The following is a 71,917-nucleotide window of genomic DNA, read 5'->3' as shown; positions in this document are numbered from 1 at the left end:
ATACAGCTCCAAGTTCTCAAAGAGCAAGTTTGATGTGTAAATGGAGACACTCACACCAAATTACTACCAGTTGGTACTTTTGGCATTTCCACTGGCTTTCCTCTTCACTTTTTTATCTCTCACCTAAGGGAGGAGAAAAAAACCCAAACAAACACAACCTTTCAGGCAGAGAAAAGATGTGGCTGCTCTTGAAGAAAGCATTTGATTCTGCCTGTAGAAGAACCTGTTGGGAAAAATAGTAGCTTTTAGCAAAATGCCACTGTGCTCTTGCACTTGTTCTACCACTGTGAGAAAGAACAGGCACGTCTGTAAGGCTCCTGCAGCTCACCCTGGCTGAGGGTCATTGACCACTTATCACTGCAGGGGTCACTGGCAATAACGATGGTGGAAAATGTGGAGGGAGCTGGATAAATAAATGCTTGCCATTGCCTTAGCAGAAAAAAACCCCATCAAAAACAACCCACCCTCAAAACAAAGCAATGAAAATAGTTTGCCTCTGAATGAAAAGAACTTCAATTAACCATATGATGTCTGCTTTTGGTTCAGCATTCATCAATCTGAATTTGAATATGCATAGGGTAATTCAAGGTAACTGAAGCTTAAAGATCATGTCTATTTACTTGTGCATAGCCTATACTGAAGCACATTAGAAAGCCGTGTTTTGCTTGAAATCTGCGCGGTATTAACTTCATTCCCTCTTATACTCACTAGGTAATTAAATACATGAAGAAACAGATTTTTTTTTTTTTTTATTAAGAATGCATTATAAATTAGGAAGGCATGGCTTTATCAGTCTGCTGATACCAACATTACTCAGCTAAGTTGAAAGTATTAACACAAGAACTTGATGACAGAAGCAATGTTCATCAGAGCCTCAACAATAAAGTTGCAGTTCCAAGTTTTTCAGATGTCCTACACTTGCTAAGGCATCTCCAGAAAGAGGAGACGACTGAAAATAGCAGAGGAAATTTGAAACCCATTTCTCTTTTGGTTTTTTTTTTTTCAGAACTTTCTTGTGGGCAACAGAAAACTCCTAATATGTGGAATGAAACGTAGTTTTTTTGCCTGAGTCATGAGTCATCCCCTCAGTTCCAACCTGATCCAGTGGTCACTTGAATCTTGGAAAGGGTCAAATCAGCAATATGAAATTTCAATTGTATTCATGAAAGTAGCTCTTTTTTCTCCATTCCCCTCCCTCTCCCAAATATATCAACACCAAGTGAGAAAGGCTTGATTTGAAAGATAATTATTACAGAATTAAACATGGACATAGCTAGTTTGCTACAAGTCCCAGCAGATAGAGAAACGAGAGCAGAATCAAAGGTTATCAAACTCAATATAAAATCCAGCTCATGCTTTCCCCAAAAGCCTCGTTTAATTTATCCAGGATTAAAAATAAAAGAAAAATGAAAAAATCATATAAAAGCATTTCACATAGTATGTCAAATACTATCATTTCCATCTGAAGTGTTCATCATTATTATGTTTTTCTGAAGTGAATTACCAAGTCTCCTGCACCCATCTTCCCAAAATCTGATTCTAAGTGCTTGCTAGTTTAATCCCTTAGGAAGCAAAGGTAGCCCCAAGTGTCTCTGGACAAACAGAAACTAAACAACAAAGCTTGACAACATATATTAAATTGTCAATAAACTCAATAAAGATTTTCCACGCCAGAGATAGCTATCACCAGCTTATGAATTTTGCTAGGGCAGGTTTAGTGAAGAAAAACTAGGTCTTTATTACCAAATCCGTTAGGAGTTGTTCTACTGCACTACCGGTAGGATGGGAGTATAAACACCATGTTCTTCACAGCCTCATCCACAAAGAATTCCACCTTAAAATTAAGGCTGCTTTGGAGTTTGACCAAATGAAAATTCACTCATAAAACACAGTGCTGGCAGCATGGTCAGTCTTTGCAATACAAAACTGGGAACTAACAGCCGATTCCTGATCACATCTCCAAGGCTGAGAGTCCAGAACTGTAGTGGTGGCCAGGCCCTCGCTGACTGCCAAACCTCCAGCCATCATCCCTTCCTCTCCCAGGGACAGGCGAGAAAATGAGATCGGCAGAAACTAGAAAGCTTAAGCTAAAATCAAGAAGGTCATTGATGAAACAGACTGTAGTGGTTTAGAAACTAGCACGCAGATTTAGATGAAAACAAATCTTATTGATCAGCAATTAAAATGAATACTTAATTCTATTATTCTGCATTATTATTAGACAGTCGGAGACAGCCAAGCTGACCTCAAGCATGCTGAAGCATCGGGGCCAGGCAGTGCACAGCTTCCCAGGAGCTGATTTACCCATCGTTCTCAAGTGAATTGACAATTCACAATGCCCAGAGCCCCACAGTAGAACTGCTAGGCTGCAAAATAAAAAATGAGTTCTGCTTAAGAGTCAAACTCCAGCACATAGACCATATTAAAGGAAGAATGAAACCTGCAGCATTTGATGGACCTTCAATACCCTGAGGAGATGACAAATACCCCAAGATGAACAAGTTTCCAAAACACAAATCAAAGGACTGATTTTGATGGATCAAATGTTAAATAGGCCTGTGAAGCTGGAGTTGTTAGGTTGCACATGAAAGAAGGGAAAAAAAACACACCCCAACCCTCAAATGCAATTTTAGATCCCTCTTGGAAAATTTGCTTTAAAAAGAGAGGAATAGATACAATCTTCCCCTCACCTGGAGATTTTAATGAATTCAGGCCATTTCAAATCTGTCAAGAAAGCCCTACCACAGTCCCCGTCAAACAACATTTTCTTTCATTTTTTTCTTCTCATTACTACTTCAGAGCAGTCTAAATAACAGCAAATAAGGAAATTCAAGTTGCAATTCAAACACTAAGCTCTGGAGTCCTACATTGCCTTCAAACACCTGTATGAAACACTAACTTCATGCTTAATGCTCTCCAATACATAGAAGCCATTTATTTGCATATCCTTTGGCTGCTAAAGCTGTAACTTGCATTTCTATCAGCAGATGGGCCTGATTCTCACCTTCCCCTGATACACATGAGCAGTGTGGGCCCTGACTTTCTGGGCAGCTCACACTTCCTTGATTCAAACTCTTGACTTTGCTCTCTGTAACACGGCCCTTCCTGAATCCAGCCTAAGGTACGAAGCAGCCACACACCTTCTGAAGTTTCCATTATTGATATCTGCCTCTCCCCATTAGAATGCTTTGCAAAAACAATTAAGATCCAATGTTGCCCGTGTCTGCTGCAAGGAGGGGCTCTCTGGCTTTTTTACTCCTATTTTTAGAACATTCTCTTTCTAAGGTCATGACAGCTGGGTACAAATCCAGAGCAACACCTTGAAGCATTAACAAACAGAAGCAACAGAAAACAGAAGCTGCTGCATTTCCTGTGGCCATTGGAGGGTGCAATTGCAAGTGTGAAAATATTGCAGTTCTGTCATTCAGTAAGAAGTACACGTTCCAAAGGAAATCCATTCAAAGCAGATTATACAGCATAGATTTGTTGTCCATTTTAAATTGTTACTGGAAGCCAAAGAAAGATTTCTTTGGGAGCCTCACAGGTTTGTCTTCATCATTTATAATGGAACAGTTACTCTGCTTTAAATTTAAGTGGATTTTTTCCCCAACAGTTTCATCTACCTCCTCACCAAGCTGATACAGAATAGAGGAGCACAGATAGTGGGAGGAACAGATTTGGAATTCCATAAATGGACTTCTCATGTGGCTAGAACTGATATTTCCAGCTCTGTGGGCTTAGAGCATCCATCCAATGTCCTGCCAGTCCAGCACTTCCTGATGGTATTTGCAGCCACTGGCTCCACAGAAGTTAGATCAATGCGCTTCTCCTTGGATGTCATGTGGCTGCTGCAAGTGCAACAATGGAGCCACCAATTTCTAGTTGCAAGGTCAGGATTGCAAATTTAAAACCTTACTGTTACAAGATGTAAAGGCTCTCCAATCCTGCTGTAAACAAGAGCTTTTAAGACACTTAACTCTTCCAACTTCAGCTTGCTTCCAAGTTTATGGTATTAGCTTTTTTAGATAATAAAGGATTGTCTGTAGATTACTGTGGATTAAAATTATAACTGCAGACCTGAGTATTAGTCTCAAGTTTGATGGCATGAGGAAGTTGATGGTCTTCTTATCCATCCCTGGAATCACCCTGATGCACTGTCTCAACTATCTCCCAGAGGTATTTATTTTTTTCAACATGGATTATCTATTTTATGAAGTTTGGAACAGGGAGAATGGCTGCCTTCCATACAAATCAAACAGGTTGGATTTTGAAGTGATTCGAATTGTATCAAAGTCTTCAGACCCAAATAGGTGTAGCCTCTGTGAAATACAGAAGCCCTTATGAAAGGCTCACTCAGAAGGTGTCAATAGAATAAATAAGAAATTCATCATAAAAAAATGAAGAAGGAAAAAGCCTTCATTCCCTAACTCTGCAGAATCCCACCCGAGTAAAATCTCACTCACTTTACAATGAAAGGAAAATAGTTTAGTGGTGGTGGCAGGGACAAGGCGAGGATATACGGTGCCAGGGAGGATTCTACACTTAGAGATGCTGAGTATCCAGCCAAGAGACAGAAATTCATAGCAGAATAAGCTTCTACAAACTGAAAATACGCTTGGCTCAGGTAGGTTTCAGGCCACAACTTTGATTCTCCAGAGGCAACAGTAAAGAACAGTTCAGTCCTTTTTCCTCCCCAACTCATTCCTAGGTCCGCTCCTGCACAGTTTGTAAAAGAAAAAAAGAGTCTCATTCAGAACAAGGACGTAGGACCTTTTCCCCCTGTTGCAATTAATGTGAAAAAAAAATAAAGAAAAATACCTGCTCTGCATCTTGTGTTTATCTGCCATTTTAAACCACATTCTGAGCTCATCTCTTCTCAGAGGTACTTCCTTTCTAAATTTTACTTTTATTTTTTGGGTCCAAAAAGTATTACTACAAGTAAACTTCCCCTTGAACAGCCTGCCAGAGAAGAAGAAACAGCAGTGTTTGCTATCTGCCACCAAATTTTACATCCTGTCCTATAATCTTATTTTCATAAGCTCAAAGTCATTGGGGAAGGCAGAGAGAGATCTACATTTGTGCATCCTAGCAGGATTCTGTGCTGGAAAATATCTCTACCGAGTGTTCTTGGGTTAGTGGATCCAAATGACTTGATAGTACTGAGGGTCTGCACTCATTTGTACTAAATGGATGTAGGGACATTGCCATTGGAAATACAAATTTACAAAGGGACTGCCCCATAGGCTTGTAGGAGTAGTTTTAGTTTAGGGGCATTATCCGATGATATGACTGACGATATCATATGGTCTCTGTGTTACCAACACAGCCCTACAGCCTTGGAATAAAGTTTCTAACAATAAAATACTTGGCATGCAATATGGAATGGTGGCCAAAAAGAAAATTAATGTCATCAAAGTTAAGGACCCTAGCAACATTTTAAGAGAAGTCTTATGAAGATGAAATTCTCTATTTCAGCTCATTATGTGTTGATCTATTTTATATATTAGTAAGGGCCTGTCTGCACAAACCAGTCTTTGAAATACGTCGTGATATTAAAGGCTAAAGTCCTTGAAACCTTCCTGCAGGAGAGAGAGTAAAGCAAAACAATATCCGTGTGTACAGGACAAAAAATGTAAACCTGCGTGCATTAGCCAATAGTAGCTTGCTTAGCCCACAGACCCTGTAAAACCCCATGTAAGTGTGCAAAAGGTAGAAATAAAAGGCGTTCACGTTTACTTCTGTGAAGGCTGGTGAATAGCTGGTGGTCTCGCAATAATTTTGTGGCATTTTGAGAAAATTTTAATAATTTTGTGGGATTTTCCTTGAATTTTATAGGATTTTTTTGGAATGTTGTGGAATTTTATAAGATTTTGTGGAATTTTGAGAACACTTGAGTAATTTTGAAAGATTTTTCATATATTGTGTGGAAATTTGTACAGATTTTGTGGGATATTTCTAGAATTTGGAAGGGTTTTGAGAAGATTTCAGGAATTTTTTTCTTGAAATTTTTGGATTATTGTGGAATTTTTTGGAATATTGAGGAGACATGAAGAATTTTGATGGATTTTTCCTAGATTGTGTGGGAAGTTTTCCTTTTTTTGTAAGATGTCTTAGGAATGTCGTAGGGTTTTCATAAGGTTTTGGGGATTTTGTGGGATGTTTCTGGAATTTTGTTGGATTTTGAGGAGACATGAATAATTTTGATGGATTTATCCTAGATTGTGTGGAAAGTTGTCGAGATTTTGTGGAATGTTTCTGGAATCTGGTAGAGTTTTTAGAAGATTTTGGGAATATTTTGGGATGTTTCAGGAATTTTGTGGGATTTTTTGTGGGAATTTTGTGGGATATTGAGGAGACATGAATAATTTTGATGGATTTTTTCAAGATTGTGTGGAAAGTTGTCAAGATTTTGTGGGATGTTTCGGAAATTTGGTAGGGTTTTGAGAGGTTTTTGGGAATTTTGTGGGATGTTTCTGGTATTTGGTAGGGTTTTGATAAGGTTTTGGGGATTTTTGTGGGATGTTTCTGGAATTTTGTGGGATTTTTGTGGAATTTTGTGGGATTTTGAAGAGACATGAAGAATTTTGAGGGATAATTCCCTGATTGTGTGGAAAGTTGTCAAGATTTTGTGGGATGTTTCTGGAATTTGTTAGGGTTTTGAGATGATTTTGGGGATTTTGTGGGATGTTTCTGGAATTTGGTAGGGTTTTGAGAAGATTTCGGGAATTTTGTGGGACGTTTCTGGAATTTTGTGGGATTTTTTGTGTAATTCTGTGGGATTTTGAGAAAATTTTAATAATTTTGCAAGATTTTTCTGGAATTTTGTGGCATTTCTTTGTAATGTTCTGGGATGTTGAGGACACTTGAACAATTTTGAGGGACTTTTCTTAGTTTGTGTGGAAATTTGTGGAGATTTTGTAGGATGTTTCTGGAATTTTGTGGCATTTTTTTGGAAATTTGAGGGATTTTGAAGAGACATGAAGAATTTTGATGGATTTTTCCTAGATTGTGTGGATATTTGTCAAGATTTTGTGAGATGTTTCTGGAATTTGGCAGGGTTTTGAGAAGATTTCGAGAATTTTGTGGGATCTTTCTGGAATTTCATGTGATTTTGTGGAATTTTGAAGGATTTTGAGGAGACATGAAAAATTTTGAGGGATTTTTCCTAGATTGTGTGGAAAGTTGTCAAGATTTTGTGGGATGTCTCTGTAATTTGGAAGGGTTTTGAGAAGGTTTTGGGAATTTTGTGGGATGTTTCCTGAAATTTTTGGGATGCTTTTGGACTTTTGAGGGATATTGAGTTGACTTGAAGTAGTTTGAGATATTTTTCTGAGATTGTGTGGAAAGTTGTCAAGATTTTGTGGGATGTTTCTGGGATTTGGTAGGTGTAAGAGATGGTCTGAAGATTCCCTCATCTGTCTCACAACCGTCTCAAGGACCGAGACTGAGACCCTGAATATCACAAGGGACTTGGTTTGGGGCTTTGGGCCTAGCTGAGATGGATGTTTGCTCAGTGATTGTTTGCAGGAGGTTGCACGGTACACTGCCCTCGTTCCTGCTGGTGAACAGAGGCTTGGTAACCTGCGCAACGAGTTCTCCAGGACTCATGGCTCTCGTTCCTGCTGGTGAGCAGAGGCTTGTGCGTGGTACCCTGTGCAATGGGTTTTCCACGACACCTTGCCCTCGTTCCTGCTGGTGAGCAAAGACTTGCAAGACATGGATCGCTCTGTACCCTACACCTGCTCCCCGCGCAATGGAATTCATCACAATGATCATCAATCTCCTCTGGCTTTGGCCCTGCGCCCCTCGCTTTGCAGAAGACTATAAAATTATACCCCAAACTTACCTTCCTTTGAGATCTCCCCAACGGACAGAAGACTCTGCATCGTTGGATGGCTGAGTGGACTTTGACGTTGGTAGCTCTAATCCCCTTACTCTCTTTTCCTTATGCTTTGCTTTCTCCTTTCTCTCCCTCTATCGCATATTAGTGCTGATGAACACTCCATAAAGTGTGTTTTGCTGTTTAAGTCCTTGCTTTGCTGATAATCTTTTGTACTCTAAGACCGACTAAAAGAACCACATCACGAATCCCACCTTGCGGATCGTGACAGGGAGCTGCATCCAGATTATTTCATGTGAATCCCCTGAGTTGTCCAGCTGCCTCTGTGACCCGTCCTCGGGAGTTTGTGGCCCAGGCACGACATGCAAGAGCTGTGGCACACCATGGGTACATGAAATTAAGTGGTAAGGCTGATATGCCAAAGCAGCATTTTCTAGGCACAGCTCCTAGGAAACTTCACAGGGAATTGCATACAATATTTGTGGCATTAGAAAGTGTTATAATTCACTGCTCTTATATGACCACCAGCTGCTAGCTCAAACCTACTACAATTTCTGCTCTAGAACAACCAAGCTGAAAGGTAGAATTAAACTCCTTGTGATGGTAATCCCCTTTTTCATATATTTGCACAATATCTAGTGCAGTGGGGCACTAATAACAATAGGAAGTTTTAGCTTTTAATTTTAACCTTCAGTCTGTCTGGGTTAGCATTTGCCTTTAAGGTGACTTAACATTTTGCATGTAATTACAGTCTCTGGATCTTTGAAAAGAGCTGTTTCTCTTGAGTTTTCTGAGTGGAATAAAATACATTTATTAGCCTGTAACCTTTTTTAAATCCCTCTCCCATATGGTATTCATGTGGCATCACATATAACAATGTAGGATAATAACCTGCATAAGATGGGCTATCATGAATATTGATGAACAGGGTAATGAAGATCTCTGTGTATGGTGCATGACTACATATGGGCAACCTATTGATGCAATTTCTTAAGATTAAATCAAAATAATAGACGATAAACATAAGAGTTCTACCGGCTTATCTGATATTTCAATCCATTTCATGTTTGGGGAGAACTGAAATATTAATAAGCAGAAAGATCTGTTATTCAAATTAATTCTAGCAGGAAAGAAAACAATTTCGCCCTTTTTTTCTTTACCTGTTGACTTGTGGGACGGATGAAAAGCTGATATGTTTCCCTGGAGGCTAACATCTCATGTTCCAGAATACAGGCTTTCATTAAAAAATGATGACTTGTGAGGAGATGTTCATATTCATGTGAACACAGTGCAGGTGCTCATCTTCTCTAGTGCCTACAGAGAGCCTGAAACAACCAGTGTGACAAACAAAGCACAGCTGAAACAGCCGACAGCAACTCCAGCATCAGTGATGAGGATTTATTCGTGTTCTTGTTGGGTTTGATCTGCCAGCACTATAAAAACTCCGGGGTCACTGATGGATAGATGCTCTGAATCCTCCATCAAGGCCGGTCCAGCACCGTGATGAGCAATGTGTGATGGTCACTCAAGCTCCATCTCCAGGTTAACCACACTTTTTGCCCTCACTGCTCACAGGACGCGTCTGCTTCACTCTGGTGATTTAAGGGCTTCTTCTAATTTCCATCCTAACTTTCTGCACCAATTTTACCCAATTGTTATTATGCCAAAAATCTCTTTTTCTTAAATAGTTGTGAGCTACCACTGCATATTAATGTCTCCCCCTTGAGTGCTGCAGCTATATCAGCTCTCAACCTTCACCTCGACTATCATGCTGTGTATTCACCTGATCATGGGGACAGCTCTTCTCTCCACCTCTTCCGCTTGGAATCACTTTCCCCAAACTTTAACCAGCCTTCCAAGTGAGGGTGGACCTCAGCCATATGAACAAGCATCAACACTTCCATACATCCACCTCTTCTTTTCCTGTCTGAAAACTGCTTGCAGTATTTTCCAGACAACTCACTTTGGCTGCTGACAGACAATCCCTAACTTTGACTGGTCCCTACGTCCTTTCTCACCTCAGTGATTGCCAGCTGATGAGCTCTCAGTTTGGAGCAGACAGTGCTATCATTGATCCTGCAGCGTTACCTTGCATGCTGAGTAGCCTCCCTCTGCAAACTCCTCTGGTTCTTGCTCTTTGTTTGTTGCCACAGGGAAGCGGGGCTGTGCTTTAGGTGCTGCGTGTTCAGGAGCACACAAGGCAGGGGGGATTTTTTATACAGGAGAAAGTGAAGGGTGTGAGGAAGTTGAAGGCAGTGCTAAAGCATTCTGCTTTTTTAAAAAAATAAAAAGAAAAAACTCACCTAAATTACCCATTTTCTCCAGAGTTACTTCTGCCAAGGGAAAGGAAAGATGAAACTGTGATGATTTTTCCAGCTGACTGTGAATGACATTCTGCTTTGGGAAGTGCTTGGATTACTGCTTACCTGAAGTGCTGGATATGGCAGCATGTTTTCCCTCTTTGCAATGTACAAGACTATTTTAGAACTTCTCTTTTGTTATTGGTGTGGAAAACAAATGGATTTTAGGGTAATAATACAGATTCTTAACTCTATTTTATTACATATTCTAAAATCAATTTTTAACAGAAGTTTTAATTATACATTACTTTCTTTAAAAGGGCAGAGGTACTTCAGATTGTTGATTGTGCTTGCAGAGACTTGGTTTCTTTTTCATTTTCATTTTCTATCCCCATTATCCCTTTCCTGTAACCAATTTCAGTATTGCTAAGGAGCTTTCACTCAAATTGACAAACATTCGTAAAAACTCACTAAAATTAATACATTCTGAATCAATGCTGCTATTATTTTTTTTTTTTTTTGTATATTTATTAACTTGGAACCTCTGACCCTGATATAATGGGAAGGAAGAGTCTTTTCTCTCTTTGCATAAGCAAATTTCTTGGTAAATTGCAGCAGAAAATGCTCAGTCCTCCTCATTAATGGATCTGTCTTACACTTCACATGGCATGACTTGAGCAGTAAAGGGTGAGTTTGCAGCTTACACCACACACACCTAATGAATTCCTGAGCTGCTTGAATTGCAGAGCTGCCCATTTGATCATCGTGCAAAGATGACAGTGGTCTCGATACCCTGATTAACGTGGAACAAAATATATTTATAACAATAGTTTATTCTAAGCCTGGAGATAAAACTGCCTTTCTGCTGCCAAGCAGTCAGCACCCACGGCATGCAATTAGCAACTTCCTTCCACTGCTTTGAAAGACATCATGCATGCAGATAGTGGGATTTTTTAGGCTAAGTTATTGAAAATTAAATAGAAAGTTGTGAAAAGGAACAATAAATGGGTTTTCCATCTGAAAGCCAGTGGCTTTATAGGGAAAATCCGTAAGTGTGGCTGGTTTCCTGTATTGTTTGTTACAGAATAGTCATTACACACTTCACAAGTGAAGGGTATTGTAATCACAGTAATGGAAAAATGTAGCTCAGTTGTAAACTTGAACAGTGTTGGGGTTTTTTTGTTTCTGAGATAGCCTCTTAGCTGATTACATTTTTGACCACAAGCATTTCTTAAATGTTAGGCCACATTTTTCTCCTCATTATATAGATGAAACTTGTAAAGAAAACCTTTTCCAGTTTCACAAGTTTCTGATTAATCCAAAGAGCATTATAAATCTACAATAAGTTTGCCTTTTGACTAGCAGCATTTGTAATAGCTTTAAAAAAGTAATCATTAAATGACTAATAACAAGCAATTGCCTTGATGCTCCTTGTTTTCAAATACCTATCTCAATTTAATGTCTTCCTGCAAGAAATTGTCAACAAAAATAATACAAATAAAAATGAGTGTTTGGTTAAAAGATGTCTCTAAACTTTGAAGTGGCAGGACTGGAAGAAGTATTTCTTTATTAATGGAAAAGTGTTGCTATTACAAGTAACGCTCCAAACGATGACGACCCTTCTGACGTGTAGTGTAATCAGTCTGTACATGGTATGAGCAATCTGTGCTGGGAGTTGGAGTAATGATCACCGTACCAAAAATAACCAAAATTTTGCACAGGTTTCAGCAGGACCAGGCGTCCATTTGCAGATGTAGAGCCATGCAGGGCTTAGAACCATTTCTTGCAGCAATTGCCTGAAAGTGCTAAGACCCTGAGACAGAGTGGGATTCAGTTCATTTGAGGAAGAGAGATTGCTGATGGTGCAGAAGGATGTGGAACAGGTGAAGACTTGAGCTGGAAGCAAAACATGAATGGGAAAGGGAGCATTTGTGTGTAGAGGCCGGCAGTGAGAAAGGCAGAAAGCTGAGTCCTTAGTTCACGGTGGAGCCTAGCAGTTGTCTAGATGTGCCTCTGGTTTGCCTGCACTTCAGTAGGTTTTCCTCCTCCCTAATTTCTTGTCTGGATTTACTACTCATTTTCCAATTTTTTTGGTCAAGTACTGTGTGCCAGGCAGAAATGCTGGCCAGAAGCGCAGTCAGCGGTGTCCTAAGATGTATTGCTCAAAGAACAGCTAAGACATCACTCCCAGTTCACGCTGCATTGACAGCTCAAGAGCAAAGAGCCTGAAAAGTAGAACCAAGGATGATGAAAGCTGTTCATATTCCTGCCAGAAGCGCATGGCGCTGCAGCTGGTGATGCTCTGCGCCACAGCCCTCAGCTGTGAGGTGTCTAGCACATCTCAGTGAGCAACCAAGTGCTTCCGAGGACAAGCGCTCTCCCACACGTTTCTGTCCAGGCTGGCCAGCGATAGCCTAAAAACAGCTGCTCAGAGAGAAGGGTAGGAGAGAAACTGTGAGTTTGAGCTCACAGCTGAGAATTTTAGTCACTTGCCTTCCACCCCATGCTTTCTAGCCTGTTCTAAGAAAAGTAGAGTCCCCAGAACAAGACTCTGTCAGGATATTCTCCCAGTGGAGAAGCTTATGTACAGTTAACGTTCTTATCCCCTTTGTAAACTTGTACCCCTTGTTTACTCCAATGGTTATTAGTAAGGTTAATTACTTACCAGTTTCTGAAGTGTTTTAAAGGTTCTTATGAGACATTCCTGTACCCTTTCCCTCACTTCCTTGCTATTATATAACAAAGCAGCTCCCATAGAAGCTGTGCCACACTAGAACAAAGAAACTCCCAGGAAGCTGTGCAACTGAGTAGTGTGCAAACTAAGGCATGCAAGGCACCAAAACAACGAGCTAAGAGAGGAATAAAAGGACAAGGAAACATATTCTAGCAAGCTATGATGAAAGATCATCTCCCTGCATCACCTAAACCTGCTTAGAAACCATCTTCCTGCATCACCATGACCTAAAGAGGACAGGAATGGCCTGACACCCCTAGACAGTGAACCTGAACAAGAGGCCTCCTGGCTACTTTCCTGAGGACGGAAGCCCCAGCTCTGCAGTGTGTGCTGCAAAGCTGAATTGTGTCTCCTCCTTGGAGCTGACAGTGTGGGAATGGCTGTGGTGCAAGCAACCCCTTGGACCCCCCCCCCACCCCAAGAGCCAAATCCTAATAAAAGCATCAAACAGGAGTCTTGCCTCCTGGCCAATTTGTTTCAATTACCGTGTGCCGCACGGGCCGCGGCCGAGGGGGCCTGGACCCAGCCGCAGCTCCTCCCGGAGCCCAGCGGACTCCAGCTCAGCGGGGGCCGCAGCGGGGCACGGCTTAGGCTTGGCAAGGTGTGAGCAGCCGTGGTCCGGCCCAGCCTCAACCGGGGTCCCGCAGCCTCCCGTCCCCACCCGGTCACTGCCAAGGCTGGCCCGGCCCCGCCAGGCCGAGCCTGTGTGACTCAGCCCTTCTGGGACACAGGGCCAGAAAGACTTCAGCCCTGAAGCAGCAGGCTTTGAGTTCAAGCCTTGGGAAGCGCTTGCCAAAGGCTTGATGGCAATTCATACGTTCATCAAGTCACCCCACTGAAAGTTATGTTTCTAGAATCTTCCTGTATCTCTCCCCAGATTGATTGCAATTCATCACAGTATTTTGCAGCTTTCTAACCCCAGCCTGTGTCTGGACCCATGCCCTCAGACTGCGCCCTCACACCTCCCCTAGATATTGTTCTGTCTGCCCCTAGTCCTGGTCTTTGCACTTTGTTCCTGTGCTGCACAGGCTTTATGGGCCTCATCCCTACTTGATTTTCCTATTCCAGTTGGTTTTGGGGACTCCACGGCACTCGCTCCTTTAATTTTCTCCTCGGTTGTCTGGGTGTCAGGGGACCCTGAAGTTTTGAGGATTGTTGCGGCCACTGTCAGCACGACTGTAAGGGCCGCAGTGCAGCGGGGCCTGGCCCGACCGGCAGCCGAATACCTCCTCAAAGGTGGAAGCAAGAGAGAGATTTCCCGGGCTTGCTTGTCTGCAAAATGTCAATCTCACAGAGGTGGATCCAGCTTTTTAAATGCTTTAATAGGTAGTCAGTTCCCACAGCTAGCCAGCTCTTGGATTTTGCTTGGCACAGAGGCAGCTCTCGCTTAGCAGCTCCTCTCAGTAACATCATTTCCATGGGGGGCTTCTTCCCTGCTCACCAAACAGCAATTCATGCAAAAGCAGCACAAACTGTTCTTCCTGTCCTCCTGTCTTTGCTAGAGAGTGCCTTTCAAAGGGATAATAATTGGGAGCGAGGGGGTTTACATTTTCCATTGCAAAGGAGCCTCCTGCCTCCCTTAGCAGGCCCCTGTCTTTCAAACAAAGACACACACGGTCTCCTTTTGCACCTTCACTTGGCCCCAGCCACTCCTGATCATTTGAAGGAGCGACTCAGAAAAGGGGCGGCAATCCCCCAAGGCCAGAGCTGCTCCAGGCTGCTCCTGGTGCCTTGGGCTTTTGAAGGGGTGCCGCGGTGGCCTTTGTGACACAGGCACGGGGTGCCGGGGTGGCCTTTGTGACACAGGCACGATGCGTCAGGGGCTGTGGTGACACGGGACCTTGCGGTGCCCAAAGTCCATTGTGACATGGCAGAGCCCCTCCCCAGCTGGGGAGTATATAAAGGGCTTGCGGGGCCCGGGTCTGTCCCAGGACAGTGGCTGTGTCCAGGTACCTGTGTGCGCCAGAGGACTGCAGGCATGCAGGAGGAGAAGGCAAAGCCCAAGTCCCAGCCCCACAGGCCCTGGCCCGGCTCACAGAGAGCCCAAGCCTTGAGGGAGCAGCAGGAGGAGGCTGAGAGGGCAAGCAGAGGGAGGAGAGGAGCCGTGGAGTCCTGCGCTGAGGAAGAGGCAGAGGTCTGCCAAGGAGAAATGAACAAGTTCCAGCAAGGGACTCCAGGGGAAGCCTGCACTCAGCCACAGCTGTGCCCAGGAGAAGCCCATAGCTGCCAGGAGCTCTCTGAGTGGGAAGAAGGCCTTGAGCAAGAGCTGGTCCAAGTATGGGGGAGCTCCTGGCATTTCTGGGACTGGGATGAGGGCAAGGAGCAAGAGCCCTCCCCAGTTGTCTCCGAGTGGGACGAGTGCAGGGAGCAGGAGCTGTGGCAGGCAGACAGCGATCACTGTCAGGAATTTTCAGATTGGGAAGAATCTCCTGAGCAGCGGCTGTCCCCAGGAGAAGGCACGAGCTGCCGGGCACTCTTGGACTGGGAAGCTTGCCACAAGCAAGAGCTGTCCCTGGATGGCCAGGAGGTGACTGGAGGCAAAGCAAAGAGAAAATCCTCCAGGTCCAGCTGGGATGATGACACTGATGGAGAACTGGCTCAGGACAGCAGGGAATACTGTGACATCCTGTGCAGCCAGCTCAAGCCCTGGCAGCGGGAGGACGATGACTGGGATGAGGTGAGCGTCCTGGAGCTGCACGAGGAAGGAGAAGAGGCCAGGCAGCAGAGACTGGCAGATTTAGCCCAAGAGGGAAGCCTGCTGCCTGTCCCTCGAGAAGCTTGGGTGGAGAGCCAGGAACCCGAGCTGTGCCCACAAGAGCAACTCTGTGCCGGGCCTGGCCCTCTGGCAGCCCAAGCCACAGTGGAAGATGTCTCTTCTCCTGGGCAGCCACTTCCCCACAGGAAAGGCCGCTCGCTCTTGAGGCGGGGGCTGCGGGCGCTGCGGGGGCTGTTCCGCTGCCCCTGCCTGGCGGCACAGCCACAGGATTAGCGCCCGCTGGCAGCAGCACCAGGCTGCAGATGGCGGCTGCCCCGCGGCCTGCCCGGTGCCCCGAGGTAGCCGCACGGGCTGCCCCGGCCTGCGCTGGCCCTGCGGCCGCTCTGCGGCACCCCCGGGGTGGCTCCCCGAGGGCACACGGCAGCCCAAAGCGGCACCCAAAGGGGGACCCTCACTGCCGGGGCTCAGCGCCGCATCCCGGCCCATCATCCGGCCAGGAAGGCACCTGGAAAGTCATCGGCTCCCAGCGGCAGCCTGGCACTGCCAGTGGCACCCCTGCACCGGGTCCCCAAGGGCCACAGCCACACGGCTCTTGGCCCTTTGCAGGGACACTAGCTCCAGCTCCTCTCTGCTGGACTCCAAGGCCATTTCCTCTCCTTCGGAAAGGACTTTGCTGATCCTGTGGCACTTTGGCCATGAGGAATGGACACAGGCAGGAGGTGTTGCTCCCAGGACATGACGGCGGCCTGCTGGACTGCAACACACACAATTCTAACAAAAGAAAAGAAAGTTGTATTTAGGAAGTAGTAGTAGGAAAGAAAAAAACCCAACCCCCGCCCCCCACCCCCCCCTACTAAAACCTGCATAAGACCCTCCAGAAACCAAAAAATGATAAAGAATAAGAATAGGAATATTAGGAAGAAGAGGTGGAAGCTGAAGTGGATCAAGACATAGTAGTACTTAAAACATGGAAAATTAAGAATAAGAATAAAATGTTGGAGTCTGGAATACAGAGTGTGTGCCCTTGTTTCTGATACTTAGTTATAAGATCCAGTTGTAAGTTCCCCCAGGCAGGGCAGGTCCCTGGGAGCTGCCCCTGGTCCAGATAGTTTTCAGATGGGAAACACTATCAGAAGTAAGGTTTTAGAAGACAAAATGTCTTCCCTGCTGACAGCACCGTAAGGAATAGCTGCAGGGCAGAGTTTTAAAAACAGAGGTTGTCTTGACCTCTCTACAGCCTTGCATGGTTCTCAGCATGATAGATCAGGGGAAAAAATATTATAGTGGGTCGGACACATCACATTGCAACAGAGATGCAACAGCACCCCTGATTTTTCCATGGTTCTGGATGACAAGAACTAGGATACTGTTACCGCTGAAGATGAATAGATCATGCGGACACAGGTGGAGGTGTGCTGAAAAGAAGAGCAGAGTTTATAGTTTATTTCCTCCCAGGATTTATAGGCTTCTGACCACAGCCAGGGATTGGATGGTCAGGATAACATTTTTCTCACTGCACTGGCCATGAGAGATGCCCATCACAAGACGTGTAACAGAAAGAATGTACACATATCTATGTTTACAGTTACTCTCCTGGGAAAGTCCTTAGAAAACCATGTCAGCAAGCTCAGAAGCTGAGTTTTCAGGGCTACATCTCCCCCTTTTCGGTTTAACAAAAAGAAAAGAAAAAAGAAAAATGAACAAAGAAACTAGCAACATTATAAACAATCAAAAAGATAAATAATAGGAAAATACAATACTCCATACAATCAGAAGGCTGTAATTTCAGGGTGATAGCTCACCCTTTCATTATTACAAAAAAAACCTTTTTTTTTTTTGGAAAAAAAAAGCAGAAAAACAACAAAACTCAAAAATAAATGAAACAATTGTCCAACATCAACACCTGCTTGTGGATGGCTCTCAATTTGGTCACAGAGGCAGAATCCATGGCCAGATTGAAAGGCGCCTGGGAAAACTTATGAAATGCTCTGACAGCAGCCTGTAATTCCATCAATTGGGCTGATCTAAACTCATGACATCACCAACCTAACAACAAAACAGCGACATCAATGGAAAGATTAATCTAATAAACTTGAGGAGCAGAAACTGCTTGCAGAACCTCCTCCAGCATCTACAGTGCCTCTGGGGTCAGTGTCAGAGGTGACTTTAAATCAGAGTCCCCCTTTAATAGACCAAACAAGGGAGACAGTTTTGTCGTGGTCAGTCCCATATGAGGACACAACCATGTAAAACTCCATTAATATTTGGACATCATTCATGCAGTGTCTGCACTGAATGCAAAAAAAAGAATTGCACCTCCAGATGCAGGACTGTTCGTCCCAAAAATTATTTTGACCCTCAAATAATTTCAAGGAGGTTGTTTCTGGAGTCACTTGCAGCTCCATATCATTGGCAAATGCCAGCAAATTTTGCATGCCTTATGGCAAAATCTCCATTGATATCTCTGTGTGGGCTCAGCATTAATGATAGCTGGCACCAGAAAGGCAAATTTGGGTCTGTCATCAGGATGCAAAGGAATTGCAAAGAACAATCCTTCAGATCCACAATGAGGACTAGCCAATCAGCAGGAAGCATGGCAGGTGAAGGCATGCTAGCCTGCAACATCCCCATGCTTTCCATCATAGCATGAACTTTCTGGAGGTCTTGCAATAACTTCCATTTCCCAGACTTGTTCTTGACACAGAAAACAGGAATGTGCCAGGGACTGGTTGAAACTCCAGATCACTGTGATCCAACTGTTCTTGCATCAAGTCACGGAGGGTGACTAGTCTATCATGGGAAAGGACAACAGAATCTGCTGAACAAAGAGTCAGTCTCAAGTTCTTCTTTGCATAGAATCTGTCAGCATCGGCTCCAAGGGTCACTCTGGGGCCCATCAGCAAACCTGACAATCGTGATGTCCATGCCAGTGTCAAAAACCCGCAGAAGCTAATCTCTGACAGCACCTCACCAAGGATGGACAGGAGATGGATGGTGTAGACCCATTCAGGATGATCCCTGGCTGTCAGAACAGCAGTCCAGTGACCCAGGGAGGTCCAGGGAACCCGAAGCCACCATCTCCCCGCAGCTGGTTCTCAGCTCTGCGAACATAAAACTCAAAAGGCACAAGGTGAGCAAATCCAGGTCCTGCAGGGATAGGAACAGGAGGGGTGAGTGTGGAACCCATGGCAGAAATGCACCCCAGGAATTCTGAATCAACGTCCCCTGGGTGAGCAATAGTGCCTTGAGCAGTGGTATTCATCCACGCCACAAGAAGAGCACTCATGCCTTCACCCACCGTCCTGCTCTGCTGCAAGGGGACAATCCAGGCTCGCAGGATGGGAATCCGGCAGCATGGGGCTGGCAGAACACGGCCTGGCATCGGCACCACTCGCAGAACCCGCCCCCACCCCCCACGAATCCGGCGCGGGGCGGGCAGCGCTCAGAACTGCCCCTAACAGCGTTTCTTCGGGGCGAAAGGTCCAAGAAGCGGTGCCAGCCGCTCCTCTGCTGGAAAAGCGTGCGCGGCCACCGGCGTGGAGCCCGGGCCCTGCCCGTCCCCCACCGCGGGGCAGGGCATGGCCCAGCCGCAGCAGGGACACGGGACCGGCCCTGAGGCATGCCCCAGGGTGGGCGCCGCCCCCCGTTCAAGCACCCCCGCATCGGTCTGTGCCAGGAGGGCACACGGAGGAGGCGAGTCCGCCCCGGGCTTCCACCGCCGGGGCATGGGCCGAGGCGGCGTTACACCTCCTGGGTCCGCAGCGCTCCCAACGGCCTGCTGGCAGGGATCCAACCCCGCCCCAGGCCTACACCGCCGGGGCGCCGGTCGAGGCGGGGTCACACCCACCGGTCCCGCGGCGGCCCCGTTCAACCCGTCGCACCTTCGCCAGATCCCGAGCAGCCGGAGCAGCCGGGGCTCATAACCGACCAGCAGAGCCTCAATCAGGGAATCGCCTAAAGGGTCCCAAGCTGACTGTGAAAAAATCGCTTCAACCACAGGGAAAAACCCCTCAATTCTCCCATACTCACACAATCGCTGAAAGTCAGCATATGAAACATCAATCCCTCTCTGATCAGACACCGCATGCCATATTTCCAGAACCAGGCCTTCGCTGAGAGAAAGCCCAAAACCATCCATAGCCACAGGCTAGACAGTACCCTGTAACACACGTGCAAGACACGTCGGGGTTCCCCAGATGTTACCGCTGAAAATGAAGAGATCACACGGACACAGGTTGAGGTGTGGTGAAAGAAAGAGCAGAATTTATTTTTCCTCCCAGGATTTATAGGCTTCTGACCATGGCCAGGGATTGGATGGTCAGGATAACACTTTCTCACTGCACTGGCCATAAGAGATGCCCATCACAAGACGTGTAACAGAAAGAATGTACACATATCTATGTTTACAGTTACTCTCCTGGGAAAGTCCTTAGAAAACTATGTCAGCAAGCTCAGAAGCTGAGTTTTCAGGGCGACAGTCTATCTCAAGGCCATTTCATCTTGGGACATCACTTATCTTCCAGACTACATCCTGTACCTCAATTTTAACATGTAACATCTGTAAAGCGCTGTATCTGCCTTGTAACACTGATTCTTTTGATTGCTTCGAATAATAACTTCAATAACAGTTACTATTTAGTTAGGACAAATCAATTCCATTTACTGCAATCCCGCATTTCTCTTTTTGACCACATTGATTCATGCTTTTAAAAAAAAACAACTTGAATCTTAGTATTTTTTCTATATTCTCAATAATCTCATTTTTTGCATTCACTTTATTTCCATTTCTAATTTCTTTAACATTTCTTGTGCTGCATCAAGTTTTTTCCACTCTCTCTCAAATTTGGTTAACATTTTTTTGAGCTATTATAGTTACTTTCTGTTCAGTATTCCTTGAATTACTGAATGGATTATGGAATCATACAAGGTAGAAACAATAATCTTAAGGTAAAACACAATATCAAAAATTTTAACTTTTTCCATTATGTACTTTATAAAGGTTATCTCACCAATCAGTCTTCAGAAGAGAATTCCATTTTTGAACGGGTACATGTGTTACTCTTTTAATTTCTTCAGCAATTTTCGTGATGGCTTCTCCATGATCATTTATTTCCACACAACATTCAGATTCATTAAACTTTCTACAAACTCCCCCTACTTCAGTTAACAGATAGTCCAGGCCCATTCTGTTTTGATCTACTTATGCTCGCATTTGTGAATGTTGCTTGGCCAGCAACTTTAGGGCAGTAGAGGTATGGTTTAAAATGACTTTAACTACTGCTTGGAGCCTTATGAAGTGATTCAAAAGATAACATATTCCTCCTGGACCTCAGTATAATGAAGAAGGAGGGTTGTATAACTCCTAAGGTACAGGATCTTTTCCACTTCTGAGGTAATTCCCTATACACTCTTGGCTCACAAATCCAATATATTATGTCAGGGGCTTTCCATTTGTTACTTGTTGTATCTGGTCATTCTCAATAGAATTTTAGGTCACTTATGGATTGCTAAGGGTTAGCTCCAAGACTTTTATACTAGCACAACTAGCCGATGGAGCCCCGGCCCAGCGGGGCTGTGGGGCGAGATGGCTCCGCGGCTCCCTGGACAGCAGCCAACCCTCTGCCCCTTCCAGAGCTCGGCACCAGCGGCTGCTGGCCAGGCCTCAGGGCTGGCCGGGCATGGGAGGCTGGGGCTGGCTGCAGGTAGCGCCCGGCCGAGGGGCAGAGCCCGCGCCAACCATTCCCTCCTGCCGCTCTCTCCAGCTGGCGCAGGACAAGAGGCGAGCGGCGGAGGACCTGCGCCGGGCCCTGCCGTACCTGCAGAGCCCACAGGAGCCCCTGCGAGCGGCGGCCATCAGGTTCATCGGTGAGCCACGAGCCCGGGCTCCCTCCTCGCCCCGCCACAGCTCGGCCCCGGCCCCGACTGCTGCCCCGGCAGCGGCACCCGGGCCCCACGCCCTGGAGCCCTGCCTCCCCTCGGGGCTGCTGCTGCCGGCCTCTGGCAGCCGTGCCCTTGGGCTGAGTCAGGATGCGGCACGGGCCTGGGCTGAGCCCTGCCGGGGCGGGAGGGCGTGTGGCCACAAGGCTGGCAGCGCCGCTGGCAGGGAGCTGTGCCGCTGGGGCCCTGACAGGCTCTGTGTTCCCAGGGATGGCCGGGCGGTTCCTGAGGCGGCAGAAAGACCTGCAGCTAATTTACAAATGTGAGTGAGGGCAGTGGGCTGTCAGCGGGGATGTCGGGGAGAGCAGCAAGTCCTGGACTGTCTGTGGAGGGCTCTGCTCAATGTGCGGATGAGGGGCGGCGTGGGTGGATCACTCCGAGGTTTCACGTGGGGCATTCGTGGCCAGCAGCTTCGGGTTGATCCCCTTGGTCCCTGCTCCCTGCTGGCCATGGCAAGAGACGGCTGGGATGGCCCTGGCAGGGGGCTCTCCGTGGGCCTCCGCAGGTCTGGGAATCTGACAGTAGCTCTGTTCATCTCTCTTCCAGCCCTTGAAAGCCTGACAGAGGACAGAAGCTGTTCCATGTCAGACCTGGCACTTGAAACATTGTAAGTTCTTCAGGCAATACAGAGTGGCCGATATTCCGTCCTCCAGAGGATGCAAGATCAATTCCTCAGGTCATGGAGGACACGGCCTCGTCTGTCTGGCCTCAGCTGGCTGAGCTGCTGGATCTCTGCAGAGAGCTGATCTGGGAGGCTCTGTCTTCTGGGGCTACCTGAGCCAGCTGGGATTTTTTTTTTTCTTAAAGACTGTTCTTTTCTTCTTTTGGTTTTCATTTAGTATGTAAATATAGGATATGTTAAAATATACAGAATCCCAAGACCTTTCCTTTGCTGCCCAGGGTGTGTGGGGCATAGTGGAAGAGAGGGAAGAGGGTGGCTTATGCTCAGCAACCTGCTAGGGCATGCAGCGGTGCAGGGAAAATGGACAGAAGCCCTTGGCCTTTGGAGATTCTGCTGAAGGCACAAACCCTGTCTCAGCCAGGAAGCGCCGCCATCTGTGTCCTCGTGCCCGTGTGGTGCTGGCTGGGTTGCTGAGGGCTCCCACGTGCCTCTTGATCCTGCTCCTCTGGAGCTCCTGTGGGGCTGTGGCGCTGCTGCTGGTCCATGCTGGGGGAGACTCTGAGGGAACAGGGCACTGGGAGGCTGTAAATGGATGAGGGTCTGTGGAGGCCCAGGCGGGACAAAAGCGTGGGAAGGCGTGAGGGGCATGTGTGGAGGCTGGAGGCTCCAAAGGGGACAGGAGGCCCCTGAAAGGCTGGACCGGTGGGAAGACCTGAGGAATTGGGTGTCAGAGGGCATAAGCAGCCCCCGGGCAGCCACCTTTTTCCTGACAGCCGGCCGACCTGGCACTTCCCCAGAATGTCTCCCAGGCCTGCAGCAGAAGCCCTCGAGGCTGGGACAACACCCCTCCAGGAGGGTACGGACAGCCCAAGGTATGCCCAGGCTGGGCTGGCTGGGGACATGCAGGGCAGGGGGGTGCTGCCGGCCCATGGCCACTGGGTGCCTGCGATAAGGGGCAGTGGGCAGAGGCAGGGCTGGCCGCCAGCCCAGGCCCTCGCGGCTGCCCAGGACACGGTGCTGTGACTGAGGCTCCCCTGACACAGAGCTCGGGGTCCGCAGAGCTGCTGCCACCAAGGGGAGGGTGGTGATGTCTCCTCCAGCAGGGCTGCCCAGTCGCTGCTGCTGAAGCGACTCAGGAGCCCACAGAAACAGCAGCAGAGTGTGCACAGGAACAGCAGCAGAGTGTGCACAGAAACAGCAGCAGAGTGTGCACAGGAACAGCAGCAGCCCCAACGTCGGCACCTGCACAGTGAGGCGTCTGCAGCAGCCGGGTGCCAAACCGGGGGAGGCTGTGGGCACAGTTGCCTTTGGTTTAGCAGAAGGCTTCAGCAGAATTGGCCACAATGGCTTTCTCTTCACTTGCCAGCCTCACAGCAACGCTTGGCAGCTTCAGCTGCAGCCTGTGCCCCTGACTGACTTGGATGGCCGTGCTTGAGGGCGGGCTCGCCTTCCACACTCAGGTGTCCCAAGGCAGCGGCATCAGCGCCATCGTGAGAGAGAGAGTAAGAGACTCTGATGGGACATGAGCCCTGTGCTGCAGCTGCCCTCCCTCTCTTCTGTCCAGGCACCTTAAAGACACATGAAACAAAATCCTGGACTTGCTTGGAACAGAGGAGTAAGCAGCATGCACTGAAAAAAAGCAGGGACTTACATGGCTTAGTTTTCCACTCCACTTGGTGAATCACAGAATCTCAGAACATTTTGTGTTGCAAAGTATCATAAACATCATCCACTTCCAACCACCCTGCCATGGGCACAGGTGGTGTGCAGACACAACTGTCACTAGAATTGGAAGAACACTTCTCCCTGTTGACCTTTTCCTCTCCTGGATTTCAAGGAAAGATGAAAAAATCATCTGGTGAATCACAAATGAATATTGTAGCTCACAGAACTGGGAGCAGGAGTCTCCTGTGGCCCACGGTGTGTCCATTCAGCCATTGTTAGATCGTCCAGTTGGAGCTCAGCCCGGTGCAGCCCAGGCACAGGCACCAGGCTGGTCCATTTCAGCACCCCAAAGTTTTTGTGGCTCCCTGTGCACCCATTGCTTCCTGAATCCATTCTTGAATTCCCAGTTACTGCTGTGCAGGACATGAGAACACAGGAATAGCTTGTTTGGCTCATTCTTGTGTTTGCTGCTCCTGCCTACAGGAATCATCAGGACTATATGCTGATGTCATGGCATAGCCCAACAGCAAAGACTTCTTCTGTAGTGTCTAAAACTCAAACCTTGTGTGACTGTTCAGACACTCTAAAATCCAGGGTGAAGATGACAGCTTTGGTATGGAAGAATCCTAGAAATTTTGACATGTGATTTTTCTAGTCAAGGATTTGAATGCCAATGTGGAAACTACAAAAATCTTCAAACTGGTTTTCATTGGCAACCCCTTTGAAATGGCATCAGCACACCTACAGGGGACAGGGTGTGACAGCGGGGACAGTACTTGGCAATTCATGGCTTCAAGTGTGGGAGATAAATATTTTGCCCGGGTTCAACCTGAAGTTCAAGTTTTCCCAGGATTTTGATTGATTGGTCATTGCAGGTCAATTTAATAAATGCAAAAGGATGGAAAAGCACAATTTCTGGAGATTGTACACTAGGGAGAAAATAGGAAGAAAACCTTGAAAACAGTCGGCAGGCTTTGGAAAAATTCTAAAAAGATGTGGGCTTTGGCTGCCCTCTGGCACAGAAGCCCCCCAGGGGTACAGGTCTCTGGGGCAGGAGACGAGTGCCAGCACTGCCAGGGCTCGGGTGGGGTGGCAGGTCTGCCTTGGCGGGGACTCTGCCACACCTGCTGATTTCAGTGCTGGCCGGGGCCCCAGGGCTCAGAGCAGCATTCGTGCCCTGGCCCACACGTTCCTTGTCTGTGTCACACCTGCAGGTTTAGAATGGCCACCAGCTGGGACGTGTCCCAAGGAGGCCGTGCCAGCTTCTGTGCAAGGCCCCGTGCCCTTCCTGCTGCGGCTGCGTCGGCAGCCCTGGGGGCTCCTTCTGCTGCCCTGAGCCTGCAGAGCAGGGCAGCGTTGGCTGATGGTTTGAGGCATTCCTAAAGATCCTGTTGGGCTGTCTTAGACCCTTTGGGCAAGAGATTCCTCCCAACCTGGGCCATTTTTGGGGGGATGGGGGCAGGGGGAACCAGGGCAGCTGGCAGGGTGCGTGAGGGCCCTTTGTGACATATGGTCACCATGGGATGGAAAGGGACAGGGTGTCAGAGGGCCCTTTGTGACATGTGGTGGCATAGGAGCTGGCGGTGACAGGACCACGCCACAGTGCTCGGTGCACGCGACGGGACAGGACGCGTCAGAGCGGTGCTGTGAGGAGCCCCCGCACAGCACACTCGTTTGTGTCGGACCCGGAGCTTTTCCGAAGCGTTATTCCAACAGGTGACCTCGAGGCCAGACCACAGGGCTTGCTGACCTGTGGCCTTGCCGAGGCTTCTTTCTTAAGGTTCTGTCAAGGGCAGACCGTGGGACTTGGTGACCCGGGGCTTTTCCGAGGTGTCGCCCATCCCTGCAATCACTGCCCTTGAGACCAGACCTCAAACCTTGACGAGGAGCCTCCTGTCCTTGTGGCAGGAGCCCTCAAGACACAAGTGCAGGACTCGCTGTCCTGCCGTCTTGCCAGGACTTGAGTCTTGCAGGTGCCTTCCAGGCACGACTGCAGCACTTGCTGACCTGTGGCCTTGCCGAGGCTTCTCAAGGTTCTCTCAAGGCAGACCGTGGGATTTGGTGACCCGGAGCTTTTCCGAGGTGTCGCCCATCCCTGCAGTCACTGCCCTTGAGACCAGACCTCAAACCTTGACGAGGAGCCTCCTGTCCTTGTGGCAGGAGCCCTCAAGACACAAGTGCAGGACTCGCTGTCCTGCCGTCTTGCCCAGACTTGAGTCTTGCAGGTGCCTTCCAGGCACGACTGCAGCACTTGCTGACTCGGAGCTTTTCCGAGCCATCTCTCCTGCAAGTAGCTATAAATCCAGTCCCTGCCATGGAGCAGCGACCCCCAAGAGTGCCCAAGTTGGCCTGGGTTGAGGAGGAGGAGGAAGGAGAAGGCCCTGGAGCTGTCCTGGCACAGGAGACTGAAGAGGTGCAGGAGTTCCAGGCACCACGGGAGGGTGAGTTGCAGAGCTCGGCCTTAGGGCTAGCGCCTGTTGCCAGCTTGGCCCCATCCCATTGCATGCCATGCCATCCCCTGGTGCTGTTCCTATGGAAAGGATGGGAGAGTGTTGAAGATGATATGGAGCAGCAACCCCCAAGAGTGCCCAAGCTGGCCTGGGTGCAGGAGGAGGAGGAGGAAGAGGAAGAAGGCCCTGGAGCTGCCCCAGCACCAGAGACCGAAGAGGTGCAGCAGTTCCGGCCGCTGGAGGAGGGTGAGTGGCAGAGCTGGGCCACAGGGCTGGTGCCTGCGGCCATCTTGGCCCCATCCCATCCCATTGCATCCCATCTCATCCCATCCCACCCTGTCCTGTGGATACACACCCATGGACAGCATAAAAGAGGGGCTGGGGCTGCCCCCCCCAGCAGTGGCCGTGCTCCATCCCCTGGGGCATCCGCGGGGCTGTCCCTGCCTGGGGATCGCAGGGCTGGGCTGCGTTCTCCGGCCTCTCCCGCAGCCCCTCAGCTCTGGCTGCTCTTTGCCAGATGCAGCCATGGCCCAGACACAAGAGCAGGACCTTGGCGGTGGCCTCTTCCGCAGAACAGCGCAGGTACCTGCAGCCATCCCCAACTGGGCTGGGCCTGCTGGCACTGCTCAGCCCAGCAGCACGCCTGGAGCACTCCATGGAACATCCCCGATGTTTCTGTCTCCCGCCCTTCTCCTACAGCTGGTTTGCAGCTTCATCAAGAGAATTCGGGAAGAAGGGACCAGCGCCATGGCCACTGGGCTCAGACCTTATTCATACATCTTCAACACCAAGGCCACTGCTGCCCTGCTGGATATGCTTGTAGAGGAGGGTTTTTACAGTCAAAAGCAAGTAAGCAGCCTGTGGCCAGGGTTTGATCCTCCAGGGATCGCTTGGCCTCCCAAGCCACGCTTGCTGATCACTCAAAGCCTTTGAGGCCATTGCAGCGTGCTGAGAAGGGAAGCACTTCTCTGGGGAAGCTGGGGACATTCCTGACTCCCTGTGGCAGCTTTCCAAGTCTCCCCTTGTGCTTTCTCCAGGTGCCTGCCATGGTGAGGTACATCCACCAGTGGCTCATGGCCAATCAGTTCTCTGAGCACAGGCTGAACAGGACCCTGCTGGATCTGAGCGAGGCACAGCCCGCTGACGTGGTCATTGCTCTCCTGCGTGTGGCCCCAACGTGTGACAGGTACGGGGCCCACGTGCCCAGAGGGCTCAGGGCTCCTCAGCCCATCAGCCTGCACAGCCTGGCCCAGGTGTCTGACCAACAGAGACTTCCAGGGTCCTGTCTACCTGGGACCTTTCCCAGCCCTGCTACATCGGTCCCCGAGCCTGCTGCCATGCCATGGCCCTCAGGGCCCTGTCCCCACAGGGCTGGGCTGCCTGGCTGCTGCTGCTGGCGAGGGGCAGCAGGCAGAGGCAGAGCTGGCAGCAAGCTCAGCTCCCCCCCACTGCTGCCCAGGCCACGGGGATGTGTCTGAGACCCCCGTGAGACAGAGCTGTCGCCCCGCAGAGCTGATATGACCATGTGGAAGACCATCTTGTGCTCGCCCAGGACAGCGGAGCGGGCATACCGGATAGTCCTCGATGTGCTGGGGAACTGGCCAGAGCACAGCACGCGCACCTCTGATGGAGACAACACGGGTGTCTTTGCCCTGGCTGTGAGTTTCTGCAACTGGCCTTTGCTCAGCCCCTGGCAAGCCACCTCTTCAGCAGCTCTGTTTCCTCCTTCCCCAACTGCATCTCCCTGCCTCAGGCACTGGGCTGAAACCTGGCCTAGGGGCAGCTTCAGGGGCACCAGGCGTGGAGCTCCCCAGGGGTTTCCCCTGACCGCTCCCTGCCACACTCAGGCCCTGCCACCCGCACACCTCGGCACTGAGCGCTGTCTCAGGGTTCTCTGTCCTCTGCAGGCAACTGTGCTGATGTGGAAGATCCTTCAGATGCCCTGCGTCCCACATGTAGTGACGGTGCATTTCCCCCGCCTCTTTGTGCATCTGCTCTTCCAAGTGTTCTTCAGCACTTTGGAGATGCCAGAGGATCTCAATGCCTTCTGGAAGGGATGCCAGGAGCAACACGGCCTTGCCATCAGCCCCAACAGGTGCTCTATCCCACTCCTCCTGTCCCTGCCATGTCTCCACGGCAGGAGCCAGTGCTCCCAGCGTGACCTGGGCTTTGCTGTGCACACAGCTTTGCAGTGCAGGCCCTGAAGTCCCTGCTGTGCCAAATGCATCGTGAGGAAGTGGTGGTGGAAATGGAACACAAGCGTGGCTGGGACAAGCTGCTCTCTGCTGACACCCACCACTATGCCGTGGGTCTGCTGGCCAGGTGAGACCCCCTTCTCCCCACTGCCTCTGGCATTTGTGCCCCGTGCTGAGGTTGCCCAACACAGTCCCCACTGTCGTGGGCCAGAGGGCCTCGTCACCGAGGGACGGCTAGGGAGACTGGAAAAGGCTGGGAAAGGAGGGTGCCCACAAGGAGTCACCTCCCCAAGGGCCCAGGTCCCCTATCCTTGCAGGATGGTGCTCAAAGATCTGAACTCTGTCAATCAGTCCTGGGAGATGTTTGTCCTCCCAGCTCACAGTCTGGGCTACTTTTTCACCCTGGCAGGGAGATGTCGTCTGCCTCTATCCCCTTGTGTTCCCGCATCGTTCCCTACCTGCTCCAGCTGCTCAGCACACAGGAGGCACGCTGGGATCTGCCTGCCCTGGCATTCCTTGTGGAGGTGAGCCTGATGGCCAAAAGTGCCTCCCTGCAGAGCTGCCTGCCACCTCTCTGCCCTCTCATAGCTGCAGCTGCCTGGGACGGTGCCCATGCCTTGTGCTGCTGCCCGGGCCCTGTTTCCTGTCTTGTTTCTGGGCTCCTGCCGGCTGCCTCCCCTGTCACTGCCCTGTGCCTTTCAGATCCTGGACTACCTGGACTTGAGCGAACGCAGCACTAACAGAGTCCTGGAAATCTTCTCAAGGCACCTGCGGAGCGAGAGCAGGGACAAGCGTCACCTGGCGCTCAGGGCCCTTTTCAAGTTGATTGACGATCCCTCGATGGTGAGAAGTGGGCAGTGGCTGAAGCTGCGCCGGGAAACGCAGTCCCTTGGGCTCGGCTGGGCTTCGGGCCCCGAGGCAGCTGCTGCCAGCTCTCCTGCCTCCTGCTTCTTCCTGAGTGCTTTGGGACAGGCCTTTGGCCTCTTGGCCCTGTGGCAGCAGGGTGGCGTTTCACAGACTTGTCTTCCACACAGGCTGAAAAAATGCGGAGCCTGACTGAAAGTCTTGTAGATTTCCTGTGGGATGCAGATGGAGAGATAGTCAGGATGACAGTCATGGTGCTCAGCTTTATCGTCTTGGACAAGGACATGCTGATACCCAGCCCCATTGCCCTGCAGCTGGCTGAGGCGCTCCTGCCACTCTTTGACCACGTAAGGCTCTGTGCCCCCAGCCGAGGCCACTGGCTGCTGCCCAGACACTTGGCGCCCGGGGGATTCTCAGGCCTGCGCCCTGCTGAGCCCCATGCAGACAGGGCTGAGGTCTTTTTTCCTTCCTTCCTTTCATATAGGATAATAGCCAGGTGCAGCTGGTGTCCATATTATTCTTCCGATCATTGATGACTCTTCTAACAGAAAAGGAAAAAAAGGCCCTGAAGTCACACGTGCACCACAGCCTGCTGCCTCTCTTCTTCCACTGCCATGACGAGAACCAGCAGGTGGCAGAGGTGAGGATTCCTGGGCTGCTGCTGTCACCCGGGGAGGGGGCTCGGCCGCCTCCTGCCCTGGCACCTTGCCGGCTGCAGCCTCCTCCTGGCCTTGGCACACGAATGCGGGCGGGTCCTGTGTCCTGACTTGTGGGGCCATCTGCGGGTCTCTGCTGCTCTCCAGGCTTCTTGGGCAACGCTGCTTTGTGCGGCCGAGTTCCTGAAGAGGAGAGATCTTGAAAGACCTGTGAAAAAGAAGAAGCTGTGGATGATCACCGAGTGCCTGGTAAGGACGGCTTGGAAGGCCCAGCCTCAGCCTGGAGAAGCCCCCTGTCCCCAGCGCTCGGTGTGTGGGGCTGGCAGCTGCGCCCCTGCCCAGTGCCGCCCCCGGGGGCCGCACGGCTTCTTCTTCAGGCTCCTGTGGTCCCGAGCCTGGTTCCGATGGAGCCCCGATCCACTGGGGCTGCAGGGCAGGGCGGCACCGCGGCTCCCTGGGCAGCAGCCGGTCCTCTGCCCCTTCCAGAGCTCGGCGCCAGCGGCTGCTGGCCGGGCCTCAGGGCTGGCCGGGCAGGCAGCGCCTGGCCGAGGGGCAGAGCCCGCGCCAACCCTTCCCTCCTGCCGCTCTCTCCAGCTGGCACAGGACAGGAACCGAGCGGCGGAGGACCTGCGTCGGGCCCTGCCGTACCTGCAGAGCCCACAGGAGCCCCTGCGAGCGGCGGCCATCAGGTTCATCGGTGAGCCACGAGCCCGGGCTCCCTCCCCGCCCCGCCACAGCTCGGCCCCGGCCCCGACTGCTGCCCCGGCAGCGGCACCCGGGCCCCACGCCCTGGAGCCCCGCCTGCCCTCGGGGCTGCTGCTGCCGGCCTCTGGCAGCCGTGCCCTTGGGCTGAGTCAGGATGCGGCACGGGCCCGGGTTGAGCCCTGCCGGGGCGGGAGGGCGTGTGAGCACAGGGCTGGCAGCGCCGCTGGCAGGGAGCTGTGCCGCTGGGGCCCTGACAGGCTCTGTGTTCCCAGGGATGGCCGGGCGGCTCCTGAGGCGGCAGAAAGAAGACCTGCAGCTAATTTACAAATGTGAGTGAGGGCAGCGGGCTGTCAGCGGGGCTGCTGGGTGGAGCTGCAAGTCCTGGACTGTCTGCGAAGGTCTCTGCTCAACGTGCGGATGAGGGGCGGCGTGGGTGGATCACTCCGAGGTTTCACGTGGGGCATTCGTGGCCAGCAGCTTCGGGTTGATCCCCTTGGTCCCTGCTCCCTGCTGGCCATGGCAAGAGCCGGCTGGGATGGCCCTGGCCGGGGGCTCTCCGTGGGCCTCCGCAGGTCTGGGAATCTGACCGTGGCTCTGTTCATCTCTCTTCCAGCCCTTAAGAACGTGGTTTGTGACACCAGCCCTGCCATCGGAAACCTGGCAATTCAAACATTTTACATCACCCAGGCAGTAGAGACGGCTCAATATTCCATCTTGGAGAACCTGCAAGTTGAGCTGCGCAGGGCATGGAGGACACGGCCTCGTCTGTTGGGCCTCAGCTGGCTGCGCTGCTGGAGCTCTGCTGGCAACTGACCCGGCAGGCTCTGTCTGCTGGGGCCACCTGAACCAGCAGAGAATTTTTTTTGTTTCTTAAATATTGTTCTTTTCTTCTTTTCATTTTCTTTTAGGATATAAATATAGTATATATTATAATAGGCAGTCACTTCCCAAGACCTTTATCTTGCTTCCCATGGTGTACAGGGCATAGAGGAAGCGGGGAAAATGTGATTCCACTGGGGGAATCACAGCTCAGCAAGCTGCCCAGGCATGCAGTGGTGCAGGGAAAATGGCCAGAAACCCTTGGCCTTTGGTGGTTCTGCTGAAGGCACAAACCCTGTCTCAGCCAGGAAGCGCCGCCATCTGTGTCCTCGTGCCCGTGTGGTGCTGGCTGGGTTGCTGAGGGCTCCCACGTGCCTCTTGATCCTGCTCCTCTGGAGCTCCTGTGGGGCTGTGGCGCTGCTGCCGGGCTGCACTGGGGGAGACTCTGAGGGAACAGGGCACTGGGAATCTGTAAATGGATGAGGGTCTGTGGAGGCCCAGGCGGGACAAAAGCGTGGGACGGCGTGAGGGGCATGTGTGGAGGCTGGAGGCTCCAAAGGGGACAGGAGGCCCCTGAAAGGCTGGACCGGTGGGAAGACCTGAGGAATTGGGTGTCAGAGGGCATAAGCAGCCCCCGGGCAGCCACCTTTTTCCTGACAGCCGGCCGACCTGGCACTTCCCCAGAATGTCTCCCAGGCCTGCAGCAGAAGCCCTCGAGGCTGGGACAACACCCCTCCAGGAGGGTGCGGACAGCCCAAGGTGTGCCCAGGCTGGGCTGGCTGGGGACATGCAGGGCAGGGGGGTGCTGCCAGGCCACGGCCACTGGGTGCCTGCGATAAGGGGCAGTGGGCAGAGGCAGGGCTGGCCGCCAGCCCGGGCCCTCGCGGCTGCCCAGGACACGGTGCTGTGACTGAGGCTCCCCTGACACAGAGCTCGGGGTCCGCAGAGCTGCTGCCACCAAGGGGAGGGTGGTGATGTCTCCTCCAGCAGGGCTGCCCAGTCGCTGCTGCTGAAGCGACTCAGGAGCCCACAGAAACAGCAGCAGAGTGTGCACAGGAACAGCAGCAGAGTGTGCACAGGAACAGCAGCAGAGTGTGCACAGGAACAGCAGCAGCCCCAACGTCGGCACCTGCACAGTGAGGCGTCTGCAGCAGCTGAGTGCCAAACAGGGGGAGGCTGTGGGCACAGTTGCCTTTGGTTTGGCAAAAGGCTTCAGCAGAATTGACCACAATGGCTTTCTCTTCACTTGCCAGCCTCACAGCAACGCTTGGCAGCTTCAGCTGCAGCCTGTGCCCCTGACTGACTTGGATGGCCGTGCTTGAGGGCGGGCTCGCCTTCTACATGTCATTGTTGTTGTAGTGCGTCTAAAAATCTTGGTATCTCCCAAGAGTAAAACTCACCTCTGTTTTGTGTAATGTTAGTTCTTACCTGAGAACCTTCTCCCTTCCCCCTTCCCATTGGCTGTGACCTCTCTGTATCCCCCGATCACCCCCACCCCTTTGTATAAGAGATAAGACCCAGGGCATTTCTGTCTCTTTCTTGCCCCGGATGGACGACAGACAATAAACCTGCAATTTGGATTATTCCAGCAAGTTTGGGCCTCCTGTGCCTAGATACTTTGAGTCCGTGTTGTATCCACTTATCCCTCCGGCCCCTGTTCCCCAGGGAGAAGGGGCAGGGAGAGAGAGAGTTACACCCCTTGCTCCTGCAGAGGGGCAGGGAGAGGGGTGTCCCGGCCCTGCCTCCCGATGGGGGGGTGCCAGCCTACCGAGCCTGGCGTGGCAGGGTGCGGGCCTCCGCCTGGCTCCTGCAGGGGAGGAGCTGGGTCTCTCCACAGGCTTGGTGAGGGAATGGAGCCCCCAGAGCCCGGCGTGGGGGGGTGCAGGCAGAGAAACCCAGGGAATACCAGCCCTGGAGAAGATGAAGGTATGCTAACAGCGGCTCCTGTGGTATACAATAGCAGCTGATATTCAAGTCAGTTATGTTAATATTAACCAGCTGCCATCTGATAGTTTCTTACAGTTTGTAGATCGACTGAGACTACAGATACAGAGACAAGTTAAAGAACCAGTGGCCCAGACAGAACTGCTTCAAGAAATGGCCCAATGAAATGCCAACGACGCTTGTCGTAGAGCAATTCTGAGTCTACTTATTAACCCTCCACCCACCATAGCAGATATGATTGAAGCCATGTGCCCAGAAAGCAGACTTGTACAGCGTACACGGCAAGAAACCAGGCAACCCAAGGACAGTGGCAGCAGTGACACCAGGAATGAATAAGCCACAGATGTCACCAGAACAGCTGCAGCACATCGTCTGTTTCCAGTGCAAGAGGCCAGGACATTTTGCAAGGAACTGTCCTCAAACCCAGCAACAAGGGAAACACTAGAAAGAAGCTCTAGCCAGTCAACCAAGAAACTAAAGTCTCAGCGCTTTTCTGTCAAGCGCAGAGACATAAAAATGACAGACCTGAAGCAGAAAAAAGACTCTATTTTAATGGGAAAAGGGGAGGAAAGGGAGCGGGCTGAGAGGCTGCAGAAATATAATTGTGAGGAACGTTTGCCTAATAAGGTCTGGCAACCGCAAAAGTGATTCAGTAAGTGATTTGTAACTTGTCATGAGGTGACTTTACCTTTAAGGTGGTTTTAAGAGCTAAGGAAGTTGAAGTTGCTGGTGGCTGATGAGAGTCTTTTCTCCTGACCAATTATCGGTCATTACTGGGAATGGACAGCAGTTTTGAGCATTGAAAAGGGAGATCAACTTGTGAACCCTACCTTAAGATGTAAAGTCAGAGCACTCTTGGGCTCTTTGTTTCCTGGCTGTGAAAGGTAACAGAGCTCCAGGCCTCCCGTTCTCTGCCCGGCCATGTGGCCGGGCGGGGGCTGGGCTGGACCCAGCGGCTCTCGGCCGGGAGATGGGGGCTTGCGGGGGGCTTTCCCCGGGCTCTGGCCAAGCCAAGCCGATCTCTGGCTCGGCTGCAGGTTTTGCTGTGACTAAATTTACTAGAGACTGCCGAGTGAAGAAAGAAAGAGGCTCTGAACCTGCGGCGGGCTAAGGCGGCGACTACACTTTCCAGAACAGCCATGAGGAATCTTCTATCAATGACAGCTCCAGCTCCTGCACTGACAGAAGTCACAGAACCATCTACAAAGCCTGGGCAAGATTTTAACCCTTTCATTACCCAGATGAGACTTGCAGATTAATCTTTTTATCCAGAGAGGGAAAAAGAGAGTGATCAACATGAAAAGAGACTTTATAAACTACCAGTGACAGAAAAGAAAAGAAGCTTCAGAAAAGGTAGAGAATAAGGAGGTGCTTTAATTAAGATGAAATATTTTTCTGTTCAAGTTATGGAGATGGACAATAAAGTCCTGAAAGGACTCCTTTAATTCATGATAGAGTATGTAGGGAGGAATAAAGTGTTCAAAATGTAAATTTTGAGTAAAAAGTAGAGTAATTGTGGTACAGTGAAGTGCTGGAGGATTTGAAGCCTTGAGAGGCAATGAGAAAACTGTTTTCTAGTGAAGCTTACAGAGACAGATGAAGAAGACTTTTGCTTTTGAATAACTCGTCCTTAAAATGCCATCCCTAGACTCATGGCCCATACACACTTCAGAGTGATGTGAAGTGGGAGGAGTGAGCTCTGATAACAGCAGTTCTGGGCAGCTGACATCAGGGCAATAGAAAACTATAACAGAAGTAGTTTTCTAGTGAGAAACTCCATAAATTAACAGAAAGAGACTTCTGTTTCTCTACAAAGACTGGTGAAAAGACTGTAGCAGGAATTGAGACTGTTCTAACCATCCAAGTTCCAAAGTTTTTGTCTCTGTGGTCATGTGAACAAGGGAATAGTGGGTAGTGGGGGATAAAAAAGGTTTTTCTGGAAGTTTATTCTGTTGTTCTTATTATTGTAGTTTGTGAATAAACGTTCTTTATTCCTTTTAAGTTTTATGCCTGTTTTGCTCTTGTTCTAATCCATATCTCACAGCAAGAAATAAGTAATTTTCTTAGTTACTGGTTTAAAACCACGACATAACTTCTAAAGCTTTTTGCTTCAGATCTGATCGTTGGACTGTCATTGGAGTAGACTTGCAGGATAATTCACAAGACCCGTCTGGACTGGATAGTAGGTATTTTGCTATTGGAGACACAGCACATTCACCAATAGAGATTGAGGTGGCTCCCATGACAATTAAGGGAGACCTAACACACCTCACTCTCTTAGCTAGGTGCCCTCAACCACCTTTCTATGTAGACAAAGGGCAGGTAATAGCCCAGGTGATCCCTGTTCCAACAGAAATCCCAGTAGATGACAAAGCACCAGGAGTCTACTGGGCAGAAGTAGTGGGTGAAGACAAACCCATTATGGGATGGAACTTAACACATAAATCAGAACATCTCCATGTAGAAGGGTTAATTGATATTGGGGCAGATGTGACTATCATACCTGAAAAGGTGTGGCCCTCACATTGGGAACTGTAACCCATGGCAGGAAAAATACAGGGTGTTGGAGGAATGAAACTGGTTAAAATTGCTAAAGGTATCGTCCAGATTGAAGGTCCGGAGGGTAGGTTAGCTAGTGTCCGACCTTTTGTTATAGACTACAAGTGCCCGCTGTGGGGAAGAGACACCATGTCCCAGTGGGGAGTGAAATTATCAATTCCTGAGACACCTCTGGATTTTTGATGGAGGCCACTGTAGAGTGTCCGGTCCAAAAGTTATCTTGGTGTCCTGGTTTAGGGCAGATTTGGGAGAAAACCTCCAGTGGGGCTCCCCCAGGGAAGCAAACCCACGTGGCCCTTTTCTCCCACCCTCCAACCGGTTCGGGAAGAGATTTCTCTGAGTGAAGTGGAAAAAACCTGTTTATTTCACATCCACAGCACTACCCGGCACAAGAATGAACGATATCAAATTACAAAACCTCTTGCCGTTCAGAAGAGATGACAAACTTCAGAGGGTCTCTTTGCTGTGGGTGTTTGCTCTGTTATCAGTCTCTCTGGTGTTGGAAAATGCCGCTGCCCAGGCTGGGCTCCCGGTAGTCCACGGGTGCAAGCTCCCGGTGCTCCCTCGAGTCCCCAGTTCAGAGCAGGTTCGATTCGTTTCAGAAAAGGGGAAAGAAAACAGTCCAGGAAGACCTCTCTGCTCCGGCTAGCTGGAAAGCCAAAGCGATCTGTGTCTTGTTGTCTGTCTGTGTGGAAGTCAAAACTCCCGATGCGGGGGGAGAAAGTACAGTCTCTGATAACAGACTCGGTGCTTCTTTTCCACTCACTTTTACTCTTAGATGAAATTTTAAGAATACAAAGCCTGTGTCTGGGTTAGGTGGATGAATGGGGATACAATTTAACCTCCTAATCTACCCAAGACACTTCGGTAGATAATAATCCAGTTTGAGTGAACCAGTGGCCTCTCAGCAGACAAAAACTTGGGGTGCTAGAAAAGTTAGTAGAACAATAATTGGCCAAATGACACATAGTAGAAACAATCAGCCCTTGGAATTCCCCGGTGTTTGTAATAAAAAAGCCAGGGAAGGATAAATGGCACCTCCTTCAGGATTTGAGAGAAAGAAACAAAAAAATAGAGGACATGGGGTCTCTTTAACCAGGTATGCCATCCCCAACTATGTTACCACAAAATTGGCTCCTAGCAGTACTGGATATTAAAGACTGGTTTTTTCAAATTCCCCTGGGCCCAGCTGATGCGCCAAGGTTTGCCTTTTCCATTCCCACAATTAACCGAGAAGCCCCAATGAAAGGGTACCACTGGACAGTTATTACCTCAGGGGATGAAAGCAAGCCCCTTCATCTGCCAGTGATATGTGGGGTCTTTGCCGTCCTCAGTGCGTGCTGAAAAGAGAGATGCCATCATTTTGCATTACATGGACGATGTTTTGGTATGCTGTCCCAAACACAACATGCTGCAAGACACCCTTGATGTAGTGGTTAAAGTTTTAACCTCTGCTGGATTCCAATTGCAGGAAGACAAAGTTCAAAGGATGCCACCTTGGAAATACCTGGGCCTGGAAATTACCGCAAGGATGGTTGTTGCACAAAAATTGGAAATTATTGGTAATCCTAAAACTCTAGCAGATCTCCATTCCCTATGCGGGTCACTAAACCGGGTCAGACCCTGGCTAGGTCTCACCAATGAGGACCTGGGCCCCCTGCTCAATTTATTGAAAGGGGAGAGAGAGCTGCTGTCTCCCAGGGAGCTGACTCAAGAAGCAAAAATTGTGATTGAAAAGGCACAAAAGGCCTTGACAGAAAGACAGGCACATCGCTTCAAACCTGAGCTGCCTTTCAAATTTATTGTCCTGGGCAAATTGCCACACCTACCTGGGTTAATATTCCAGTGGGCCGAGGGGCAGAGAGATCCACTCTTAATAACAGAATGGGTTTTCCTCTCCCATCAATGACCCAAAACTATCACCAAGCCACAAGAGCTGATGGCTCAGCTGATTCAGTTGGCCAGGGTAAGGCTGCATGAACTGGCAGGTTGTGACTTTATGTGTATTCACCTCCCAGTCAGGCTCTCTGGAGAAGGCAAAAACTCCCCTGAGAGACTGACCAAAGAGATGTTTGAGCATCTGCTGCAGAGCAATGCTACCCTCCAGTTTGCTCTGGACAGCTCTAGTGGGCAAATTTCAGTTCATGCGCCAGCACACAAATTGTTTCATGAGGAATTCCACCTCATTCCTTGTGAGAAAAGGAGCCAAAGGCCACTCAAAGCTCTCACAGTGTTCACTGATGCATCTGGGACATCTCACAAGTCGGTGATGACTTGGAGAAATCCACAGACTCAGCTTTGGGAAGCTGATGTTGAGTTTGTAGAGGGGTCACCCCAGATAGCTGAACTGGCTGCGGCCATAAGAGCCTTTGAGAAGTTTTCAGAACCGATTAATTTGGTTACTGACTCAGCCTACGTAGCAGGAGTGGTGTCCAGAGCGGAGCAGGCAGTTCTCAAGGACATTGAGAACGAACATCTCTTTAGATTGCTTTCAAAACTGATTTATTTGGTTTCAAATCGAGAGCAACCTTTCTATCTGATGCTTATAAAGTTGCATACCCCATTGCCAGGTGAAATCGCTGAGGGAAACCGGGAGGCTGATTCCCTTGCTGCCCCAGCTGAAAAGGCACGTCTCCCAGATGTGTTCCAACAGGCAAAGATAAGTCACCAGCGATACCATCAAAATGTGCCAGGACTGATTCATCAGCTCCAGCTGACATGGGGTCAGGCTAAAGCCATCGTGGCTACCTGTCCCAGTTGTCAGCTCCAGGCAGTGCCATCATTAGGCCTGGGGGTTAATCCCCGAGGAATTGAAAGCTGTGAAGTGTGGCCAACAGATATCACTGACATCCCCAGTTTTGGTCACCTTAAGTATGTACACGTGAGCATTGATACATACTCAGGAGCAGTGTATGCCTCTGCTCATGCAGGAGAAAAATCTGTACATGCCAAACAACACTTAGTACAGGCCTTTTCTGTATTGGGAATCCCTAAAGAAATTTAAACAGATAATGGCCCAGCGTATCAATCCAAGGAGTTCCTGGAATTTGTCCAGCAGTGGGGAGTGGAACATAAAACTGGCATCCCCCACTCCTCCACAGGTCAAGCTGTGATTGAGTGTGCACACCAGACGCTCAAACAAGTCCTAGCCAGGTAAGGTAGCGAGGCAGTGTGGATGTCTCCACAACAAAAACCCTGTAAAACTCTGTTTGCCATTAATTTCCTAAACTGCTCATTTGAAAACATGAAGCCTCCTGTGACTCGGCATTTTAACAGTGATGATCAGTTTTAATTGTCACAGCGTCCACCAGTTTTAATCAGGGACCCTGAAACTTGGCAAACCAAGGGCCCCTATGAACTTGTCACCTGGGGGCGTGGTTACACGTGTGTCTCCACCCCTGCCGGCCCCTGATGGATTCCTCAGAAACGGGTAAAACCTTTTGTTCCAAAGAATCCAGCCCCAGCAATAAGAGATGAGAAGCTGAGATGAGTGGCTGTTGCTTCCAAGAGAAGACGCCACCGAAGAGAGCAAGAAGAAACCTTTCTAGCCTCTGACCTGCATGCTTTGGCAGTAAATAAGTTTCCAAAAATGTCTGTTTCCTTGTTTTTAGAAATAACCTACCTCTCACTCAAATCCATGATGAGCCTTAACCCTGCTGTCATCCTGCTCGCACTGAGCAGCCTGACAGCGGCCTGGATCGTCGCACAGCCACGCCAGGACATCTGGGTGACCCTGGCACAAACACTTCATCAAGAAAACATATGTCTATCTACTTGAGCAGCGAAAAATCCTATGTCTACCTGCCTGGTAGGAATTCCATTGCAGCATGATGAATTTACCCATCGCTTTAATACACTGACTCCTGAAGCAGGTAATGAATTTCCACAGCCCTCAAATAGAAGCAGAGTTTAAAAACCCCGTCAAAGAGTGGCTGCCACATTTTCCTAAGGCAAGCCAGGAACCCCAGGAGTTAGAGCTACTGGGTTCCTCTCCAGCATTACACTGTGTACACTTTAGGGTCAGTCTTCCAATTAATAAAGAAACCTTCCACAATATAGTACAATATTGAGAAGAATTCACAGCAAAAAGGTGGTGCCATGTCCTAAGCTACATCAAAAGTGCACTCCTCAGCTCATACACATCTCAAAAGCCTCCCCAAAGGACTGTTCCTCATTTGTGGGGATAGTGCATGGGCAGGAATTCCACCCTGTCTCCTCGGAGGGCTGTGTACCAGAGGGCGTCTATCACTGTTAGCACCCAATCAAACATTAATTGGCGAATGGACCAATAAAAATAATTTGATGAGGAAAATTCAGAAGAGAAGTGCTACAAATTTAGATGAGAATTGTGATTCGGAGATTTTTCATTGGTCCAAATCAAAAAGAATTGCTGCATCCATTTTCCTTCTTTGGGTGGCTGCAGCCAAGGCCCTAGGTGAACTGGGACACCTAGAATGCTGGGTGGTAAAACAAGCAAATTTAACATCTAGCGCCATAAGTGCCCTCCTAGAAGATGAGGAAGTTAGCAGGCAGGCAACACTCCAAAATGGTGCAGCGATAGACTTTCTCTTATTGCTCCACGGGCACGAGTGCCAGGAGTTGGAGGGTCCCTGCTGCATGAATCTGACATCGAAAGCTCCTAACATCCATGCCACACTCCAAGAGATGAAAAGCATGATCGGACAAGTCAAGCAAGAAGCAGATGACTGGTTTAATGGACTGTTTAAAAACTGGGGACTCTCGGGGTGGTGAGCTTCAGTAGTGAAAACTATTCTGTCACTGCTAGTCATTATTTTGCTAACGGAGTTTGGAGTTTTAAGCAGGATACTATACAAAAGCATAATTAAGCTGATCTCAGCTACCTCAGATGTCAACCATATAGAGCTGGCAGACCAGAGTAACCCTCACCAGCCTGCAAATGGTACTTGGTGGGCCACTTCAGGTCAGTAAGTCATATAAGCTCATTTCATGAATTATATAGAACAAAATAGGGGGAGATGTGCTAGTGCACAATCCTGGGTGTGCTTTAGTTTCTGTGTAAACCCTCCCTGCAGCTATGACGTGTTTTTCCCTTCCCCTCCCTGTCCCTGAAATGTTATCCCATTGCTTGGTGTTATATGTCTCCCCGCCCCTCTCCCAAGGTTTGAAAGTACCTGGGAAATATTTCCTCCCTCTCTTTTTTTCCTCCTGGATCCCAGCCTGAATAAACATCTGACGTTGTGCCGGAGGGAAAAGCAGCTGTTTGGTCTTTATCTTGGTCATGAAGAGCCTCCCTGCCCTCCCCTCGACAGAGCTAGCCAGGATTAATCAGGAGGGACAAAGTGGGGCTACTTCACACCTGGCTCCCCCAAGTGTCCTCCAGACCCGCAAGTTCTTTCTAAATTCCCTCCCCAGACCCAAAACTGCCCTAAATGTTCCTCAGAAAAGTTTCCATGGGCCCCAAAGTGGCCCCTTTTACCCTGTCTGAGAAAATGACAATAGTTAGGATCAAAAGACTAAAAATAGGACTAATTAGCATAAAGAGGGAGAAAGAGTGGTCAATTAATTAATGAAGGGAATTGTGGTTGTTATGGATTATATTAATAAAAAAATCAAGATCCTTGTTGAATAAAAATAATTGGATTTATTTTAGCAAGCGGCAGCAAGCAAAACAGCGCTGGGCGGCCGGGGAATCACCGCTCCACCAACGGCTAGCGCCCCCCTCCCCAAACTTCAGAGCCCTTACAGTGTCTTCAGTTCCGGTTTCTGCGTCATCCGGGTTGATTCTGCTTCTGCGCGGCTTGTTGCTAGGTGGTCGTGTTTTGCTTTTCGGTGGTCGTGGGGAGGAAGATGCTCCTCTTCGTCACAGCATCGCCCTTGATCTGCAAGCCAAGCTCCATTTTTGGCTAAAATATTGGATACACAAGTTATGCTTCAAGCTCCATATCTGGCTAAGGTAATGAGTATACAAGTTATGCTCAACAACAGGATGTCCTTGGAGTTTCTGCCAGTTCTGCTTGGAACTTTTCAATTGCCAATATCTTGCTTAACCCTTTATTTTCTTGTTTTTACGAGCAAACTCCTTACATACTCATCACACCACCTGCTATTATAACTCAGTCCCCAGCCCCTCTGTTACCTCTGTCCACCCCGCAGCGGGCAGGGAGGCTGGGGAGGTAGTTTTAGCTTGCCAGACGAGGCCCTAAAAACGAGGCTCTTTCCCTATGCTGAGATGGCAGTTGCAGCTTTATTTCTTGGGATCCTTCAGGGTGAGATGGCAGAAGGGAAAGAGGAAGAGGTATGGACAGGCACTCCTTTTTCAGGACAGGGGAAGGGGCTGTGGGAATTTACACAACCAATAAGGGAACCTGGGGAGAACAAGATAAGGGAAAGAACTTACAAATCTACATTTTTAGGGGTACATTATTTGGGTCATACCATTTTTCCTAACTGCATTACAACAAAAAGCCCAACAAAATTCTCTCAAATACATAAGAAATTCCAGAAATATCCCACGAAATTCCTGAAATCTTCTCAAAACCCTACCAAATTTCAGAAACATCAAAAAAAATCTTGACAAATTTCCACACAATCAAGGAAAAATTCATCAAAATTCTTCATATCTCCTCAAAATCCCTCAAAATCCACAAAAATCCCACAAAATTCAAGAAACATCCCACAAAATTCCCCCAAAATTCTCAAAACCCTAAAAAATGCCTAAAGCATGCCAAAAAACCTTGACAACTTTCCCCACAATCTAGGAAAAATCCCTCAAAATTCCTCAAGACAACTCAATATGCCTTAAAATTCCAGAAAAATCCTATGAAATTATAGAAACATCCCACAAAATATCAAGAACTTTCTGCACAATCTAAGAAAAATCCCTCTAAGTTCAAAAAACATCCCAAATAATTACTGAAATCTTCTCAAAACCCGACCAAATTCCAGAAACATCTCACAAAATCTTGACAACGTTGAACAAAATCTAAGAAATATCCATCAAAATTCTTCATGTCTCCTCAACATCCCACAAAATTCTACAAAAATCACACAAAATTCCAGAAACATCCCACAAAATTCACAAAATCTTCTCAAAACACTACCAAATTCCAGAAACTACCCAAAAAATTGTGGCAACTTTCCACACAATCTCAGAAAAATCCCTCAAATTCCAATGTGTCTCCTCAAAATTCCCAAATAATTCCAGATACATCGGACAAAATTCCTGAAATCTTCTCAAAACCCTACGAAATTCCTAAAACATCTCACAAGATCTTGACAACTTTCCACACAATCTCAGAAAAATCCCACAATATTCTTCAAGTCAACTCATTGTCCCTCAAAATTCCAGAAACATTCTACAAAATCTTGAACAACTTTCCACACAATCTAGGAAAAAACCCGCAAAATTCTTCATGTATCCTCAAAATCCTTCAAAATTCTACAAAAATCCCACAAAATTCCAGAAACATCCAACAAAATTTAAAAAATTGTCACAAAACCCTACAGAATTCCTGAAACATCCCACAAAATCTTGACAACGATCCATACAATCTAGGAAAAATCCATCAAAATTTTTCAACTTAACTCAATATCCCACAAAATTCCTGAAACATCCCTCAAAATTCCCAAAGTCATCTCAAAACCCTCCCAAATTCAAGAAACATCCCACAAAATTCCCAAAATCTTCTCAAAATCCTACCAAATTCCAAAAACATCCCACAAAATCTCAACAACTTTCCACAAAATCTAGGAAAAATCCATCAAAATTCTTCAAGCCAACTCAATATCGCACAAAATTCCAGAAACAACCCACAAAATTCCCCAAATCATCTCAAAATCCAATAGAATTCCTGAAACATTCCACAATATCTTGAAAAATTTCTACACAATCTAGGAAAAATCCATCAAAATTTTTCATGTCTCCTCAAAATTCCCAAATAATTCCAGAAACATCCAACAAAATTCCCAAAATCTTCTCACAACCCCACCAATATCTAGAAACCTCCTAGCAAATCTTGACAACATTCAACAGAATCTAGGAAAAATCTACCAAAATTCTTCAAGTCAACTCAATGTCCCTCAAAATTCCAGAAACATCCTATGAAATCTTGACAACTTTCCACACAATCTGGGAAGAATCCATCAAAATTCTTCAAGTCAAGTCAATATCCCACAAAATTCCCAAAACATCCTACAAAATTTTCAAAATCTTCTCAAAACCCTTCAAAATTCCAGAAGCATCCTACAAAATCTTCACAACTCTCCACACAATCGAGGAAAAATCCATCAAAATTCTTCATGTCTCCGCAAAATCGATCAAAATTCCAAAAAAACATAAAAAATTCCAGAAACATCCCACAAAAATCCCAAAATCTTCTCAAAACACTACCAAATTCCACAAACTCCCTCCAAAAATCTTGGCAACTTTCCACACAATCTCAGAAAAATCCATCAAATTCCAACATGTCTCCTCAAAATTCCCAAATAATTCCAGAAACATCTGGCAAAATTCCCGAAATCTTCTCAAAACCCTACCAAATTCCAGAAATCTCCCACAAATTCTTCACAACTTTCCACAAAATCTAGGAAAAATCCGTCAAAATTCTTCATGTTTCCTTAAAATTCCCAAATAATTCCAAAAACATCCCACAAAATTCAAAAAATCTTCTCAAAACAAAACCAAATTCCAAAAACACCCCCAAAAATCTTCACAACTTTGAACAAAATCTAAGAATAATCCATCAAACTTCTTCATGTGTCCTCAATCCCACAAAATTCTACAAAAATCCCTCAAAATTCCCGAAACATCCCACAAAATGCACAAAATCTTATCAAAACACTAACAAATTCCTGAAATAAACCACAAAATCTTGACAACTTTCCACACAGTCTAGGAAAAATCCATCAAAATTCTTCATATCTCCTCAAAATCCCTCAAAATTCCACAAAGATCCCACAAAATTCCAGAAACATCCCACAAAATTCTATGAATCGTCTCAAAACCCTACCATATTAAATAAACATCCCACAAAATCTCTACAACTTTCCACACAATCTAGGGAAAATCTCACAAAATTCCTTATGTCTACTCCATATCCAAAAAAATTCCACAAAATTCCCGAAACATCCCACAAAATTCCCAAAATTTTCTCGAAACCCTTCGAAATTCCAGTAACATCCCGCAAAACCTTGACTACTTTCCAGGCAATCTAGGAAAAATCAATCAAAATTCTTCATGTCTCATCATTATCCCCCAAAACTCCACAAAATTCCCACAAAATTCCAGAAAAATCCCACAAAATTCGTGAAATCTTCTCAAAACCCTACCAAATTCGAGAAACATCCCACAAAATCTTGACAACTTTCCACACAATCCATGAAAAATCCATCAAAATTCTCCATGTCTTGTCAAAATACCTCAAAATTCAAAAAAAATCCAACATAATTCCAGAAACAACCCAAAAAATTCCCGAAATCTTCTCAAAACCCTACCATATTCTAGAAACATCCCACAAAATCTTGACAAATTTCCACACAATCTAAGAAAAATCCAGCAAAATTCTTCATGTCTAGTCAATATCCCCCAAAATTTTACAAAATTCCCAAAAAATTCCCAAATTCTTCTCAAAACCCTAACAAATTCCAGAAACATCCCACAAAATCTTGACAACTTTCCACACAATCCAGGAAAAATCCCGCAAAATTCTCCATGTCTTGTCAAAATACCTGAAAATCCCACAAAAATAACACAAATTTCCAGAAACATCCCACAAAATCTTGAGAACTTTCCACACAATCTAGGGAAAATCACTCAAAATTCTTCATGTCTCCTCAAAATTCAACAAAAATCCCACAAAATTCCAGAAATATCCCACAAAATTCTATGAATCTTCTCAAAACCCTACCAAATTCCAGAAATTTACAACAAAATCGTGTCAAGTTTACCCACAATCTAGGAAAAATCCATCAAAATTCTTCAAGTAAATTCAATAGCCCACAAAATTCCAGAAACATCCCACAAAATTCTTGAAATATTTTCAAAACCCTACCAAATTTCAGAAACATCCCACAAAATCTTGACAACATTCCACACAATATCGGAAAAATAGATCAAAATTCTTCAAGTCCCCTCAATATCACACAAAATTCCACAAAATCACACAAAATTCCAGAAACGTCCCACAAAATTACAGAAATCTTCTCCAAACCCTTCCAAATTCCAGAAACATCCCACAAAATCTTGACAACTTTCCACATTATCTCGGAAAAATCCCTCAAAACTTTTCATGTCTCCTCAAAATCCCTCAAAATTCCACAAAATTACCTGAAATTCCAGAAAGATCCCACAAAATTCCCGAAATTTTCTCAAAACGCTACCAAATTCAAGAAACATCCCACAAAATCTTAACAACTTTCCCCACAATCTAGGAAAAATCCATCAAAATTCTCCATGTCTCCACAATATCTAAAAAAATTCCTAAAACACCCCATAAAATCCCCGAAATCTTCTAAAACCCCTACCAAATTCCAGAAAAATCCCACAAAATTCCAAAAATCATCTCAAAACCCTACCAAATTTTAGAAACACCCCACAAAATTCTCTAAATCTTCTCAAAACCCTTCGAAATTCTCGTAATAGCTCACAAAATCTTGAGAACTTTCCACACAATCTAGGAAAAATCCATCAAAATTCTTCATGTCTCCTCCAAATCCCACAAAATTCCACAAAAATCACACAAAATTCCCAAAATCTTCTCAAAACCCTACCAAATTCCAAAAATATACCACAAAATTTGGACACCTTTCCACACAATTTAGGAAAAATCCCTCAAAATTCTTCATATCTCCTCAATATCCCCAAAAAATATTCCACAAAATTCCCACAAAATTCCTGAAATATCCCACAAATTTCGCGAAATCTTCTCAAAACCCTTCGAAATTTCAGTAACATCCCACAAAATCTTGACAAATTTCCACACAATCTACGAACAATCCGTCAAAACTCTTCATGTGTCCTCAAAAATCCCTCAAAATTCTAAAAAAACCCAAAGAAATACTGGAAAAATCCCTCAAAAATTCCCAAAATCTTCTCAAAACCCTACCAAATTACAGAAACATCCCACAAAATCTTGAGAACTTTCCACACAATCTAGGGAAAATACCTCAAAATTCTTCATGTCTCCACAAAATTCAACAAAAATCCCACAAAATTCTATGAATCTTCTCAAAACCCTACCAAATTCCAGAAATATGCAACAAAATCGTGTCAAGTTTACCCACAATCTCGGAAAAATCCATCAAAATTCTTCAAGTAAATTCAATAGCCCACAAAATTCCAGAAACATCCCACAAAATTCTTGAAATATTTTCAAAACCCTACCAAATTCCAGAAACATCCCACAAAATCTTGACAACTTTCCACACAATATCGGAAAAATCCAACAAAATTCTTCAAGTCCCCTCAATATCACACAAAATTCCACAAAATCACACAAAATTCAAGAAACATCCCACAAAATCTTGACAACTTTCCACATTATCTCGGAAAAATCCCTCAAAATTTTTCATGTCTCCTCAAAATCCCTCAAAATTCCACAAAATTACATGAAATTCCAGAAAGATCCCACAAAATTCCCGAAATTTTCTCAAAACGCTACCAAATTCAAGAAACATCCCACAAAATCTTAACAACTTTCCCCACAATCTAGGAAAAATCCATCAAAATTCTTCATGTCTACTGACAATCCCACAAAATTCCACAAAAATCCCTCAAAATTCCAGAAACATTGCACAAAATTCCCAAAATCTTCTCAAAACCCTACCAAATTACAGAAACATCCCACAAAATTCCCAAAATCTTCTCAAAACCCTACCATATTCTAGAAACATCCCACAAAATCTTGAGAACTTCCCACATAATCTCGGAAAAATCCCTCAAAATTCTTCAGATTGCCTCAAAATTCCTCAAAATTCCACAAAAATCCAACATAATTCCAGATACATCCCACAAAATCTTGACAACTTCCCCCACAAATTAGGAAAATGCATCAAAATTCATCAAGTCATGTCAATATTTCACAAAATTCTACAGAAATCCCACAGAATTCCAGAAACATCCCACAAAATCTCCACAAATTGACACAAAATAAGAAAAATCCCTCAAAATTGTTCAAGTCTCCTCAGTATCCCAGAACATTGCAAAGAAATACCACTAAATTCCAGGAAAATCTTGCAAAATTATTAAAATTTTTTCAAATACCCACGAAAATCCCACAAAATTTCTCAAACATCCCACAAATTGCGATAAACCTTGTGAAAACGCAACAAAATTCCAGAAACATCCCACAAAATCTTGACAAATTTCCACACAATCTCAGAAAAATCCATCAAAATTCTTCAGCATAAATAAATATCCCAAAAAATTCCAGAAACATCCCAGAAAATTCCCAAAATCTTCTCAAAACCCTACCAAATTCCAGAAACTTCCTATAGAAACGAGAAAACTTTTCAACAAAATCTAGGAAAAATCACTCAAAATTCTTCATGTGTCTTCAAAATTAAACAAAAATCCCACAAAATTGCAGAAAAATCCCACATAATTCAGAAATTCTTCTCAAAACCCTAACAAATTCCAGAAACATCCCACAAAATCTTGACAACTTTCCACACAATCCAGGAAAAATCCCGCAAAATTCTCCATGTCTTGTCAAAATACCTGAAAATCCCACAAAAATAACACAAATTTCCAGAAACATCCCACAAAATCTTGAGAACTTTCCACACAATCTAGGGAAAATCACTCAAAATTCTTCATGTCTCCTCAAAATTCAACAAAAATCCCACAAAATTCCAGAAATATCCCACAAAATTACAGAAATCTTCTCCAAACCCTTCCAAATTCCAGAAACATCCCACAAAATCTTGACAACTTTCCACATTATCTCGGAAAAATCCCTCAAAATTTTTCATGTCTCCTCAAAATCCCTCAAAATTCCACAAAATTACATGAAATTCCAGAAAGATCCCACAAAATTCCCGAAATTTTCTCAAAACGCTACCAAATTCAAGAAACATCCCACAAAATCTTAACAACTTTCCCCACAATCTAGGAAAAATCCATCAAAATTCTTCATGTCTACTGACAATCCCACAAAATTCCACAAAAATCCATCAAAATTCCAGAAACATTGCACAAAATTCCCCAAATCTTCTCAAAACCTTACCAAATTCCAGAAACATCCCACAAAATTCGAGAAATCTTCTCAAAACTTTTCGAAATTCCAGAAACATCCTACAAAATCTTGAGAACTTTCCACAAAATATCGGAAAAAAACCTCAAAATTCTTCATGTCTCCTCAATATCCCACAAAATTCCAAAAACCTTCTCAAAACCCTACCAAATTCCAGAAACATCCCCAAAAAAATCTCGATAACTTTCCATACTCTCTTTGAAAAATCCATCAAAATTCCTCATTTCTCCTCAATATCCCACAAAATTCCAGAAACATCCCTCAAAATCTTGACAACTTTCCACACAATCTAGGAAAAATCCATCAAGATGCCTTAAAATTCCACAAAAGTCCCACAAAATTCCAGAAACATCCCACAAAATCTTGACAATTTTCCACACAGTCTAGGAAAAATCCATCAAAATTCTTCATATCTCCTCAAAATCCCTCAAAATTCCACAAAGATCCCACAAAATTCCAGAAACATCCCACAAAATTCTATGAATCGTCTCAAAACCCTACCATATTAAATAAACATCCCACAAAATCTCTACAACTTTCCACACAATCTAGGGAAAATCTCACAAAATTCATTATGTCTACTCCATATCCAAAAAAATTCCACAAAATTCCCGAAACATCCCACAAAATTCCCAAAATTTTCTCGAAACCCTTCGAAATTCCAGTAACATCCCGCAAAACCTTGACTACTTTCCAGGCAATCTAGGAAAAATCAATCAAAATTCTTCATGTCTCATCATTATCCCCCAAAACTCCACAAAATTCCCACAAAATTCCAGAAAAATCCCACAAAATTCGTGAAATCTTCTCAAAACCCTACCAAATTCGAGAAACATCCCACAAAATCTTGACAACTTTCCACACAATCCATGAAAAATCCATCAAAATTCTCCATGTCTTGTCAAAATACCTCAAAATTCAAAAAAAATCCAACATAATTCCAGAAACAACCCAAAAAATTCCCGAAATCTTCTCAAAACCCTACCATATTCTAGAAACATCCCACAAAATCTTGACAAATTTCCACACAATCTAAGAAAAATCCAGCAAAATTCTTCATGTCTAGTCAATATCCCCCAAAATTTTACAAAATTCCCAAAAAATTCCCAAATTCTTCTCAAAACCCTAACAAATTCCAGAAACATCCCACAAAATCTTGACAACTTTCCACACAATCCAGGAAAAATCCCGCAAAATTCTCCATGTCTTGTCAAAATACCTGAAAATCCCACAAAAATAACACAAATTTCCAGAAACATCCCACAAAATCTTGAGAACTTTCCACACAATCTAGGGAAAATCACTCAAAATTCTTCATGTCTCCTCAAAATTCAACAAAAATCCCACAAAATTCCAGAAATATCCCACAAAATTCTATGAATCTTCTCAAAACCCTACCAAATTCCAGAAATTTACAACAAAATCGTGTCAAGTTTACCCACAATCTAGGAAAAATCCATCAAAATTCTTCAAGTAAATTCAATAGCCCACAAAATTCCAGAAACATCCCACAAAATTCTTGAAATATTTTCAAAACCCTACCAAATTCCAGAAACATCCCACAAAATCTTGACAACTTTCCACACAATATCGGAAAAATCCAACAAAATTCTTCAAGTCCCCTCAATATCACACAAAATTCCACAAAATCACACAAAATTCAAGAAACATCCCACAAAATCTTGACAACTTTCCACATTATCTCGGAAAAATCCCTCAAAATTTTTCATGTCTCCTCAAAATCCCTCAAAATTCCACAAAATTACATGAAATTCCAGAAAGATCCCACAAAATTCCCGAAATTTTCTCAAAACGCTACCAAATTCAAGAAACATCCCACAAAATCTTAACAACTTTCCCCACAATCTAGGAAAAATCCATCAAAATTCTTCATGTCTACTGACAATCCCACAAAATTCCACAAAAATCCCTCAAAATTCCAGAAACATTGCACAAAATTCCCAAAATCTTCTCAAAACCCTACCAAATTACAGAAACATCCCACAAAATTCCCAAAATCTTCTCAAAACCCTACCATATTCTAGAAACATCCCACAAAATCTTGAGAACTTTCCACATAATCTCGGAAAAATCCCTCAAAATTCTTCAGATTGCCTCAAAATTCCTCAAAATTCCACAAAAATCCAACATAATTCCAGTAACATCCTGCAAAATCTTGACAACTTCCCTAACAAATTAGGAAAAATGCATCAAAATTCATCAAGTCATGTCAATATTTCACAAAATTCTACAGAAATCCCAAAGAATTCCAGAAACATCCCACAAAATCTCCACAAATTGACACAAAATAAGAAAAATCCCTCAAAATTGTTCAAGTCTCCTCAGTATCCCAGAACATTGCAAAGAAATGCCACTAAATTCCAGGTAAATCTTGCAAAATTATTAAAATTTTTTCAAATACCCACGAAAATCCCACAAAATTTCTCAAACATCCCACAAATTGTGATAAACCTTGTGAAAACGCAACAAAATTCCAGAAACATCCCACAAAATCTTGACAAATTTCCACACAATCTCAGAAAAATCCATCAAAATTCTTCAGCATAAATAAATATCCCAAAAAATTCCAGAAACATCCCAGAAAATTCCCAAAATCTTCTCAAAACCCTACCAAATTCCAGAAACTTCCTATAGAAACGAGAAAACTTTTCAACAAAATCTAGGAAAAATCACTCAAAATTCTTCATGTGTCTTCAAAATTAAACAAAAATCCCACAAAATTGCAGAAAAATCCCACATAATTCAGAAATTCTTCTCAAAACCCTAACAAATTCCAGAAACATCCCACAAAATCTTGACAACTTTCCACACAATCCAGGAAAAATCCCGCAAAATTCTCCATGTCTTCTCAAAATACCTGAAAATCCCACAAAAATAACACAAATTTCCAGAAACATCCCACAAAATCTTGAGAACTTTCCACACAATCTAGGGAAAATCACTCAAAATTCTTCATGTCTCCTCAAAATTCAACAAAAATCCCACAAAATTCCAGAAATATCCCACAAAATTCTATGAATCTTCTCAAAACCCTACCAAATTCCAGAAACATCCCACAAAATCTTGACAACTTTACACATTATCTCGGAAAAATCCCTCAAAATTTTTCATGTCTCCTCAAAATCCCTCAAAATTCCACAAAATTACCTGAAATTCCAGAAAGATCCCACAAAATTCCCGAAATTTTCTCAAAACGCTACCAAATTCAAGAAACATCCCACAAAATCTTAACAACTTTCCCCACAATCTAGGAAAAATCCATCAAAATTCTTCATGTCTACTGACAATCCCACAAAATTCCACAAAAATCCCTCAAAATTCCAGAAATATTGCACAAAATTCCCCAAATCTTCTCAAAACCCTACCAAATTCCAAAAACATCCCACAAAATTCGAGAAATCTTCTCAAAACCCTACCAAATTCCAGAAACATGCTTAAAAAAATCTTGACAACTTCCCATACTCTCTTGGAAAAATCCATCAAAATTCCTCATTTCTCCTCAATATCCCACAAAATTCCAGAAACATCCCTCAAAATCTCGACAACTTTCCACATTATCTCGGAAAAATCCCTCAAAATTTTTCATGTCTCCTCAAAATCCCTCAAAATTCCACAAAATTACATGAAATTCCAGAAAGATCCCACAAAATTCCCGAAATTTTCTCAAAACGCTACCAAATTCAAGAAACATCCCACAAAATCTTAACAACTTTCCCCACAATCTAGGAAAAATCCATCAAAATTCTTCATGTCTACTGACAATCCCACAAAATTCCACAAAAATCCATCAAAATTCCAGAAACATTGCACAAAATTCCCCAAATCTTCTCAAAACCTTACCAAATTCCAGAAACATCCCACAAAATTCGAGAAATCTTCTCAAAACTTTTCAAAATTCCAGAAACATCCTACAAAATCTTGAGAACTTTCCACAAAATATCGGAAAAAAACCTCAAAATTCTTCATGTCTCCTCAATATCCCACAAAATTCCAAAAACCTTCTCAAAACCCTACCAAATTCCAGAAACATCCCCAAAAAAATCTCGATAACTTTCCATACTCTCTTTGAAAAATCCATCAAAATTCCTCATTTCTCCTCAATATCCCACAAAATTCCAGAAACATCCCTCAAAATCTTGACAATTTTCCACACAGTCTAGGAAAAATCCATCAAAATTCTTCATATCTCCTCAAAATCCCTCAAAATTCCACAAAGATCCCACAAAATTCCAGAAACATCCCACAAAATTCTATGAATCGTCTCAAAACCCTACCATATTAAATAAACATCCCACAAAATCTCTACAACTTTCCACACAATCTAGGGAAAATCTCACAAAATTCCTTATGTCTACTCCATATCCAAAAAAATTCCACAAAATTCCCGAAACATCCCACAAAATTCCCAAAATTTTCTCGAAACCCTTCGAAATTCCAGTAACATCCCGCAAAACCTTGACTACTTTCCAGGCAATCTAGGAAAAATCAATCAAAATTCTTCATGTCTCATCATTATCCCCCAAAACTCCACAAAATTCCCACAAAATTCCAGAAAAATCCCACAAAATTCGTGAAATCTTCTCAAAACCCTACCAAATTCGAGAAACATCCCACAAAATCTTGACAACTTTCCACACAATCCATGAAAAATCCATCAAAATTCTCCATGTCTTGTCAAAATACCTCAAAATTCAAAAAAAATCCAACATAATTCCAGAAACAACCCAAAAAATTCCCGAAATCTTCTCAAAACCCTACCATATTCTAGAAACATCCCACAAAATCTTGACAAATTTCCACACAATCTAAGAAAAATCCAGCAAAATTCTTCATGTCTAGTCAATATCCCCCAAAATTTTACAAAATTCCCAAAAAATTCCCAAATTCTTCTCAAAACCCTAACAAATTCCAGAAACATCCCACAAAATCTTGACAACTTTCCACACAATCCAGGAAAAATCCCGCAAAATTCTCCATGTCTTGTCAAAATACCTGAAAATCCCACAAAAATAACACAAATTTCCAGAAACATCCCACAAAATCTTGAGAACTTTCCACACAATCTAGGGAAAATCACTCAAAATTCTTCATGTCTCCTCAAAATTCAACAAAAATCCCACAAAATTCCAGAAATATCCCACAAAATTCTATGAATCTTCTCAAAACCCTACCAAATTCCAGAAATTTGCAACAAAATCGTGTCAAGTTTACCCACAATCTAGGAAAAATCCATCAAAATTCTTCAAGTAAATTCAATAGCCCACAAAATTCCAGAAACATCCCACAAAATTCTTGAAATATTTTCAAAACCCTACCAAATTTCAGAAACATCCCACAAAATCTTGACAACATTCCACACAATATCGGAAAAATAGATCAAAATTCTTCAAGTCCCCTCAATATCACACAAAATTCCACAAAATCACACAAAATTCCAGAAACGTCCCACAAAATTACAGAAATCTTCTCCAAACCCTTCCAAATTCCAGAAACATCCCACAAAATCTTGACAACTTTCCACATTATCTCGGAAAAATCCCTCAAAACTTTTCATGTCTCCTCAAAATCACTCAAAATTCCACAAAATTACCTGAAATTCCAGAAAGATCCCACAAAATTCCCGAAATTTTCTCAAAACGCTACCAAATTCAAGAAACATCCCACAAAATCTTAACAACTTTCCCCAAAATCTAGGAAAAATCCATCAAAATTCTTCATGTCTACTGACAATCCCACAAAATTCCACAAAAATCCCTCAAAATTCCAGAAACATTGCACAAAATTCCCCAAATCTTCTCAAAACCCTACCAAATTCCAAAAACATCCCACAAAATTCGAGAAATCTTCTCAAAACCCTACCAAATTCCAGAAACATGCTTAAAAAAATCTTGACAACTTCCCATACTCTCTTTGAAAAATCCATCAAAATTCCTCATTTCTCCTCAATATCCCACAAAATTCCAGAAACATCCCTCAAAATCTTGACAACTTTCCACACAATCTAGGAAAAATCCATCAAGATGCCTTAAAATTCCACAAAAGTCCCAAAAAATTCCAGAAACATCCCAAAATATCTTGACAATTTTCCACACAGTCTAGGAAAAATCCATCAAAATTCGTCATGTCTCCTCAAAATCCCTCAAAATTCCACAAAGATCCCACAAAATTCCAGAAACATCCCACAAAATTCTATGAATCGTCTCAAAACCCTACCATATTAAATAAACATCCCACAAAATCTCGACAACTTTCCACACAATCTAGGAAAAATCTCACAAAATTCCTTATGTCTACTCCATATCCAAAAAAATTCCACAAAATTCCCGAAACATCCCACAAAATTGCCAAAATTTTCTCAAAACCCTTCGAAATTCCAGTAACATCCTGCAAAACCTTGACAACTTTCCACACAGTCTAGGAAAAATCCATCAAAATTCTTCATGTCTCATCATTATCCCTCAAAACTCCACAAAATTCCCACAAAATTCCAGAAACATCCCCCTAAATTCCCAAAATCTTCTCAAAACCCTCCCATATTTGAGAAACATCCCACAAAATCTTGACAACTTTCCACACAAACAAGGGAAAATCCATCAAAATTCTTCATGTCTAGTCAATATCCCCAAAAAATTAACAAAATTCCCAAAAAATTCCAAAAATCTTCTCAAAACCCTACCAGCTTCCAGAAACATCCCACAAAATCTTGACAACTTTCCACACAATCTAGGAAAAATCCATCAAGATGCCTTAAAATTCAAAAAAAGTCCCACAAAATTCCAGAAACATCCCACAAAATCTTGACAATTTTCGACACAGTCTAGGAAAAATCCATCAAAATTCTTCATATCTCCTAAAAATCAAAAAAAATTCCACAAAAAATTCCCACAAAATTCCAGAAACATCCCACAAAATCTTGACAACTTTCCACATAATCTCAGAAAAATCCCTCAAAATTCTTCAGGTTGCCTCAAAATCCCTCAAAATTCCACAAAATTACATTAAATTCCCGAAACATCCCACAAAATTCCCAAAGTTTTCTCAAAACCCTTCGAAATTCCAGTAACATCCTGCAAAACCTTGACAACTTTCCACACAGTCTAGGAAAAATCCATCAAAAATCTTCATGTCTCCTCAAAATCCCTCAAAATTCCACAAAGTTCCCACAAAATTCTAGAAACATCCCACAAAATCTTGCGAACTTTCCACATAATCTCGGAAAAATCCTTCAAAATTCTTCAGATTGCCTCAAAATTCCTCAAAATTCCACAAAAATTCCTCAAAATTCCAGATACATCCCACAAAATCTTGACAACTTCCCCCACAAATTAGGAAAAATGCATCAAAATTCATCAAGTCATGTCAATATTTCACAAAATTCTACAGAAATCCCACAGAATTCCAGAAACATCCCACAAAATCTCCACAAATTGACACAAAATAAGAAAAATCCCTCAAAATTGTTCAAGTCTCCTCAGTATCCCAGAACATTGCAAAGAAATGCCACTAAATTCCAGGTAAATCTTGCAAAATAATTAAAATTTTTTCAAATACCCACGAAAATCCCACAAAATTTCTCAAACATCCCACAAATTGTGATAAACCTTGAGAAAACGCAACAAAATTCCAGAAACATCACACAAACTTCCCAAAATCTTCTCAAAACTCTTCGAAATTCCAGAAACATCCCACAAAATCTCAACAACTTTCCACACAATCTCGGAAAAATCCATCAAAATGCCTTAATATCCTACAAAAATAACACAAAATTCCAGAAACATCCCACAAAATCTTGAGAACTTTCCACACAGTCTAGGAAAAATCCATCAAAATTCTTCATGTCTCCTTAAAATCCCTCAAAATTCCACAAAGTTCCCACAAAATTCCAGAAACATCCCACAAAATTCTATGAATCTTCTCAAAACCCTACCAAATTCTAGAAACATCCCACAAAATCTCTACAACTTTCCACACAATCTAGGAAAAATCTCACAAAATTCATTATGTCTACTCCATATCCAAAAAAATTCCACAAAATTCCCGAAACATCCCACACAATTCACAAAATCCTCTTGAAACCCTAACAAATTCCAGAAACATCCCACAAAATCTTGACAACTTTCCACACAATCTAGGGAAAATCACTCAAAATTCTTCATGTCTCCTCAATATCCCACAAAATTCCTAAAACATCCCCCTAAATTCTCAAAATCTTCTCAAAACCCTATCAAATTACAGAAACTTCCCACAAAATCCTAACAATTTACCACACAATCTAGGAAAAATCCATCAAGATGCCTTAAAATTCCAAAAAAGTCCCACAAAATTCCAGAAACATCGCACAAAATCTTGACAATTTTCGACACAGTCTAGGAAAAATCCATCCAAATTCTTCATATCTCCTAAAAATCAAAAAAAATTCCACAAAAAATTCCCATAAAATTCCAGAAACATCCCCCAAAATCTTCTCAAAACCCTACCAAATTCGAGAAACATCCCACAAAATCTTGACAACTTTCCACACAATCTAGGGAAAATCCATCAAAATTCTTCATGTCTCCAGAATACCTAAAAAAATTCCAAAAACACCCCATAAAATCCCCGAAATCTTCTCAAACCCCTACCAAATTCCAGAATCATCCCACAAAATTCCACAAATCTTCTCAAAACCCTACCAAATTTTAGAAAGATCCCACAAAATTCTATAAATCTTCTCAAAACTCTTCGAAATTCACGTAATAGCCCACAAAATCTTGAGAACTTTCCACACAATCTAGGAAAAATCCATCAAAATTCTTCAGGTCTCCTCAAAATTCCCAAATAATTCCAGAAACATCCCACAAAATCCCCAAAATCTTCTCAAAACCCTACCAAATTCCAGAAACTTCCTACAGAAACGAGAAAACTTTTCAACACAATCTAGAAAAAATCACTCAAAATTCTTCATGTCTCTTCAAAATTAAACAAAAATTCCACAAAATTGCAGAAAAATCCGACAAAATTCCTGAAATCTTCTCAAAACCCTACCAAATTCCAGGAATATGCAACAAAATCGTGTCAAGTTTACCCACAATCTCGGAAAAATCCATTAAAATTCTTCAAGTAAATTCAATATCCCACAAAATTCCAGAAACATCAAACAAAATTCTTCAAATCTTTTCAAAACCCTACCAAATTCCAGAAACATCCCACAAAATCTTGACAAATTTCCACACAATATCGGAAAAATCCATCAAAATTCTTCAAGTCCCCTCAATATCCCACAAAATTCTACAAAATCACACAAAATTCCAGAAACGTCCCACAAAATTACAGAAATCTTCTCCAAACCCTACCAAATTCCAGAAACATCCCACAAAATCTTGACAACTTTCCACACAATCTCAGAAAAATCCATCAAAACTCCAATTTCACAGGCCTATTTAACATTTGATCCATCAAAATCAGTCCTTTGCTTTGTATTTTGGAAACTTGTTCATTTTGGGGAATTTGTCGTCTTCTCAGGGCATTGAAGGTCAATCAAATGCTGCAGGTTTCATTCTTCCTTTAATATGGTCTGTGTGCTGGGGTTTGACTCTTAAGCAGAGCTCATTTTTTATTTTGCAGCCTAGCAGTTCTCCTGTGGGGCTGTGGGCAGGTCAATTCACTTGAGAACGATGGGTAAATCAGCTCCTGGGAAGCTGTGCACTGCCTGGCCCCGATGCTTCAGCAAGCTTGAGGTCAGCTTGGCTGTCTTGGACTGTCTAATAATAATGCAGAATAATAGAATTAAGTATTCATTTTAATTGCTGATCAATAAGATGTGTTTTCATCTAAATCTGCGTGCTAGTTTCTAAACCACTACAGTCTGTTTCATCAATGACCTTCTTCATTTTTGCTTTCTAGTTTCTGCCGATCTCATTTTCTCGCCTGTCCCTGGGAGAGGAAGGGATGATGGCTGGAGGTTTGGCAGTCAGCGAGGGCCTGGCCACCACTACAGTTCTGGACTCTCAGCCTTGGAGATGTGATCAGGAATCTGCTGTTAGTTCCCAGTTTTGTATTGCAAAGACTGACCATGCTGCCAGCACTGTGTTTTATAAGTGAATTTCCATTTGGTCAAACTCCAAAGCAGCCTTAATTTTAAGGTGGAATTCTTTGTGGATGAGGCTGTGAAGAATATGGTGTTTATACTCCCATCCTACCGGCAGTACAGTAGAACAACTCCTAACTGATTTGGTAATAAAGACCTAGTTTTTCTTCACTAAACCTGCCCTAGCAAAATTCATAAGCTGGTGATAGCTATCTCTGGAGTGGAAAATCTTTATTGAGTTTATGGACAATTTAATATACTTTGTCAAGCTTTGCTGCTTAATTTCTGTTCATCCAGAGACACCTGGGGCTACCTTTGCTTCCTAAGGGATTAAACTAGCAAGCACTTAGAATCAGATTTTGGGAAGATGGGTGCAGGAGACTTGGTAATTCACTTCAGAAAAATATAATAATGATGAACACTTCAGATGGAAATGATAGTATTTGACATACTATGTGAAATGCTTTTAAGTTATTTTTTAGTTTTTCTTTAATTTTTAATCCTGGATAAATTAAATGAGGCTTTTGGGGAAAGCATGAGCTGGAATTTATATTGTATTTATATTGCCCCGCCGTCACCGAGGACAGGGCTGTCCAAAGAAGTTGATGCAGCTGCTGAGGCAGAACTGTGACCTGATGCAGCTGCACCTTCGTTACTGCTCTCAGCCGAGGCCAAGAACCAAGTCAGCGGCAAAAGTGGGCATTGGGAGGAGACTCCGCATCTCCCCTCAGTTCTGACCTCCAGAGCGTCAAATCAGCTCTTTGACTCACAGCTCACCACAGACCTCGAAACAGGAGGCAAAGATCTACACCAGTTGGCCTTTCATAACTTCTCACCCATCTATTACCTTTCTGTGGCTAGCTTCAGAAAATGGGGGGGAAGCCATTCCAAAGAAAACGACCAAGGAAATCACACAGCACTCGGGACTTTTTCCAGGCATCAAATTTTTAATGGATGATGTGAAGTAACGCAGAAGCAATTCCTGTCCACAGAAAAAAAGATTTCAAATGTTTTTGTCTCAAAGACAATCACTGGATGTTGAAAATTTCTGCTGCTGAAAGTTACATTAGGTCCTCAACACTGAGCAATCAATATCCCCACAATCTAAACTGTGAAATTACCACCTCGGCAAGGAGAAAATTTTCAGGATTTGCAACTCATCTCAAAACTTCAGTAGAACTGAACCAGCAGAATTTCCCTGAGATGCCATTGTGTTCTGGAACCCCTCAAATACTCACTAAAACAGACTTTACTTTCAGTAGGACAGCTGTTGATGAAAATCTGCGGTAAAACCTATGAGAAGTGGCCATGTGCACGCATCTTCCTTCCCACAGCAGGCACAATCAAATCCTTCTTTGAATGGCCTCAAAGTTGAGCAGCACTCATTGGCACAGCCTCTTCTCCCACAGACAGGCCAGTGAGCAACACGGCAGCGCCAGCCAGATGGGCAAGGACAAGAGAGAGCAGATGCCAACAAGGCTTTGAAGCTGTGCCAAGGGAGGTTTACGCTGGGCGTTGGCAAGAACTTGTGCCCAGAAAGGGCCATTAGATCCTGCAATGGCCTGACAGGGGGCTGCTGGAGTCATCCTTGTGGCAGGTGGGCAAGGCAAGCCAGGCCGCAGCGCTCGGGCCCCGCTCTGCTGGCCATGATTGCCGCCATGGCTCACAGGTTGGACTCAACATTCTCTCAGGGCTCTCTGAGGCCAGGGCGTTCTGTGCTTCTGTGACATCACAGCCTCTGGCGACGGCACGGTGCCTGGCAACTGTCGCCAGCTGTTGCTGCGCCCCAGAGCCCAGGCAGACCTGCTTGCAGAGAGACGCCCAGAGCCTCTGTGCTGCCGGCAGAGCTCTATGGCTGCTCACGGCTCTTCCTCGCTGCTGCAGCTTTACGTGCTGCTGCTCTTGGCCCATCCCCTCGACCCTTCCAGCAAACTTGAGCAGAGCACGGATGCCTCTCCTATGCTTCCGGAGGATTTCTACCCGGAGGAGACGGACCCTGAGCAGATCCTGTGGGTGTCCTGGGCAGTCCTGCTGGTTGGCGTGCTCATCATAGGCATGGCCATGGGATGGGCCCTTGAGAGAAGATTTCAGAGATGCTGGAAAGAGGTGAGGCGGGGCTGGGGGGGTCAGGGAGGCGGGATGGGGCAGACCTTGAGGGCCTCTTGGGCACCCTTTGGCCAATGCCCTGCAGCAGAAGGGGCCTGAGCTCCTGACTGGGGAATCCGGCCCAGGGGCTGAGCCCCATGGACAGCACCAAGCAGAGGCGGCCAGAGCTCTGCCTCCTGCAGCCTCTTCCCCGGGGCAGCCCAGCCCAACTGAGCCCGAGTCTCTGTCTCCGAGGCCAAAGGCAGCCCCACTTTGTGGGTGCCGGCCCCGCTCTGCCCCTCTGCCTCTTCCATGGGGATCCCTGCGCTTTGCCTTGCAGCGGAATCTCCGGAGCCCTTCAGGCCGTGCAGGGCCCCGCCGCCATCGAAGACACGGCTGTCCAAAGAAGTTGATGCAGCTGCTGAGGCACAACCGTGACTTGATGCGGTTGTGCCTTCGCTCTCAGCCGAGACCAACAACCAAGACGGCGGCAAAAGAGGGCATTGGCAGGAGACTCCGCACCTCCCCGCAGCTCTGACCTCCAGTGCGGCACTCTGTCTTCAGAACATTACGGGGAATGTGTGACCAGTGCCCAGCCCAGGCACTGCGACGTTCCTCATCTTAGAAGTTAGCCACACCCCTATTGTTAGTTGTAGGATTCCCCACCACGTTTCCCCCAAGAAGTTGACCTTTCCCTTAGTGTTCAATTCTAAACAGTTGAAGTATTGAAGTATTTTAGGCTTAAGATTCTTACCCCATAGTCTTCAAGTAACGTTGTAGTGTAGATTTTAGAAGTAGTCAAGTGAATAAAGTTCACGTTTTCTACACATTGCTGTGTCATTTTCTTGATGTTGCACCTGAGACCTGGGGACTCCTTGAGAGATGGGTTTGCATGGCAGCTCCAGACTGCCTGCAATGGAGAGCCCGAGTGCCCCAGCAGGGTTTGCAAGAGTATGGAGGGCTGCGGGAAAGAAGAAGGTGGCCAATATTCACCTGCCTCCACCTTCCAAGGAAGCTTGGAGTCAAACCCTGTCTGCACGTCAGGGGGGACCCTAAAGGCCCCGGCAGGCATCAGGATGGCCCCAAGACGGGGGGCTCGCAGGACTCTGGGGCACCATGAAAGGAGCAGGATCATCCCTGGAATGCTGGGAGAGAAATGCAGAGACGTCTCCCCTGGGATCCAGGCAAGGGCTGAATTCAGGCAGGCAATTAGATCCACAGGCTGCCTGGGCTATGGCAGCTATCAGTCCTGCTTCATAGATTTCTGGGGGGAGTTTATCTATATAGATCTGTATTTAGTTCTTTCTATTTATCCTGTTGACCCTCCAAATAGGATTAGATTTCATTTGCCTACAAAACATCCGTTTTTTGATTTGTAGGAATCAACCATCTGTGCTCCCAGTTTCAATGACTTCTCTCAAATTCATTCTGCATCTTGCCCCTTTACAGCACCATCAAATACCTCTGTTAAATAAAAAGAGTATCAGTGGAAGGACGACAGTCTTGTTGCTTTCTGAAGAAAGTTAACTTTGATGACATATCTACTTTTAAAAATCCCATAGGAATAAAACTTACAGATCAGCTTTAGAATTTCAGAAGCTGGTTCAGAAGCTCAACTCTTCCACACCACTTTACTTTTTGGGGACATTCAGCAGCAATAGCAAACAAGCACAGCAAAGAAATGGAAGAAGAAATGCAGATCATCAGCAGCAGACCACCTAGCAAAATCCATTTTAAATACAGCTCCAAGTTCTCAAAGAGCAAGTTTGAAGTGTAAATGGAGACACTCATACCAAATTACTACCAGTTGGTACTTTTGACATTTCCACTGGCTTTCCTCTTCACTTTTTTATCTCTCACCTAAGGGAGGAGAAAAAAACCCAAACAAACACAACCTTTCAGGCAGAGAAAAGATGTGGTTGCTCTTGAAGAAAGCATTTGATTCTGCCTGTAGAAGAACCTGTTGGGAAAAATAGTAGCTTTTAGCAAAATGCCACTGTGCTCTTGCACTTGTTCTACCCCTGTGAGAAAGAACAGGCACGTCTGTAAGGTTCCTGCAGCTCACCCTGGCTGAGGGTCATTGACCACTTATCACTGCAGGGGTCACTGGCTATAACGATGGTGGAAAATGTGGAGGGAGCTGGATAAATAAATGCTTGCCATTGCCTTAGCAGAAAAAAACCCCATCAAAAACAACCCACCCTCAAAACAAAGCAATGAAAATAGTTTGCCTCTGAATGAAAAGAACTTCAATTAACCATATGATGTCTGCTTTTGGTTCAGCATTCATCAATCTGAATTTGAATATGCATAGGGTAATTCAAGGTAACTGAAGCTTAAAGATCATGTCTATTTACTTGTGCATAGCCTATACTGAAGCACATTAAAAAGCCGTGTTTTGCTTGAAATCTGCGCGGTATTAACTTCATTCCCTCTTATACTCACTAGGTAATTAAATACATGAAGAAACAGATTTTTTTTTTTTTTATTAAGAATGCATTATAAATTAGGAAGGCATGGCTTTATCAGTGTCTGCTAATACCAACATTACTCAGCTAAGTTGAAAGTATTAACACAAGAACTTGATGACAGAAGCAATGTTCATCAGAGCCTCAACAATAAAGTTGCAGTTCCAAGTTTTTCAGATGTCCTACACTTGCTAAGGCATCTCCAGAAAGAGGAGACGACTGAAAATAGCAGAGGAAATTTGAAACCCATTTCTCTTTTGGTTTTTTTTTTTTCAGAACTTTCTTGTGGGCAACAGAAAACTCCTAATATGTGGAATGAAACGTAGTTTTTTTGCCTGAGTCATGAGTCATCCCCTCAGTTCCAACCTGATCCAGTGGTCACTTGAATCTTGGAAAGGGTCAAATCAGCAATATGAAATTTCAATTGTATTCATGAAAGTAGCTCTTTTTTCTCCATTCCCCTCCCTCTCCCAAATATATCAACACCAAGTGAGAAAGGCTTGATTTGAAAGATAATTATTACAGAATTAAACATGGACATAGCTAGTTTGCTACAAGTTCCAGCAGATAGAGAAACGAGAGCAGAATCAGAGGTTATCAAACTCAATATAAAATCCAGCTCATGCTTTCCCCAAAAGCCTCGTTTAATTTAGCCAGGATTAAAAATAAAAGAAAAATGAAAAAATCATATAAAAGCATTTCACATAGTATGTCAAATACTATCATTTCCATCTGAAATGTTCATCATTATTATGTTTTCCCATAGTAAATTACAAGGTCTCCTGCACCCATCTTCCCAAAATCTGATTCTAAGAGCTTGCTAGTTTAATCCCTTAGGAAGCAAAAGTAGCCCCAAGTGTCTCTGGACAAACAGAAACTAAACAACAAAGCTTGACAACATATATTAAATTGTCAATAAACTCAATAAAGATTTTCCACACCAGAGATAGCTATCACCAGCTTATGAATTTTGCTAGGGCAGGTTTAGTGAAGAAAAACTAGGTCTTTATTACCAAATCAGTTAGGAGTTGTTCTACTGTACTGCCGGTAGGATGGGAGTATAAACACCATATTCTTCACAGCCTCATCCACAAAGAATTCCACCTTAAAATTAAGGCTGCTTTGGAGTTTGACCAAATGAAAATTCACTCATAAAACACAGTGCTGGCAGCATGGTCAGTCTTTGCAATACAAAACTGGGAACTAACAGCCGATTCCTGATCACATCTCCAAGGCTGAGAGTCCAGAACTGTAGTGGTGGCCAGGCCCTCGCTGACTGCCAAACCTCCAGCCATCATCCCTTCCTCTCCCAGGGACAGGCGAGAAAATGAGATCGGCAGAATCTAGAAAGCTTAAGCTAAAATCAAGAAGGTCATTGATGAAACAGACTGTAGTGGTTTAGAAACTAGCACGCAGATTTAGATGAAAACAAATCTTATTGATCAGCAATTAAAATGAATACTTAATTCTATTATTCTGCATATTATTAGACAGTCGGAGACAGCCAAGCTGACCTCAAGCATGCTGAAGCATCGGGGCCAGGCAGTGCACAGCTTCCCAGGAGCTGATTTACCCATCGTTCTCAAGTGAATTGACCTGCCCACAGCCCCACAGTAGAACTGCTAGGCTGCAAAATAAAAAATGAGTTCTGCTTAAGAGTCAAACTCCAGCACATAGACCATATTAAAGGAAGAATGAAACCTGCAGCATTTGATGGACCTTCAATACCCTGAGGAGATGACAAATACCCCAAGATGAACAAGTTTCCAAAACACAAATCAAAGGACTGATTTTGATGTATCAAATGTTAAATAGGCCTGTGAAGTTGGAGTTGTTAGGTTGCACATGAAAGAAGGGAAAAAAAACACACCCCAACCCTCAAATGCAATTTTAGATCCCTCTTGGAAAATTTGCTTTAAAAAGAGAGGAATAGATACAATCTTCCCCTCACCTGGAGATTTTAATGAATTCAAGCGAGAAAAGAACCTCTTTTGACACCAACCATCCTTAGTAGCAACATTTTGCAGCACGCAATTTGCAAAAGTTAACCTGCCAGGCAATAATACAGAAAAGAAAAATGAAAAGGAGGGCAAGGAAAATCATCTTCTGCTGAAACTGCTCTTCTACAAAAACAAAGTGATATTAAGATTCAGCCCGTGAAGAACACATACCTCAACCATGAGAGAAAAACACAATTCTTAAAAATTTCTTTGCTACATTAGAGATAGAAAATTGACTACAAATCAGGTGTTCAGTACTTGTTGCTTGTTCAGGACTCAGACATCATAATTACTACCACAATATTAGAAGAACAATCCAATAGACCTATCCCAGGGATGCATTTTAATTCATTTGCTGGTGCCAGCCATGCTGTGCTTTGGTTCTATCCATCCATCCATCCTGCTGCAAAAAGGTTCAATTGTGTTTTCACCAGCTGAGACAAATCAGCTCTTTGACTCACAGCTCACCACAGACCTCGAAACAGGAGGCAAAGATCTACACCAGTTGGCCTTTCACAACTTCTCACCCATCTATTACCTTTCTGTGGCCAGCTTCAGAAAATGGGGGGGAAGCCATTCCAAAGAACACGACCAAGGAAATCACACAGCACTCGGGACTTTTTCCAGACATCAAATTTTTAATGGATGATGTGAAGTAACACAGAAGCAATTCCTGTCCACAGAAAAAAAGATTTCAAATGTTTTTGTCTCAAAGACAATCACTGGATGTTGAAAATTTCTGCTGCTGAAAGTTACATTAAGTCCTCAACACTGAGCAATCAATATCCCCACAATCTAAACTGTGAAATTACCACCTCGGCAAGGAGAAAATTTTCAGGATTTGCAACTCATCTCAAAACTTCAGTAGAACTGAACCAGCAGAATTTCCCTGAGATGCCATTGTGTTCTGGAACCCCTCAAATACTCACTAAAACAGACTTTACTTTCAGTAGGACAGCTGTTGATGAAAATCTGCGGTAAAACCTATGGGAAGTGGCCATGTGCACGCATCTTCCTTCCCACAGCAGGCACAATCAAATCCTCCTTTGAATGGCCTCAAAGTTGAGCAGCACTCATTGGCACAGCCTCTTCTCCCACAGACAGGCCAGTGAGCAACACGGCAGCGCCAGCCAGATGGGCAAGGACAAGAGAGAGCAGATGCCAACAAGGCTTTGAAGCTGTGCCAAGGGAGGTTTACGCTGGGCTTTGGCAAGAACTTGTGCCCAGAAAGGGCCATTAGATCCTGCAATGGCCTGACAGGGGGCTGCTGGAGTCATCCTTGTGGCAGGTGGGCAAGGCAAGCCAGGCCGCAGCGCTCGGGCCCCGCTCTGCTGGCCATGCTTGCCGCCATGGCTCACAGGTTGGACTCAACATTCTCTCAGGGCTCTCTGAGGCCAGGGCGTTCTGTGCTTCTGTGACATCACAGCCTCTGGCGACGGCACGGTGCCTGGCAACTGTCGCCAGCTGTTGCTGCGCCCCAGAGCCCAGGCAGACCTGCTTGCAGAGAGACGCCCAGGGCCTCTGTGCTGCCGGCAGAGCTCTATGGCTGCTCACGGCTCTTCCTCGCTGCTGCAGCTTTACGTGCTGCTGCTCTTGGCCCATCCCCTCGACCCTTCCAGCAAACTCGAGCAGAGCACGGATGCCTCTCCTATCCTTCCGGAGGATTTCTACCCGGAGGAGACGGACCCTGAGCAGATTCTGTGGGTGTCCTGGGCAGTCCTGCTGGTCGGCGTGCTCATCATAGGCATGGCCATGGGATGGGCCCTTGAGAGAAGATTTCAGAGATGCTGGGGAGAGGTGAGGCGGGGCTGGGGGGTCAGGGAGGCGGGATGGGGCAGACCTTGAGGGCCTCTTGGGCACCCTTTGGCCAATGCCCTGCGGCAGAAGGGGCCTGAGCTCCTGGCTGGGGAATCCGGCCCAGGGGCTGAGCCCCATGGACAGCACCAAGCAGAGGCGGCCAGAGCTCTGCATGCTGCAGCCTCTTCCCCGGGGCAGCCCAGCCCAACTGAGCCCGAGTCTCTGTCTCCGAGGCCAAAGGCAGCCCCACTTTGTGGGTGCCGGCCCCGCTCTGCCCCTCTGCCTCTTCCATGGGGATCCCTGCGCTTTGCCTTGCAGCGGAATCTCCGGAGCCCTTCAGGCCGTGCAGGGCCCCGCCGCCATCGAAGACACGGCTGTCCAAAGAAGTCGATGCAGCTGCTGAGGCACAACCGTGACTTGATGCGGTTGTGCCTTCGCTCTCAGCCGAGACCAACAACCAAGACGGCGGCAAAAGAGGGCATTGGCAGGAGACTCCGCACCTCCCCGCAGCTCTGACCTCCAGTGCGGCACTCTGTCTTCAGAACATTACGGGGAATGTGTGACCAGTGCCCAGCCCAGGCACTGCGACGTTCCCCATCTTAGAAGTTAGCCACACCCCTATTGTTAGTTGTAGGATTCCCCACCACGTTTCCCCCAAGAAGTTGACCTTTCCCTTAGTGTTCAATTCTAAACAGTTGAAGTATTGAAGTATTTTAGGCTTAAGATTCTTACCCCATAGTCTTCAAGTAACGTTGTAGTGTAGATTTTAGAAGTAGTCAAGTGAATAAAGTTCACGTTTTCTACACATTGCTGTGTCATTTTCTTGATGTTGCACCTGAGACCTGGGGACTCCTTGAGAGATGGGTTTGCATGGCAGCTCCAGACTGCCTGCAATGGAGAGCCCGAGTGCCCCAGCAGGGTTTGCAAGAGTATGGAGGGCAGCGGGAAAGAAGAAGGTGGCCAATATTCACCTGCCTCCACCTTCCAAGGAAGCTTGGAGTCAAACCCTGTCTGCACGTCAGGGGGGACCCTAAAGGCCCCGGCAGGCATCAGGATGGCCCCAAGACGGGGGGCTCGCAGGACTCTGGGGCACCATGAAAGGAGCAGGATCATCCCTGGAATGCTGGGAGAGAAATGCAGAGACGTCTCCCCTGGGATCCAGGCAAGGGCTGAATTCAGGCAGGCAATTAGATCCACAGGCTGCCTGGGCTATGGCAGCTATCAGTCCTGCTTCATAGATTTCTGGGGGGAGTTTATCTATATAGATCTGTATTTAGTTCTTTCTATTTATCCTGTTGACCCTCCAAATAGGATTAGATTTCATTTGCCTACAAAACATCCGTTTTTTGATTTGTAGGAATCAACCATCTGTGCTCCCAGTTTCAATGACTTCTCTCAAACTCATTCTGCATCTTGCCCCTTTACAGCACCATCAAATACCTCTGTTAAATAAAAAGAGTATCAGTGGAAGGACGACAATCTTGTTGCTTTCTGAAGAAAGTTAACTTTGATGACATATCTACTTTTAAAAATCCCATAGGAATAAAACTTACAGATCAGCTTTAGAATTTCAGAAGCTGGTTCAGAAGCTCAGCTCTTCCACACCACTTTACTTTTTGGGGACATTCAGCAGCAATAGCAAACAAGCACAGCAAAGAAATGGAAGAAGAAATGCAGATCATCAGCAGCAGACCACCTAGCAAAATCCATTTTAAATACAGCTCCAAGTTCTCAAAGAGCAAGTTTGATGTGTAAATGGAGACACTCATACCAAATTACTACCAGTTGGTATTTTTGACATTTCCACTGGCTTTCCTCTTCATTTTTTATCTCTCACCTAAGGGAAGAGAAAAAAACCCAAACAAACACAACCTTTCAGGCAGAGAAAAGATGTGGTTGCTCTTGAAGAAAGCATTTGATTCTGCCTGTAGAAGAACCTGTTGGGAAAAATAGTAGCTTTTAGCAAAATGCCACTGTGCTCTTGCACTTGTTCTTACCCCTGTGAGAAAGAACAGGCACGTCTGTAAGGTTCCTGCAGCTCACCCTGGCTGAGGGTCATTGACCACTTATCACTGCAGGGGTCACTGGCAATAACGATGGTGGAAAATGTGGAGGGAGCTGGATAAATAAATGCTTGCCATTGCCTTAGCAGAAAAAAACCCCATCAAAAACAACCCACCCTCAAAACAAAGCAATGAAAATAGTTTGCCTCTGAATGAAAAGAACTTCAATTAACCATATGATGTCTGCTTTTGGTTCAGCATTCATCAATCTGAATTTGAATATGCATAGGGTAATTCAAGGTAACTGAAGCTTAAAGATCATGTCTATTTACTTGTGCATAGCCTATACTGAAGCACATTAGAAAGCCGTGTTTTGCTTCAAATCTGCGCAGTATTAACTTCATTCCCTCTTATACTCACTAGGTAATTAAATACATGAAGAAACAGATTTTTTTTTTTTTTATTAAGAATGCATTATAAATTAGGAAGGCATGGCTTTATCAGTGTCTGCTAATACCAACATTACTCAGCTAAGTTGAAAGTATTAACACAAGAACTTGATGACAGAAGCAATGTTCATCAGAGCCTCAACAATAAAGTTGCAGTTCCAAGTTTTTCAGATGTCCTACACTTGCTAAGGCATCTCCAGAAAGAGGAGACGACTGAAAATAGCAGAGGAAATTTGAAACCCATTTCTCTTTTGGTTTTTTTTTTTTCAGAACTTTCTTGTGGGCCACAGAGAACTCCTAATATATGGAATGAAATGTAGTTTTTATGCCAGAGTCATGAGTCATCCCCTCAGTTCCAACCTGATCCAGTGGTCACTTGAATCTTGGAAAGGGTCAAATCAGCAATATGAAATTTCAATTGTATTCATGAAAGTAGCTCTTTTTTCTCCATTCCCCTCCCTCTCCCAAATATATCAACACCAAGTGAGAAAGGCTCGATTTGAAAGATAATTATTACAGAATTAAACATGGACATAGCTAGTTTGCTACAAGTTCCAGCAGATAGAGAAATGAGAGCAGAATCAGAGGTTATCAAACTCAATATAAAATCCAGCTCATGCTTTCCCCAAAAGCCTCGTTTAATTTATCCAGGATTAAAAATAAAAGAAAAATGAAAAAATCATATAAAAGCATTTCACATAGTATGTCAAATACTATCATTTCCATCTGAAGTGTTCATCATTATTATATTTTTCTGAAGTGAATTACCAAGTCTCCTGCACCCATCTTCCCAAAATCTGATTCTAAGTGCTTGCTAGTTTAATCCCTTAGGAAGCAAAGGTAGCCCCAAGTGTCTCTGGACAAACAGAAACTAAACAACAAAGCTTGACAACATATATTAAATTGTCAATAAACTCAATAAAGATTTTCCACGCCAGAGATAGCTATCACCAGCTTATGAATTTTGCTAGGGCAGGTTTAGTGAAGAAAAACTAGGTCTTTATTACCAAATCCGTTAGGAGTTGTTCTACTGTACTGCCGGTAGGATGGGAGTATAAACACCATATTCTTCACAGCCTCATCCACAAAGAATTCCACCTTAAAATTAAGGCTGCTTTGGAGTTTGACCAAATGAAAATTCACTCATAAAACACAGTGCTGGCAGCATGGTCAGTCTTTGCAATACAAAACTGGGAACTAACAGCCGATTCCTGATCACATCTCCAAGGCTGAGAGTCCAGAACTGTAGTGGTGGCCAGGCCCTCGCTGACTGCCAAACCTCCAGCCATCATCCCTTCCTCTCCCAGGGACAGGCGAGAAAATGAGATCGGCAGAATCTAGAAAGCTTAAGCTAAAATCAAGAAGGTCATTGATGAAACAGACTGTAGTGGTTTAGAAACTAGCACGCAGATTTAGATGAAAACAAATCTTATTGATCAGCAATTAAAATGAATACTTAATTCTATTATTCTGCATATTATTAGACAGTCGGAGACAGCCAAGCTGACCTCAAGCATGCTGAAGCATCGGGGCCAGGCAGTGCACAGCTTCTCAGGAGCTGATTTACCCATCGTTCTCAAGTGAATTGACCTGCCCACAGCCCCACAGTAGAACTGCTAGGCTGCAAAATAAAAAATGAGTTCTGCTTAAGAGTCAAACTCCAGCACATAGACCATATTAAAGGAAGAATGAAACCTGCAGCATTTGATGGACCTTCAATACCCTGAGGAGATGACAAATACCCCAAGATGAACAAGTTTCCAAAACACAAATCAAAGGACTGATTTTGA

General features: G+C 45.2%; 2 protein-coding genes across 2 annotated transcripts; both read left to right on the top strand.

The window, feature by feature from the left end:
- Window positions 1–25,413: 25,413 nt before the first annotated feature.
- LOC147646774 (uncharacterized) lies at window positions 25,414–41,866 on the top strand. The gene is made up of 7 exons (XM_086872973.1): window positions 25,414–26,255; window positions 26,355–26,510; window positions 26,782–26,846; window positions 26,964–27,113; window positions 27,302–27,517; window positions 29,162–29,302; window positions 41,639–41,866. The coding sequence occupies exons 1-7, from the start codon at window positions 26,129–26,131 to the stop codon at window positions 41,864–41,866; spliced, it is 1,083 nt and encodes a 360-aa protein (XP_086729099.1). The 5' UTR covers window positions 25,414–26,128.
- Window positions 41,867–61,120: 19,254 nt separating this feature from the next.
- LOC147646773 (uncharacterized) lies at window positions 61,121–62,237 on the top strand. The gene is made up of 2 exons (XM_086873005.1): window positions 61,121–61,431; window positions 61,751–62,237. Exons 1-2 carry the CDS (start codon window positions 61,177–61,179, stop codon window positions 61,946–61,948), a joined length of 453 nt encoding a protein of 150 aa, XP_086729131.1. The 5' UTR covers window positions 61,121–61,176; the 3' UTR covers window positions 61,949–62,237.
- Window positions 62,238–71,917: the final 9,680 nt, after the last annotated feature.

Source organism: Cyanistes caeruleus, unplaced genomic scaffold (assembly GCF_971803275.1).
Source record: "Cyanistes caeruleus unplaced genomic scaffold, bCyaCae1.hap1.1 HAP1_SCAFFOLD_80, whole genome shotgun sequence".
Lineage (NCBI taxonomy): Eukaryota > Metazoa > Chordata > Aves > Passeriformes > Paridae > Cyanistes > Cyanistes caeruleus.
Note: the sequence above shows the minus strand (reverse complement) of the source record. Positions and strands in the feature narration are given on the sequence as shown.

Bases quoted from the DNA above. Each gene is read 5' to 3' on its own strand.
- LOC147646774 (XM_086872973.1), top strand. From the start codon at position 26,129: ATGGAGCAGCGACCCCCAAGAGTGCCCAAGTTGGCCTGGGTTGAGGAG. The intron at 26,511-26,781 runs GTGAGTGGCAGA...GCTCTTTGCCAG, and splicing joins GTTCCGGCCGCTGGAGGAGG to ATGCAGCCATGGCCCAGACA. The intron at 29,303-41,638 runs GTGAGAAGTGGG...GATTTATTTTAG, and splicing joins TGATTGACGATCCCTCGATG to CAAGCGGCAGCAAGCAAAAC.
- LOC147646773 (XM_086873005.1), top strand. From the start codon at position 61,177: ATGGCTGCTCACGGCTCTTCCTCGCTGCTGCAGCTTTACGTGCTGCTG. The intron at 61,432-61,750 runs GTGAGGCGGGGC...TTTGCCTTGCAG, and splicing joins TTCAGAGATGCTGGAAAGAG to CGGAATCTCCGGAGCCCTTC.